Here is a 72,089-nt window from a genome sequence, read left to right as displayed (position 1 = left end):
GGACGAACATAGGGCGGAAAACTATAATCACGTTATATTCTATATTTACTGATTCACTCCATGCCACAGATCTGTGACGTTTGCTGTTGAGAGTTGTCATAGAATAGATCATCCTCATTGTCCACCTTATCTAAAAGCCTTGAGAGGAGCTCACTGATTTATATTTATGCAGAGGAAAAAAGATCCTCACACACACACAATACCACCACAAGGCTACACTCTTTATGCACACACCCCATTCAAATTGTTCCTGTACGGCAGCGCAAGGACGGAAGCGCAACATGTTGCTACGGCGACAGCCTTAACTGATTTGACTCAGTCGAAGAATGCTAAAAATGCCTCGCGTTCAGTCGTCATGACAATCAGCATGAAAGGCTCACGAATCAGTGGACTTACGTGATGACAATTTTTTTTTCTGTTTGGTGTTGGCACCTAAATGTTTTTGATTGACCACCCATCAAAAAAAATGTTTGTATTAAAAACTGACTGTAAAATTTAGCTTCAAGTATTTGTTTACTAAGTTTGAGCTTACTTTCATATGTTGTTGTCACATCCCTTGTGCCTAATATTCCGCCCCTGTTTGCAGAGTAGGGGGCGGAGCCACCGGCCGCACACACCTGAAGCGCATTTCTACCGGGGGCCGAAGCATTTCTTTTATTTCTTGGGGACGTACTCCTGTTGGTTCAGCCCCCGTCTCTAGAAAATTACATGCCCGTTTGCATTGTCTCGAATTTGTACTTTGAACCTCGTTTTCACCTTTGTGTTGTAGTTTGAAGAATTTCCGTTGTTCTATAGAAAATAGATGGATGGATGGATGGACAAAATGCGTCGCATGCTCTTTTTGTTAATAAAACTTTTTGTCACAACCAAGCCGCTTTCCGCATGTTCTAGGATTCCTTTCCCGTTTGTCTGGGTCACTGCCATGACAGTTGTATTGCATTACATTAAATTCGACCCAAACTTTCTTAATAAATAAACTTTGGTTCATTTATCATGAATAATGACATTCAATTAATTGCTTTTTATATAAAATTATTAATGATCGAAATACTACACATTTACATACAGATTAGGGATGGACCGTGAATGACTCTTGGCTGAAAACCGGAAAAAAAAAAGTCTCACTGCAGCCAATCAATTTTGGGAACCGACTGTAACGCCACAAGCAGCGTCCTGCCCAGGTCTGTAAATAATTTATGAAAATGAAATAAAACTGCCTTACTGTGGCCCTGGATATTATTCTTGTTTAGTATTTTAACACTTGTTTAACGGGGACTTATTTAAATGTGCTCCATTTTGTGTGGTCAATTTGCGTGACTAGGAAGGTCTATTTATTGTATTTAGGTAAAATAAGTAATTTCATGCCCATCATTATTGATATGTCAGATTTTATAGATTGATAGGAAGCCTACATTATTCAGACATTTGTAGTTATCAAATGTCTAATAATACATTGACTTTTTTTCCGAATTTGTCCAACTGCATTTGAAAGCACCACGGGTGGGCTAACTCAGAAGACTTGTGCCTTATTATACAAAGACAACATAATCAATGAGTGGTTTCTTAGTCCTTCCAAGAGATGGGAAAAATCCGGTCCAGAAAGTAAAATCCCTGCCATACTTTAGCTTTAGCCACATGTGCTTTTACTTAACAGGTAAATTAACGAGCTAATTTGGCTGCAAGATGATTAGAAGCACCTGTGGATAAAGCCAAACTGTGGCAGCCTTTTTAATTTCTGGACCTGAATCGCCCATATCTGGTCATTAGTAAGCAATTGACACAGATTTGTTGATTTTTAACGGCGATGTGTGGATGTCGGCAGCTCTTTTATGTGACGACAATAAAAATGGAGTCGCAGAACTCAAACTAGCCACTCAGCTAAAATAAAGACCAACTTCAAAACAAAAGCCGACAATGACTATTGCATTATCTTTGTATTCTTTGGTGTGCTTATTTTGAAGTTTGCTGAACACGCTGCTGGCGTTTTACATATTGTTGTTCGTCTTCCTCGTTTGTCTTCCCCTTAGTTATTGGATGGTGAACGCTTGGGAGTTATGTTTTTTTTTTTTCCTCGAACTGCCGACATAATTGTTGCTGACAAAGCTTTTTCCTGTGTGCTCATGTCAAATTTAAACAAACACTTGGTGTTTTTGGCATCATCATAACATATTTTTTCGGACATATTATTTTGGTTTCAATTGTCTTTCGGCCGAAAGTCATATAGAAAAATACACATACACATATAGTTTATAAACATACAATTTAAAAATTAAAACATATTTTTAATAACTTATTGGAGATAGATTTTCATTGTGCATTATTTTTTCATTATTTTATCACTAATTGTTTTTATTAATTATTTTAGATTTGAAAAAAAAAACAACCAACCACATACACATTGAAAAGGTACTTAAAAATGTAATTACTAATGTACTGTAATTATTTGTAATAGATAAATTTTTCCTACAAACGATACTTCATGTTTTCATTGGAAAATAAATGAATTCTTATTCATTTAAAAGTAGTAGTGAATGATTTAAGTTGTAATTATATTTTATAAAAAGATTTGTCCGGCACAGTGGCAGTGAGGTTAGCATGTCCGCCCACAGTGCAGAAATTGGGGGTTTGCTGTTGGCTCTGGCCTTCCTGTGTGGAGTTTGCATGTTCTCCCTGTGCCTGTGTGTTTTTTTCCACGTACTCTGATTTCCTCCCACATTCCGAAAACATGTATGGTAGGTAAATTGAACACTCCAAATTGTCCCTATGAATGTTATGAGAATTACATGAATGTTAGTCTTTGTATGCCCTGTGATTGGCTGGCAACCCAAATGGATGGATGGAAAATACAATACAAAACACAAAGTGCTTCTTAATGTACTGTACTTTTACTTGATTTGCGTCATCACATGCCAAAGAGCCGACAAGTTGACATTTTCTCTGAGTGTTGCACAACACTTAGAGGCTCGTTCGTCTTTGTACACGTGTGTCAGCGTCCATTATGAGGCCCCCTATGACGCGGCCCAAATGCCAAAAGTGCAGCAAAAAGGTATTGTTGAAAAAGGCTTTCATCAGAGTGCACTCAGGTGAAGAAAATGAGAGAAAGAAAAAGCCTTTTTTTGAACCCTTTTAAATCCATCAAGAGTCTACAGGATGCTGCCAGAAAGGTGCTATTTCTCAATTTATTTAAAACCGAATAGAAACATTTCAAACAGCCGGTATTGTTGCCTTTGATGGCTTATCGTCACAGTTTCTTTGTCAAACATTTGCTGTATATCATTTTAATGTACATATGAATCAAATTTGTTCTTCTGTTACATGTCTAGTCACTCTCAATTTACAGGATATTAGCCTTTGCTCAATTTGAGCTCATTCTGTTTTGAGATCAGAGGAGGAATCAAATGTGACCTAAAGGCAGGGAGACCCGCCAGGAACACAAAGTCAGACGTATGTACAGGGAAACAAAAATTCAAGAGAGAAAACGGAGGTTGTGCATTGAATTCAGAGGTGCCGAGATGAACGGGCAACTCTTCCAACCGTAATGAAACGGAACATCGTCAGACTAAGTGGTTGTGTTTGTATCGCTGCTTCCATTAGGAGCCACCAAAAAACAAGGTCACTCAGACTGTGCCAAAAGTCCCATTATCTATGATTAACATGCACACAGGCAGAATAAAAAGAAGCTGCTATAAAATATGTGCTACTTTGAGTGTCAGTGTCACCCCCCCAGTTTACAAGTCTCAAGGACCCGTGACCAAAATCGAATAGGAAGTTTTAAAGAAACAATTTTGGGGGAATTCCAACAGACAACTTATGAAATAATTTGTCAGCTTAATAATAAAAAAAAAAGGACAACCATGGAGCTGCCCAAAAATAGAGGAACAAATAATTAACTTGTCCATAACTAAAGCTACAGCATGTATCACTTTGACCTAAAATAAAGAGCTTGGAAATTATGTCAATTTGCAATTGCAGAAATCATTAGATCAGTGTTTCTCAAAAGGGGGTACGTGTACGCCTGGTGTACTTGAAGGAACTAAAGGGGGTACTCCAGATTTTAAAATAAAACAAACTAACATGCAAAAATCCTTCAAGAATATTTATTGAATTGATTAAATGTTTCAGGAAAATATTAATTCATTAAAAAAATGTTCAGATTATTTAATTTCATTATTTTAAAAACAGAGATTCTACCCCATACTAGAATGGTTCGACCCAACTTGTCCCGTGCCACCTCTCGTTACCTGTTAATGATTTATTTTTGTTAATGGATTTCTACTGTGATACTTAAAAGTTGGATATTTTTCTGTGGGTATTTATTCATGGTTATTTCATTTTGCGAACATGTCTGACATTTTAGGTTGATTATTTTTTGTGCACAAATATTCAATAATAATTGTCAATGATTTATTTCTGTGAATATTTGCTCCCAAAAGATGACCCTTTGTTTAATATTTATCTGTGGACGAATATTTATTTACAATTATTTCTTTTGGAGAGCAGGGCCGACACTTCATGTTTTTTTTTTTGTTTTTTTTGTGGAAAAATATTTATTAATAATTGAGTTAATGATTTATTTGTGAACAGACCTCTACTATGAGCCCAAAAGAGGACAGCATATTTTTCTAGCAAATATTTATTTATAATTATTTCTTTTTGAGAACAGGTCAGACACTTTATGTTGATAATTTTTTGTGGAAAAATATTCATTAATTATTGAATTATTTATTTTGATAACAGATCTCTTCTATGCTCTAAAAGACACCTTTTTTTTTTTTTTTACCAATACAAATTAAGTTTGAAAAGTTCTGATGGTATGTTTTAAGAAAACATTACAGCAGTTCACCATTAAAGACACTTTATGTTACATTTGGACTTTTAAAAACTTTTCTGAATTATGTTACGGTTTGCTTTCCAGTGACACCGTATGCCCTCCTTTACTTGTGTAAAAAATAAAATAAAACAGTGCAGAAAATGCGGTACATCTTGTATCTATTAGCTTCGTATATTGTGTAGTTCTGAATGAACACCGGAGAGAAAAACAAGCGCTTTTGGCGGATAATTTTCAAAGCCTTTAAATGGCTTGGCTAGTACGGGAGCCGTGTTCATTTAGTCGGCTTTGTTTTTACACCATAATGGAGGGAAAATTGTCTCTCGCTGCACTCGTTGAGGAGGATTTTTGGAAGGCATTTGCAGGGTGTGATGGAGTTTTTATGAGCAAACAACTCTCCCACCCAATATATCACATGTATAAGCAAACAATGCTTTGCATGGAAATGGAATTTTTTTTGTTATGTATGCTTAAATCAAAAAGTCACATAGAGCTTCTAACTAGTTGAAGTACTATTACTATGATTGCATGCACACAATGTTTTTCTTGGCATGAAATATATTACAAACCAACACTAAATATGGAAATTGAACACTGCAAGATGTTATATTAATCATGGTGAAATTTCAGGGTATGATTGCTAACAAGCACTAGCGTTAATGCTAGTTGTCCAGACAGATCCACCAATATTATAGATCCCTGAAATCTGATATTAAGTTGCATTACTTATTACTATATGCAACACACGCACACACACACGCACACACACACACACACACACACACACACACACACACGCACACACACACGCACACGCACACACACACACACAGCTTCGAACAGCAGCGATGTGCTAAAGATAGAGCCAAACCAAGATGAGGCGTATCCTGGCTAGTATACCAATATCATGGACCGCTGATGGACCACTGTGATTCCGATACAAGAAATTCAAACTGAAAAGTGACATTAGCGCTATCTTAAGCTTGGTGCCACGCCCGGTTTGGTATTGCGCTACGTAGGCTTGGTTTTAAAGCGGGTGGTATTTCCAGTTTCATTTCAAACAATTCGTTTTTACATAAAAATACAGGGAGTGACATTAACCAGAGTCTGATTTTTACAGATTTTATAAAGAATGGGTGTCATACAATGAATATGAAGTACAGTATTTCCACAAATATAAGCACTCATTTTTGCACTTTTTTCACAAAAAAGAAGGCCAAAAGTATGGGTGCATTCTATGAAAATTGTATTTTTTTTTCGCAAGGAAGATTGATCTGTCAGCCATGTAAGCCAAGTTTTGACCCTCGGATGTGCATTTTTGTTTCAGCAGCATTCCTGCTTACAATAATTACCGTTTCAGCAGCATTCCTGCTTACAATAATTACCGTAACGGAACAAGTTAGATGCCAGAAGTCAGTGCCAGTTGCAGCTAACAGCAGCTCATGTTAGCTGAGGTTGTTACGGCATTATATTCAAGACAAGAAGCAAGCAGACTGAACCAACAACTGAGTACATCCTTGTTCACACAAAGGATTATTACTAAAACAGAGTGGATCATGTAAAATTTTGGATTTCTGCAGCTGATTTAATTACGAGTGGCAAAGTAAGTGGCAGAGTGCTCAAGTTAGAGAACAAGTAAATGTATTCTATTTGACTCGTTTATTAATTGTGTTTTTTTTTAGTATATGCACAAAATCATAAACTTGATTAAATACAGATGCTGCTCAACTTCAGGGATTTATAGTAAAATGAACTCGAATTAAGTCGCAAGGAAAAGGGAAAAAAACAGCTTCGAGGGCATTTAATATTATACTGGCAAGGAGTTCACTGACCACTCACAATGTGGGACAAACAACATGCAACAAATACATAACTTACGGCTATGAACACAAGAAAATATGAAGAGTTTATAAACCAAGTGTTGGTGCCTCTTGTACATGGTACCATAGAAAATACCAGAATTTGACCCCAAAATTAAGAGTGCATCTTGTATACAGGTGTGTCTTATATTTGGGGAATTACGGTAATTTGAGATAAAGATGAGAAAAAAACAAACATAAAAGCAAGTATTTCACTGTTGGCTGATTTGTCCGACATTTATTTAAATATGAATAAAATATGAATAAAAAATATGTATAAAACACGAATTCATATTGGGCTCTGGGGTATGGCCAAGATCAAGGAGTTGTCCTCATGGCAAGGATTTGATTTAGTAGGTATGCAGTGCATTCTTCACATGCCTTCGCTCCATGTCAAATGTAAATTGTTTTTACCTTTGTCCTTGCCATTTAACACAGGACGTTTTCCTAATGAGCTTTGGTTGTAATCAATCAGGACACTTTGTATCAGTGACTCAGGTCTTTGTTGAGACTGAGTTCTCCACGAAGCCATCCAGCAGTATTTCATGTCCCTTCACCTGTACATTGATTCTGTGGCTACTGTTAGAAGCAGGAAGTGACATCGCCTTTAATTAGGGACAGAAGAGCAACCATCTTAATTATTCAGGGAGAATTTCTATGCAACTCTGTTGTACATTTTCCTGAAAAAATGCACATACAGTAGAATTCTTCTACAACGAAACCTGCATGTGCAAAAATACCCCCCAGTGTAAAAAAAATCCATGCATTGAAGCCTTTCCCTCTTTCTTACTTCCTCATACAAGGAAAAATCTCCTGTTGCATAGTATGAAGTGTTTTTTTTTTTCTGCATTTGCTTTGCAATGAAATTCACTACGGTGAAAACAAGCCTGCAGCAAAAGTCTAAATTAGTTTATACTTGACACGAGCGCACACATTTTGCACTTTATACTCCGCAGTCAGACAATATTCTCGTACTCCTTTTTCTACTATAGGTGGCAGTAAATGGACTCTACAGCACACAAACAACACTATTCTATAATAGAGGTAGAGAATCTGTGTCGGTTTAAACGATCTAAAGGGACTCGCCAATACTGGTGCTCTCCAGGAGTTGTTTACGGTATATAGATCACTGTATTCCTTTTCAGATGAATCATAAAGGTGTTTGTATAGGCTAACTTCGAAAAGCAATATTTCGGCCGCCATGTTTTCCGCTCGAAAAGAAATTCTGGATGATACGCGTTGCGGAAACTCTGCTTTGTGTGGAATCTGCATAAACGTGTCAAGCTTAAACCAAGCATAACACTTGATAGGCTAAAAGTAATAAAGATGAAAAATTGATGAAGAAAAGTCAAAGACATTATGCAAGAAATTAATGTAAGTATGAAATGAATGCTTACTGTAGATTTGGCAATTACTTTTTTTTTATTGTCAATTGCACAATACGTTTTTTATGTTTACATCCGATACAAAGATTTGCTATAGTGAAAAGTCCCGTTGTGAAAAATTTCTGGACACTTTGACATAGTCTTGATAGTCGGGGATCAAGCGACCACTCTACAACCCAGCCATGCCGTCCCAGGCACTAGGGGTCTGTTTTTTTTTTTTTTTTCAGACCTTTATAAACACAGTTTAAAAGTTGTTTAAATTTGACTTATATTTCTTTTTAGTTAATGCTATAAAGGATGCAGATTTTGGTATACAGTGATCCCTCGCTCTATCGCGGTTCATCTTTCACGTCTTCGCTGCTTCACGGATTTTTTACAATGTGGATATATTTTACAGTGCATTGCGCTCTGAATCCTGATTGCGTCAGGGGCTTTACTGTTGTCTAGAAATAAAATATTGATGCTGTACTGTATTGGTTTTTCACTTGTCAATATATTACAGCTTGTCCCATTATGGTAAGAAAGAATATGGCTGAGATAAACATGCACATCTGCGTGTCAAAAGTTATGCGGTTGCCGGATCAATCTTATTTGAATGATATCGGAACAAAAATCAAATCTTTAACTTACCATTTATAGGCCGCACTAATACATTTGGCCTTCATTTTGGGGAAAAAAAAAGTGCATTTAATATTCGGGGAGTTACAGTATATCATACACAGAACGTGAAGTTTTCATTTCTGCACGAAAAATAGAAGCGGTAAATAAGCTGAGAAAGAACCTCAATGTTACCTGCGACACCAGCGGTTGTTTCAAGGGAATAACGTTGTCTTTGAATTTGTTCTTTCACATGCGTGAAGGTCGGTGTGAGGGTCAGCCAAGAGATAGTGTGAGCTATCACTCAGTTCAATCGTGTCTAATGGGCTCAGGTTGACCAATTTAGCTACTCGGGAGAGGAATATGTCAGACAGAAGAGAAGACGGCCAGGTATTCCAGGCATTCACTTATAACTGATATACAGACAGTATAACTGTTACAAATATTAAAATATTAATCCAAACAAACATCATGCAGGCTTACATGATTGCCACAGTTTGAAACATTAGAACAACACGTTGGAAGACAACTAGCTTGGCTAGTAAAAGGGCTTTTACTGAAATAGGCCAATTTGATCTTTGGCAATCAGCGGCATGAAAAATACGCTTTTCATTTTTAATCCCACAGAGTCCTTCTCATTACCAGCCTTTGGGTCTCCCGCGGAGCGCCCGTCTGCTTCTTTGATACGACCACCTGCCCGTGCTTGTTGTGGCGTGCTTGGCCTTAACTCTCACAGCACCAAAGCATTTTCAGAACACAAGATGCAACCGAAGAGCTTTGTTGTCACCCACCAGTGAGGAAGAGGAGGAGGAAATCGCTCTAGTGTCCGATGTTGAAAGGACAACCCAATGGTTTGCTACCGTGCCACTTTGTTGCTAAGATTATTTTCTTCTGTGATGTGACAATAAGGACACTATGTGTTATTCCTGATGGTGTGATTTCACATAAAGCAATAGATTGACAGGCGGATGCTCTACATCAAAGACAATTATTGAAAGTATAACTCACCGTCGCGCTAAAGGCCGTTGTTGCAATTATTGGGAGCCTTTTGCTTTTTGTCCTTTAAAGAGTTGGTCCCATCCTGACGTAATGGGAGACAACAGGATTTTCTTATGTCCAGTCTGCTGCATAATCTTGTTTTGGTTGCCATCATTGCAAAAAAAAAATCTTGCTTCACTGAGATGGGATATTAGAAATTGGAGCAAGATAAAATGATTTTTGTCAGTTTTTGGAAGGTTGCATTGCCTTATTTGTGAGTCTGTCTACATTTTTTGCAGAACTAACAATAAATCTGTATTTTAAAGCAGTCTGGTCCTTGAAATGTACTTTTTTACAACTGTATCACATGACAAGATCAATAAAATATTTTCTGTGTAACCGGATGGTTGGAAATGGCTGGATTAGAAAACCACAGATAATGAACCTTGTGTCATGCAGGCCTTATAAGTGAGAAAATTATCTTGGCTAAACCCGGTAATCGGTACAATCGCGGATTTGATCCACATGCCAGTCAAAAAAACACTGTTGACGTTTGATTCATCGCTCAGTGGAAATCAACCTTGTTCTGTCAATGTCATCCATGTCAAATTAATTTACCGTATTTTCCGCACTATAAGGCACACCTAAAAGCCTTAATTTTTTTTAAAAAGCTGATGGTGCGCCTTATAATCAGGTGCGCCTTATATATAGATCAATATTGAGATTGGGATTGGTAGATGCGGAATGAACTGATAAAGTAAGCTTTTCCTGTTTCTTTTGTGTGTTTACAGTTGAACAAGGTTGCTCATACTGACATTGAGTTATTATGCTATTGAGAGTTTTGAGTTATTATTGTTATTACTTTGAGTATTACTGTATTGTGATTGAAAAAGTTTTTCAAATTTGTCATTAATTGAGGGTGCGCCTTATAATCCGGGACGCTTTATAGTGCGGAAAATACGGTAATCAAAGCTAATAATTGTACTGATATGCATTCAAACACACTGAAGCGAAGCCTTGAGTAACTGCGATGTCATTGTTAGGTGACAGAAAAGTGACAGAATGTATGTTCCCAGGCATGGATAAGACCTGGTGATTTTTTTCTGCTTACGGTAGTTCATATTCTACAAATGAAATTTTTTATTAAAATAATAAGTACAGACTAATGGTGCTGCATTCAACGTAGTGTCAACAATATTTCTGCATTGAACTTATATGCAGGTTTTTCTATTACATGAATACAATCTGTTTGTTTTCCCTATAAACTGAAAAGAATATCAAGTTATCAATGTCATCCTAAATACCAAAACACAGAAGTAAATGAAATCCTGACCTTGATGGAGGTAATTAACTCCGTTAAAATACCACCAAAGACTGCAAATACCAACTTGACTTGCATAAAGCTGTTCATTTAAATTCCCTTCCATTCTTTCCCTTGCCATGGTCTCGAGTCAAGTGGCTGTTGTAACGCCAAGCACGGCGGCATCTGTGGCCTCGGCTGCCATTGAAACTCATTTAGGAGCCGGTCTCCAAAGGGGATTAACGTGGGAGGGATTGGAAAGTCAAAAGATGGGTGGTGGGAGGGGAGGAAGGAGACTTGTATAAAAGAAAAAAGACAAGGTAACTCCATCCCTCTTTTTGGATCATTATCCTCAGAGTGGCTGGCTGCTCTCCGCAGGCGGCCGCTGTGATCAGGTGATGGCCCTAATGACGCGTAGCAAAGGAATCATCTCGACACGAGCGTGTAGGAGCTTCGGAATTTGCAAGGCCAGCCTACAGGTACAAGCCAAACGACTACCAGCGCAGTCAGTGGAGACAAGAATAACGGACGACAATTTGAAGGGGGATCGTGCAGCAGTTCATAACAAAATAGTCAGCAAGGATAAAACTCTCTCAGCTTGTACTGGTTGTGACTGTTTTGGGTTTGGATGCTTTAGTTTGCTTTAATTTGTCTGATTAGATTAGGCATCGATTGGACGTCACGCAGAGTGCCTCCGGAACTCGGAAAGAAAATTGTCTATGGTTCATCAGGAAAAATGGCATCCAATTGTGTTTTATTTACACTGGTTTTATTAAAGCAAGCTTTCTGTCGGATAGGCCATGGCGCCAGCCATATTTGCTCATGGATGCCGAGGCGTGATGTAGAGTCCTTGATAGGCAAGTCTGGATGCTCGATGCCTTGATGCCACATCGGTTCCCATCCCTTAAAATTAACTAGGGGATTTCAGGCAAACTATTGTGGAAAATACAGGACTAGACACAAAAATTGTAACATCAGACATTTAGCAAACATTACAGTGTTGCTAACTTTACCCATCCAAATCTCAATTTCTCTGCAGTACACTTTAAGCTCTATAGTTGTCTCTTCTATGCGTTCTGCATCCAGTCCTGCTATCTGTTGTTACTTTCTATTTTTGAGTTCAGCATTTAGCCTTAGTTTTCTGTTGTTAGTATTTTTTTAGTTCAGCAGCCAAACCTGCTCAAGTATCGTTTCTACTTCCGAGCCCAAATTCCGTTTCGTTTTCAAATTAGAGGCTGTTTGAAGAGATGCAGTTCCCAGTATTTTTTTTGTTTTTGTTTTTTAATAACTTGCATGAGTTTTCTTTCAGTGTAAAATTATTGCAAATCCATTATGATCAAATATATGATCCATTATGATCAAAAATATATGATCAAATAAAATGTTCTGTTAGTTGTAATTGGTCTTTCATGCACTGAATGAGTATTTCAGTTTAAATTGTGGCATTGTGACTGGTCATTGAACGCATTCTGTGTCAACAGCCGTACTTTCATTTCTTTAGGAAAACCTTGATTATGACCCGAAATTCAAAACACTCAAATGTGTGTTCCTCATGAAAACTAGCAAGCATCAACGCTTTCACTCAAAGTGTGCGCGCTTCCCGTAGCAAGGAATGCAATTTTTTTTCAACAAATATGATGTCTCCCTTAGGTGAGTAACTGCCATGTTTTAATCTAATTTTTTCAAATAAATACCTGGTAGACTAAAGTTAGAAAACACTATTGAGAAAATATGCCTATTTCAATAAACAGTTTCAACATTTTGTGTTGACCTTCTTTAAAAGAAACATGCATTTTTAAAAACAGGTGTGTTAATATCTTACGTTTTCTCAATGTAACATTGCCATCAATATGACTGCATCTTTCAAAAACGATCAAAACAGCCAACATGAATGTAAACATAACCTTAGTTCTCATCTTTGCGTCCAGTTTATCCGATTGGCCTTGACTTGACACTTTTTTCACATCCCGCGCTATTTTTTCCATACACCGTTTGAGACTAAGTCGGATTCAATGCCGAAAATCCCGTGGCGGCCATTCTTCAAAGATCACAATGACAACATTGTGCCTCTTTACTATACGTGGTATTGTAGGAGATGTTGAAAGCAAGCATGAAGCGGGAGCTCAGGCCCGCATTTAAAACCCTTCCCCCTGAGAGAAGATGCATTTAAACTTCTCAAGGCTGGCTCATGCTCAAATCAATCAAACCAAGTCAACATGGAACATCTTTTAAATTACAAAGCCTTATCCCCAGAGAATAGTGAAAACCCCTGAGTAACCCTTCCCAAAATAGGATATTTTCATCAATACATATCTCAAGACAATGGCGAAGCACAAGTTTTCACTAGAAAGGGCTAAATGAAATTCCTTGTAAACCAAGAGGCCACAATATGGCCAAGGCGATACTTATTATTATTACCAATACTTTGGCCTGAACAAAACAGTGACTAGATTCTAGATCAGTGGTAAATTTTCAGGGGGGCCTCACCCCACTCTTTGCACAGCCCTGACTGAATCTTAAACAAATACCAAAAAGTTCTCCAAGATAAATACCCTTTCGGAAATGGGTACATATTTTGCATATTAAGTCCCCCTACAAGGCAATTTATTCTGTAAAACGAATAAAATAAATTCACTGTTTTCTTCACCTTCCCACTAAAGTTCCTGTTATCTAAAAATTGAAAATGCACGATTACGCCTCCACAAGCAAGCAGAAGTGTAAAGATAGTTACTCTAGTTTGCAAAGCAACCTGAATTGATCATTTAGCGCAACCGGCGCATACGACCGACTTGAGATATTGTGATTATCGCACATTTTTCTGTGGAATGGAAAACAAACAAATTTATTACCATGACGAATCAGCTCTCAATGCTTTAAGTAGTTTTCCTGCATTTTAATGGGGACAATCAGCGCATGATTTATGAGTCGCGCAAACATAAACAACTGCTCCATGAGAGATATTGCCATCCAAACAAGCATGCGCATGACATAATCACACCACTTTCTCACAGCATGTTAAGCCTGCAGATTTGGAAGAGGGTGTTGCATTCTCAGGAACTTTTATAAAACTGTCCCCCCCTCCGTTATTTTCCGGTTGATACTGCTACATCACATTTATTTTGATGGATCGTTTTCATGAGAGTTTGTGCAGGGCTGCATTTTAATAACCATATTTCTCTGTGTAAAAGTTGAGTTTTTTTTTTTCCTCAATTTCAACTTCCATATTGGGGGGGTCAACCTAAATCAAAACCAGACCAATTTTCTCCACATATATGTGTTTGAATAACATTAATTTAAATGCAAAATAAGTAATATCATGTAATTTACAAGGCTTAAAATGGTTTTATAAACCTCTAATTCGATACAGTAGACGTACATCCGTTTTAGCACGTTTGCACTTTCAAGTGCACTGTTGTCAAGTGCCGTATCATTGCCTGTTTGTTGTCAGTAAGGAGGCTGCGTGGATCATTTTTCTGGTGGGCTTTGACCCATAATGAAAAGGAAAATACGGCTTGACTTGTCTGATCAAGGCAAAAATGTGAGAGCAGTGGCATGGATTTCAGCAAGTAGGAGAAGAAAGAATCCATGCTCTGATCTCGCCACAGTCTTCACTTGGATAAAGAAGGCTTCAGCAAAGTATTTCTGGAGACCTCCATTTCAAACAAATTGGATGGGTCCGGAGATGACTACTAATGGAAGACTAATGAGGATGTTTGTGCAAATGATGGGCAGGAAGGAGAGGCCGTCCAGGATTTAAATGGGAGGAGATTTGTGACGTTTCAGATAGTGATGATGACTTTTTGATCTTTTTGACAAATTCATATTCAGCTGTGTCAAAAAAGTCAAACATTGAAACTTCAAATAATTTTATTGTTTCAACATTAGTATCAACATTTGCGTTAACGCACATGTGTACATTGCCTCGCATTTGTCCCCCCCAATAACCGCAACAGTATGTTATTCGATGTAATTTTGTCATTTTACTAACACACACCATGTTTTTAATTGGAAAAAGGGTAGGTAATGTGATGCCCTCACATGTTGGAAAGGAGAGCCACATTTGCAATCAGCCAAAAATCTCTCCTAGTCACTCACATCGACTTGTCGACTTAAAGGGACACGCAAGTACAGAGACAGTGCAATTTTCAGTATTTTTTTAATCTTGCATTTTTTGTGTGTCCCTTTTAATAGGGTAAATGCAAATTGTTGATGATGCTGATGGATTAGTGTCTAAATTCCTTGATGACAACATTGTAAACAACACATCAGCGTTTTTTTTTTCCAAATTTCCTATTTCAAATGTTTGCAAAAAAAAAAAAATAAATAAATGCCCTTTTTATTCACAAATATATACAATTTGACACGTATATTTGTCCAGTTTCAGCCATACTGAAGGTTACAAAATAAAAATTGCTGATTGCACGCCTCATATCTGGGTCAATTTGCTTCAAATAGGTTGCTACCAAATATGTTGTGAATTTTCGTAGCACAAATGTATATTTTTATTAATATCCCAAATTATTTTTAGGGACCCCTACAGTCATGCCACGGACCCCTGGGGCTCTGCGAAGCTCAGTTTGAGAACCACTGATGTAAGGCAAGGATCTCTATCTTATTTGTTGATAGGTTTACTTTAATGTGCTAGCTAGCTAATCTAATATCTAATCCAGTCTAAAATCTTTTTTTCATACAATTCAATACAATTTTCAACCTTTTTGGCTGCTGGGAAATGAAAACAGAGACATTAACGAGGGTATATTTGGAGGAATCTCAAAATAAACGACTTTGTCGAAGTGATCTAAATGTGTCATTTACGCAAAACTCTCTCCATTAGAGCAAGTCACTTATTGTGGGGGTATCTGGAACAAACAGTATTTATTGCGATTAGCAAGGGTTCCCTGTTTATATATTCGTTCTGAAATGTTAGAAAAAGTAATACAATGTGTTCTGCTCAATCCCTTATTGCATAGTCTCCTCCAGAAGCAAAAGGTGCCTGTTTAAATCCTGTGAAATAGTGCTTTGCCTCACAGAACAATTCATAAGGGCCTAATGAGATTCATACTCTGCTCGAATAATAGAGTTCACTATAGACGCAATAAAAGGGTGTTTGCCATTTAAAAAAAAAAGAAAAAATCATAGATCATATTCATCACGTGCTCCTGCCAAATCATGGTGACTGTTTCAACAAACATGATAAATTGAATTATTTGAAATTGACAACTCCTCGAATTAAAATGAAATGAAATTTAATATGGGAGAATCATGACCAGACTTACAATCATAATCGTGTTCATTCTTTACAGCCATGTTCAGGCAAATCCCAATCGTACTATTATTCTAAACAGACATTTTTCATTTCAAGTGGCCTCACACATTTGGTCACTTTAATGTAGTCTAGCTACTTTTTTCATTTCATTGTATCTTAGCTCAATGGTTCTCAACCGGTGGTTATCAATAATGTGCTCACCATAAAATTTTTTTCAAGCCAACCCCTGAAACTACGCAAAGAATTTTTGGCATTAGGTACAATTACAGTACGTCATTTTTGGTATCTCTTGGCCTATTTTATTGAGCAGTGCCGGAAGATTGGTTTTGTAACAACTGTTTTATTTCTGGCTCATCTCTGGCTTGTGCCTCTAATCATAATGCCATAAAAAACTTAAAAAAAAGCATATGTTTTGCAAAAGAGTCTCTATAAACAATTTATCAACAAGTCAATTCTAATGAATTTGCTCTTAATTTTAGATTTTAAAGAAAAATGTACTGATGCATTGAAAAGTATGTACAGTAAAACTCCTCTACAACGAAAGCTGCATGTGCAAAAAAATCCCCCATTATGAAAAAAAATCCATGCATTGAAGCCTTTCCCTCTTTCTTACGTCCTCATACAAGGAACGTGGTGCTCGCCAGGGGTTGTTTACGGTATTTATATCACAGTGTACCTTTTCAGATGAATCATAAAGGTGTTTTTACCAGCAAACTGAACTCACAGAAGCAATAGTTCGCCCGCCATGTTGTCCGTTGTAAAAGAATTCTGGAAGCCACGCGTTACGGGAAAAATGTTCCGCGTGGACTTTGCGCGGGGGGGCGCGGTTGCCGAAAAAAAGTCATTTGAAGCGCGGATTTTGCAGAAACGTCAAGCTTAAACCGAGTTTAACGCTTGAAGACAGGATAAACGTAATTAAGATGAAAGATGAATGAAGCAAAGTGAAAGACATTACTCAAGTAATTGATGTAGGTATGAAAATAAATGCTTATTATGGAATGAGCAATTTCGATTTTTCATCGTTGGATGATTTTCTTTTTAACTTCAAGCAGCTTGTAAATTGCACAGCCCATTTTTTTTCTTTTAATCCGAGACTTGCTATCGTGAAATGTCCCCTGTTGTGAAACATTTCTGGCTGCAAATATGATTCCACTGTCGAGCAGTGCTACTGTACCTCTAATTAGATTTGCTGATACCTGCAGAAATGCTGTTAAAATCTCACATACCTCGTAAAGTGCCTTCAAGTACCCCAAGGGATCCCCATATCCCAATTGGAGAATGCCTAAGCAATGGCTAAGCTCACTACTTTTTCCTAGTAGTTTGTCTAACACTGCCCAAGAGATTTTCTTTGCTTATTTTAACCCAATGGAGAGGTTTAAAATAAGAAGATGGAACAAAACTGTGTAAAATGTATCTATTGTAGTATGCCGTACTATACTGCACCGCATCGTGCTGCGAGAGCTGTTCCTAATATATTGGTGACCTTATGTAGCAACAGTTCAGGAAAAAAAAATGCTGCAGGTATACATTATGTCTTGTGAGCTCACCTGAAAAAAAAAATCAATGCACATGTATTTAAAATACGATTTTTGCCCGTGTTTTTACCAAAGGTCTTTGTGATGCAGCAAGAGGAGAGGAGGAGCAGACGCCTACTCCTCACGCACCCCACACATGGTTAACCTCGTCCACACATCCAAATAGTGAGTGAGAGTAAAGGCGCGCACACTAGAGGGAGGACTCCGCTGCCAAGCGAAGGAAGGAAGGACAGGGTGAACACGTCCTCGCTTCTCCATGCCGAGATGCTCCAAAGCGGCGCGGTTATGAAGGAGGCGTGAAAACAAAAAGTGTTTCATGGGGGAAAGGGGAGCTTTGCTGGCGCACGGGAGAAAGCATTACGCGGAGGAGGGGAGCGCAGCCGCCGGGGCGCACGCACACCAGCTTGGCGGGACACGCCGCCCATTCCTCCGTGTGGGAAAGTGTCAGATTATGCGTGGGTCTCCAGGCTACAGCGTGATGCACGAGCCGGGGTTTGAATCTGGATTGCCGGGAAGTCACAGGTAGGTCGTTTTTATTTGATTTGAAAGTCACTAGGTGCCGTTTTGGGAGGGGGGGTGGGGGGAATTGTGCAAATAAATGCAAGGTGTCCATCATTATTCATCATGAGGGAGAAGGTACTGGTTGCTGGTCCACAACTTCCAACACTCATTTCTGTGTGTGTGGGGGAGAGTCATGTTGTTTAATTGTGTGATGAGGAGACACAAAAATATGCCAGTTTTGTGTTTTTTTTGTTTTTTGTTTTGCAGTAAGAATAACCAAAATAAGACACTTCATAAAGGCGATTCTCTAGATCAGTGGTTCTCGAAGTGGGGTCCACGGACCCATGAAAGGGTTTTTAATAAAATAAATAAATAAATACATGTACATTTGTGTTAATTTCATTGTATTTTATCTTAAATTGTGCCAGTATTCACGACTTCAATAAAACAATCAATTCAACCGTGTATTTAAAATAAATTGAATCATTTTTAAATTTGTCAAATAGACCCTCGTCATCATCAAAGAGCTTGATTATGTCGTCACTAAATATGTGGCAGTAGCCTGTTTAGGGGAAATTGACCCATTTTTTTTTTTTATGAGGACGCGTGTAATTTGGAAATTTTATTTTCTTAAGTTCAGTATAGCTGAAAAATAATGAATGTACTTGTTGTCAAATTGAATCTGTTGGTGAATAAAAAGGGCACTTAAAGTTCCGCTTAGATGTTTGTTTTTTTTGTTTTGTTCCTGCAGACATTTGCAATGGGGGGGGCTGACTCGAGGAAGTTTGAGAACCCTTGCTCTGGTTAATTAAATGAATTGAGAAAATGAATGAATGAATTTTAATTAGAATGAATTTTGAATGAATGAATTTTAATTAAAAATTCAGGTTAGTGTTTAGGAACCCTGAGAAGGGATTTCTTTTTTGTTAAAAAAAAAAAAACTCACTGCAATCTCTCTGTATTGTGTTGCACTCACAATCAACAACAAGGTACTGTAAAGCGATCACAACAGCATTCCAAAGTGAAATTAATTTCAGGGTGTCGTCCATAACGAGCTGTAATGTGAAATTCCAGTTTGGCAACTAACTGACTGTCATTCAATGGCCTGGTGATGAAGTGCTGCCTGGAGCAGGATTAAAATCCCAATCAATGCTTTTAATTTCTTTGGGCTGAAGCTTTGTATTCTAGTTGTCACCGTTCTCCAAAGCCCCACACTAACATGAGACATAACCATAGTAGACAAAACAGACTCTCCTTTGTGTTGCCTCAATCAATTGGCCATAAAGACAGGTCAGCCCAATACTGGCTGGCAGCAGCCTGTTATATTGACAGCAAGCTTCTGGTGAATTATTCAAGACTCTCATTTCCACAAGAGGATTTACACATCAAGGAACACTTAAAATCATCCAATAGGAGGGCTTGCATGGGGGATGGTTTCGGAAGGATGTAATGTTGTATCAGGGTGCTTTGGAGAGTGGGGGATGATGGATGACATCGGAGTGGTTTCATTCCCAAAAAACGGATTAGGACATTTTATAAAGAAGCACAATAAACCCCCACGATGTGCAGGGAATAAGGATGAGTCCTCGTGTAAACCTTAAGTAATTGTGGAGTAATTGACTGCACCCCCAACCCCCCAAAAAACACCTTTATTTTCACACAAGTCTAACCAGTAACACTCTAACATAAGTACCATACTAATGTATCATTTGTGTTTTATTAAAAAAAAATACATGGAAATATGACCTTGAAAAAAAAACACATTAAATTGCATTTGAAAAATTGATGGTCAAAATTGTTTACAAGACTTTCTGTGACTTACATTAACAGTCGGAGCTAGACTTAGCTTTCCCTCGCTTATAAATGTGTGTCTGCTTGTGATGTATCACTTCAACATACTCCAACATACTTCAACACTTAGCTTTCTTCAGCGGTAAAAATTGTCATCATTTGACTATTGTCAATTTGGTAACTAAATGACTTCTCATGTACATTTAATACTATTTAAAACACATTTTCTATCAACTAAAAATTACATCACATCTGCTCAAGGCTCAGGTCATGGTCAACCAGGGCTGAGGTTGTGATTGTCTCATGACCAAGTACAAAAAATAGTCACATCTTCACATCGTTCAAATATTTTCAAATAAGTCGTACTTGGTTGTTACCTGAGCTTTGAGCACATGTGATGTCAACAAGTAAACATAACCGCAGCTCAGCGATTGCACTTCCGTGAGCTCGGATGACGAATGGGTCTGGAATTTACATCCTCCACTCCGGGCCCTCGCACACGGTCGTCAATAACGAGCAGGCGTCGCTTTCATTATGTGCCGCATGGGCCGTCGCCGCGTTCAAAATTAAATCACAGAGAGATGAATTTGCCTGTGTCTTGCGGGATGGAGTGCCTTGATAAACATGGCCGACAGATAAGGCGCATTGGTATTCAGGTGCGTCTCGACAAGCTGGCCTCGGGCCCCCCCCCCCGGCTGATAATACCCAGATTGGGGGTGAGCGGGTCAAAAGGTGGGAGTTTGATTGACGGGGAGGCTGACGAAGGCAGACTGCATGTAGCTGACTAACAGTCTGATGGGACTGAAGTGTGCTAGACGGATCACGTAACGGCGACCCGGCCCCATCCTGGATGTGTACTAATCAGCTAGCCTTGTGTCTGACACCTCTGGACTTCTGTTTTCATGTTGTTGGTTTTTTTTGGTTGTTTTTTTGACACACAGGAGCCACAAAGGACGATGGTTATGTTCTGTTGTCACTATGACTTGAATAATTGGATTCTACAACAATAGTAGTTTGCAACCTTAAAGGGGGTGTCAAGTTAGAAATTTATTGATAATCATATGTTCTGTGTGGTCCCACTAGTCTAAATATGACAGTATGATAAAAAAATGAATTTGTGGAACATGAATTAAGGAACAAATTCCACTGTTTTTAATCCATCTCAAGGGTCAACCATATTGCTGTTGACTGAAAATGACTTCATAGAGAATATATTAAAAAAAAAATGGAGTCCATTTTCAATGAATACTTAGCCATTTTCAGAAGTAAAACCATAATATTTGTAATATTTGGCTATACAATTATATTATTGTTACAGTTAAAAAAACACATTTTGCTACTTACTGTTGACTCAAAATAAAATCCCCAGTATTTACGGCTCAGGTAACGACCAATCACAGCTCAGCTTGGGAACATCACATGAACAAACCTGGAAAACCGTTGAGTTGTGTTAGGTTGCACATTAGTTGAGCACTCATTTTCAGTCAATAGCAAGTAACCAGATACTAATCTTCTACAACTAATTTCAGCAGAGTATGTGTGATATATATATATATATATATATATATATATATATATATATATATATATATATATATATATATATATATATATATATACACATACATAGTGGACTCCTGTGTTACAATGTCCTTGACTTATGTTATTTTCATGTTGCGACCTGGAATACTGAGTTTTTTCATCCCCTCTTCATGACATTTTCCCGGATTTGTGACAAAAACAACTGTTATGACCTTACGCAGTTGGCTGTATTTGTGTTGTTTTGCCTCTATCTGCTGGCGTTTTTAGGTAATTGCACTTATTTACTATTGCCGTCTAACTGCTTCCATGCAACACGTGACTACAATGCTGGTCTGCTATTGGTCGGTGTCTCCTCACGAAGATGGTGGTCTTTTATTGGTCGACCTCACTTGTTTCAAAATGGTGGAATTGTAAAGCTTTGTTTGATAGTGAGTGGTTACAAAACCGTATTTGTAATGTCATAGCACTGTATATATGAATATTTCTATATATCTTGCCATATATATATATATATATATATATATATATATATATATATATATATATATATATATATATATATATATATATATACACATTTTTACTGCTGGAAATTTTTTAAATAAGATTAGTATCCCTGTAGTCACTACAACTTGTAAAGGATTGTGATACCGGGGGGCACAACCTTTTTAGCTCATGTAGTTTTTTGCCTGGATGTATTGCTGTTCACATCTAAAAAAAAAAAAAAAAAAATCTGCATATTTGGTGCATTTAAATCAATATAATGATCGAGCCACCAAGTTAATCTGGCGTAGACAGTACAACTCAAATCAATGGATTCTTAACAGGGTTACTGAAGGAATCAATATTTAGATAACAGCTAAGCTCAGAGCACAGATTTTTTAATTTTCATTCCAAAGCATTTGAGTGGAGACTGATGCATTCTGCTGTTGCTCTCTCTTTCCCATCCATTTTTATTATTCCGTTCGTAACACATACACCCACCCTGGTATGTTTACTCATAGTCTCAGGCTCAAAACACTCACAAGTAAATGCAAGGAAAATATGGCGGCTTCAGTCAGTAGCATTATCAAAAGGAGGTATACACTTTTTTTCAAAATGTGTTCGTTTGAATTTGAGTCAAGAACAAAGAGTGGGTACCCCAATGGAAAGTTGAAAATCTCTTAACCTTTGTCGCCTTTCCTTAACATTTTTGGAAAATGTCATCGTGTCAAAGAAAGACTAAGAGACGCTGAGACTAAGTGGCGCGCAAAAAAGGACAGCATTCTTCAAAATTAATTCCACTCCCATTTTTTTAAACCAAATATATTGCTGTTGCAAGGCTCGAGCATGCTGTGTTTTTTTAGTCCTTTTGCTCTTTTTGGAAGATTTTGTTTTTTTTTTACTAACTACTATATTGTACTATTGTTATAAAAAAAAAAAAGTTTAGCAAAAATGAAAATACAACGAAGTAGGGCTGCACCATTGTGGCCAAAATAATAATCACGATTATTTTGGTCAATATTGAAATCATGATCAATCATCATGTTATTCATCAAGATGTCTAATCATTGCCCTTTTTTTTAAACAACCAGCATATGAACAAGGCTTCTATGCTTGATCATTATAAATAATTAATAATAAACAAATACATAAAGTAAATAATAATTAAAAAGTATTCAGCCAAAGGCATGGCAAAATCTTGGCACACAGGTAAACACAGTTAACTTACTTGAGTGCAAACCAATGAAAAAAAAAAGCCAACTTAGAGCCAAGCACATTATTTACTTATAAGCAATGTTTTAATCAATTAGCAGTCAAAATATGAATTTGGGTCATTTAAAACCAAATTTATTCCAATTTTTTGCTGATCAGATTTTCCAAAATGGGTCTCAATTGACAGTCGGGAAACAATGTTCCCAAATAGTAGGAAGGAAAAGTGCTTGATTTGACTTGTAATTAAAAAAAAGTGCTAGACTTTTTAAATGTTAATATCGCTGAGGATCATCTTAATTAATCGTGGCAGCCAATATTGTGATCGCGATTAACATTCGATTAATTGTGCAGACTTACGGGGTGTATATATGAACGAATGGATGGATGGAAAGAAAGTGGGAAGGTAGAAAAGAAGAAAGGCAGAAAAGTAAGAAGTAAGCAAGGACGCAAGACTGGAAAGCAAATCTGAAGGAAGGAAGGAAAGCGGGAAGGTGGGAATGAAAAAAAAAAGATAGAAAGGTAGATTTCACCTAAGTAAGCAACAAGCAAGGACGCACGATGTGAAAGCAAATCTAAAGAGGATGAAAGGATAGAAAATGTCTGCAAAAATAGAGCTGAAACGAGTCCCTGAAATAACACCAGTACCCAGGTCCTGCCCTAGATAGCCCACTTATTAACGTACCAGTCAGAAAAAAAATGTCAAGCTAATCACAATTTTTAATGGTCTGCATGACAGTAAATCACTCCGGAAATATTGTGAGGTGGCCAACTTCAAAATAAACTTCACTTTACCAAATAAAACACTGACACACAGGCCTTGGTATGATTTCATTTTGAAGTTATTCCCTGCAGCATGCTGACATGTAAAAGCTTGACTAGTCTTTCTACTGCCACTGTTGCTCTCAACCTCCGATACAAACACACTGTTGTTCTGAAATCACATTCAATTGCCAATTCGGGGCACTAACAAACAAATTAAGTATGCTGACACTGACATACGGCACCTGTTGGCAGTGTTTGCTCAGGGTTCGGAATACATTACACTGTAGCTGCATCGAGCGCAGATAAGCAGCTAGCTAGCAGCGCTCGAGTGCTCCACATACTGTAGTCTGCCGTGATAGATTTAAATGACTATGCACATTTTCATGACAACCTGACACGGTTGCTGTTCCTGCTGATCACATTTTAGCCAACTATGGTCTCTCAAATGTGCCATAGAGAATGGTGTGACAGATGGAAATGATAAAAAAATCGGTCATTCAGAATTCAGCGAAAATGTGTTGTTCACCAACCAATCTATTTGAAATATAAACGTTTTAATCCAAATACTTGATATTCGATTTGAATTTTCTGTAAGAAATCCAAGCATCAAAAATACCCAATCGCTTCTGCCCTAAAGATATTTTGTATTGCTGTAATAAAATTGCTGAACACAGCACCTGACATCAACCTTGTATTTGGGAAATGGGTATGATTAATTAATGCATCCATTCAGGATAATGAATAATTTAGTAGACTTTCATCAATATAACGACGGGGGTCAGAGGGGTGTCATTACGACTTGAATGGATGAATCCAAGGTTAATACATGGGGGCAATCCAGTTTGAGGCAGAGTCCAACTAAATCCATCTAGTTGTGTGCCTAAATGTATTTTAGACCCATCTGGGCTGCAGAAGGGATGAAAATACACGGAAAATTGAATATAGAAAACCACCTAAGAACCATGGAAGAGACGGCAAACTACACGCTCAACTTTTTAGATGATTTCCCACTAAAGTCTTGTCAGAGCATAACTTCATACAGAAAGTGTAACCGAGGTTGGGAAATTTGGAGTAGTTGACCGTATAGAACAAGACAGACGCTGCTGTGCGCCTCCATGTTGGGGTCGGCGGTCGTTTTGGACCGGCGAAGCGGCGCGTGGCAGTATGCTAAGCAGACAGCAAGGAGGGGCTACATTTTGATTCCCGTGCATAATCACATCCACTTGTATCGAGGAACTGCATGAGTCTGCATCCCCGGAGCTATTTGTGGACCTGTGAGAACGCCAGAACTGCAATGTCAGGAGGCAAGAGCAACTGGGATCTTTGCTTGTTGTTTGAGGCGGTTTATCAGGAAAACTGCAAGCGTGAGAATTGTGTTTTATTCATGGAGGTGAGGAGGGAAAACATTGCAATGTGTTAGGAAAGGAGACTGCAATATATCTTGTCATTTTTCTGCACTAAAACACAACATAGAATATTAATCACTCATCATCGCCAATTCCTCAGATGCTACTCTCCAAAACGCCCTCATCCATTTCAACCATTACAACTTGAAAACTAGTGCTGTCAAAGTTAAAAACTGTTAACTCAGTTTTGCTTACTTCTTATAGTAATTGGGATCTACTAAACTTATAAGCGGGTGGTTTGGTGGAGTAATGGTTAGCACGTCCGCCTCACAGTTAAAGAACCCGAGTTTGAATCCAGCTGGCTCCGGCCTTCCTGTGTGGTGTTTGCATGTTCTCCCCAAGCCCGCGTAGGATCTATCCGGGTACTTCGGCTTCCAAAAAAAAAACAAAAAAACATGCATGGCAGGTGTATTGGAGATACTAAATTGTCCTTAGGAGTGATTGCGTGTGCGGGTGGTTGTTGGTCTCTGTGTGCCCTGCAATTGGCTGGCAACCAGTTCAGGTTGTCCCCCGCCTAGTGCCCAGTGTCAGCTGGGATAGGCACCAGCAAGCCTGTGACCCTGGATAGATAGACTTTTAACCGCATAACTCAAAATAGATCATTTTTTTACACATGTCTTTGTTTGAATAACATTCATTTGAATGTGAAATAAGTAATATGTCATTTACTAGGCTTAAAATGATTATATATACTTCTAATTTGATATAGTACCGTATTTTCCGCACTATATCTCACACCGGATTATAAGGTGCACCCCTAATTAATGACATATTTTAAAACTTTTTCCACATATAAGGTGCACCGGATGATAAAGTGCACCCTCAATTAATGACATATTTCAAAAACTTTTCAATCACAATATAGTAATAATCAAAGTAATAACAATAATAACTCAAATAATAACTCTAAACTCTCAAAAGCATAATAACTCAATGTAAATATGACCAACCTTGTTCAACTGTAAACACACAAAAGAAACAGGTAAAGCTTACTTTATCAGTTCATTCCCCATCTACCAATCCCAATTTCAATGTTGATTCATATATAAGGCGCACCTGATTATAAGGCGCATCATCAGCTTTTTAAAAAAAAAATTGGCTTTTAGGTGCACCTTATAGTGCGGAAAATACGGTACTTCTAATTTGATATAGTATGCATCCGCACATGCATTTGCGCAGAACATCACAAAAATGCACTTTTGTCAAGCACCGAATGGCTTCTTTGTTATCAACAACAAGGCTGCGTGGAGAATTTTCTTTGGGGGACTTTGACACATTATGAAAAGGAAAATACAGCTTGACTTGTCTCCTTAAGCCCTTAGAAGTGTGCTTGAACAAGCTGGCATGGATATCTGCAGGTGGGGGGAGAAACAGCGAAAAGCAACCTTCCACACAGTGGTCTCACAACACTCGTCACTTGGATAAAGAACATCCCAAGTAAGATGATCAGCAAATCATCTCCAAAGACCTCCATTTCAAACAAATTGGACGGGTCCCATGGAACAGTAACAAAGATGTTTGAACAATCAACGAGGAGGAAGATAAGGACATCCGGACGTTAAATGGGAGGAGCTATTTGACGTCTCAGATAGAGATGATCAATTTAGAGTTTTTCCAACAAATTATTATTCAGCTGTGTCAATAACTACAACAGTATGTTATTCGATATACAATGAAGGAATGTGTCTAAAAGTACCAAAATTTTGTCACTTTCAAATCACACATCATGTGTTATAATTGAATACTTATGATTATTGTAACCCCTAAAGTCAGGAGTATACTTACTATTAGGTTTTCGTGAAATTCACCCTAATTTAAGTCAAGATTTTACTCAAGTAATTATCTGTTATAAGCAACATTGGAAAAATCTGTTAAAAAATGTGTGATTTAGTAAAAAAAACAAAAAAGAAAAAAAAAATGCTGTTCCATCTGTGTTTGATTTATTAAAGTTTATAACTGTATTCGTAGTGTTATCTATATTTTATGAGGAACTCCAGAAGACAGATTGTTTAACATTTGGCCTTTCTGCCAGAAAATTGTGTTCCTGATAAGTAATTAACATCCTTATAAATTAAATTCATCCAGCATTTTGCAAAGGAGTCACTTGCAACACATTTTAGCAATATCTTGCTTTGTGTTCCAATAAATCTTCTCTTAATTCAAAAATAAAAATATATTGTTCCTGCAACAGTAGTTAAAAGCATTTAACTTTATTTGCTGTTATCTGCAGAAAACCTTTTAACATCTCACGAGAATCGCAGCTCAAACCAATGCCCTGACACTAACTCTCAGTAGCAATAAAAAGTCAAATTCATTATGTTTTCTTGCTTTACATATTCTGAATTCTCCATTATTACTTAAGTCCTGACATTTTGACGAAATTATAATGGATTTATTTGGTAAACAAAAACATGCTAAATAAAACAGAATATCTAAGCACCTTTTGCACAGATAACAGTTTTGCACAATTTTTTATTCAGGCTGGGGCAAAGCTCAAATAATTCAATGCTAAAACTGACTACAGTTATTTGCATCTTTTCAGCAGTTACCAGTTTCAAATGTCTTTTTTTACAATCTCATATTCAAAGTTATTTGCTTTTAATTGATCGCAGAGCATTTCACGAGCAATTTCTACAGAGCGTCATGCAAATGTGACCTCTCTCTTGCTTGTTAGTGAGAATGTCTCGGAAAAGTATTCCGTAAAATGATCGTGGCTCATGAGGCTCATTTGCACATGATTACAGGTAAACTTTTTAAGTATTACTCGCAGCCAGAAACACTGACAGGACTTGTTTGTACTCTGGTTGTCTCATTATGCATGTGGAAAAGACGCAGCACTGCACGATTGAGGTCGGGACCCCTGAATTAATCTGCATTTGGCATTTCTATTTCCAGCGAGTGTTCATCAGATGAAGGTCAAGGGTGAGTTGAGGGGGTCGATTGGGGGGCTGGATGGAAACCGCCCAATTGAGTTTCGATGTTTGGAGCACGTTTTTGATGCCTTGTTTGTCATCTGATTGAGGCTTGTTAATCTGTTGGCGGGAACTTTACGATCATGGCAAACGTCCAGAATGAAAATTTAATAGGTGCTATAGAGCTGGCACTTAATGATACATATAATGATAGGCAAATGTATTACAGCATATGACATGATAAAAAAGCATCAGGTAGCATAATAAGAATAAATATAGCAAACAGCAGTTCTGGCAACCACACTGACATAACATGTTTAATCCCATATGAAATTAGCATCATTTTAATCTCTTCATAATAGAACCTGACAGTGAAAACTAATAAAACAGAAACTAAATCACAAATCCGGTATTCAGTAAAGGACAAGTTCATCACACATTTGATGATTTCTAAGATTTACTGGGAACAAGTCACTTGTCAATTTTCTTGATATTTGACCATTAACACTGACAATTACAACTGCTAAAATGTTACTTACAGGAGATATCATGCCAAGGTTATTCCTTTAACCCATGGAGGAAATTTTGAGCCAACTTTTAGATCATTTTGAAGTGTGATATCAAAGGGGAAGCACATAAAAAACACTAGGGCACTAAAATAGATTGTAAAAACATGTCAAGTTTCAATATGGCGTCCTGCCGTCCTTTTTATAGAAAGGAATCTTCAATATGTCAAATTTATCCCATCCCGGGCCCTTTTTCTTTCCATTAAAAATTGGAAATATGATAAATTTTCATACCGCAAACTGTATTTTATCATGCATTCCCCTTCAATTTTGGCATTAATCCTTTTAATGGCAACTTGCAAACAGAAATGCAATAGAAATGTTGGTGTTGAGACCCCAAAACCTCCGGGGGCCACTAGCAAACAATTAATGACATTTGCAAGCCTTTATGACTCAATGACTTTATTGAGTAGCTTAGCCTGATTCCCGTAATGCAAAGTTCTTGCTATGCATTGTGGGACTTGTAGTTGACAAAATGATTCGATCCAACAACTAATTGTTGCCGGAAAGCTTTTATTTTGCTGCAGGGAAGTGTTTATTTCATGCAATACATTACATTATATCTGCTTATTCCCATCTGTGACATCTGCAGCATTGAATAGCTGTTAACATTTTGTTTCACACAAAATGAATATTCTTCAAGACGAAGCCTCGGAGTATATATATCTAAACATACATATGTATGGATAAGGCTGATGCCACTGAACATTTTAAGGGGTTGAAAGGAAACTACATTTATATTTGACCCTTATATTTGTTATGACACTTTCAAAGTCAGCCCAAGTTGGGTGATAATAAGGCCAAGTTAGTGAAAAATCCCCTGACACCCAGGGGTTAAAGAATTACGTTCTTCCAAAAAAATGTACTAAAGCAAAACAAAATGCGCACAAAACAGAATGTGACGAATCTTGCAAGGACGCCAAGATTTGACAAGCCCAATTAAGTGCAACATTTTTGACATTTCATCTACAGCAATCACAACCTGTCAAGTTTGATCATTCCGTCCGCATGTCATCTCATGTCCATCATCGTCTGTCTACGGTGGTCTAAAATGTGATTGCCTAGCTGCCAGGAACATGAAGGAAGCACCTCAGTAATCACAGATGATTTTTATACCTATGACTTGTTGCATCCAAAAGTAAAAAGGGGAAAATCAGCACAAAAAGTCCTCAACTGAAATTGCTTTATAGCTACTTTTGTGCTTGTTTACCTGAATGTTTGAATCTCATTAACTGTAATTAATGATCATCTAGTTTATGTGGAGACACTTTTTGGGCACACTTTCCAAAGAGCTCCCCCTAAATTATGTGCTGCCAAAGTCAGTGCAATTCAAGCATAGCATTGGCCACGGGACTCAAAATGGCCCAAAGTGCTTTTTACCTTTTCCACCCTAAAATCTTAGTAGTTAAATAGATGACCTAAACTTGAAAACTGAAATTCTGTTTTGATAAAACTGCATTTAACGTTTTAAATTTAGCACATTCATTTTTCAGTGGAGAGCATTGTCTACTAATCCATATTCATATATATTCATACTCTTTGATTAAAATTCGAACATTCTGGCTGCTGGGAGAACCTAAATTAGAATTAATGAATTAGAAACTTGTAAGGTCGTTTTTGTAGAAATCCCAAAATGGACATCTTGGTCCTGTTCTGATAAAACTGCATTTAACGTTTTAGCATGTTCATTTTTCAGTGGAGCGCATTGTCTACTAATCCATATTCATATATATCCATACTCTTTGATTACAATTCGAACATTCTGGCTGCTGGGAGAACCTAAATTAGAATGAATTAATTAGAAACTTGTAAGGTCGTTTTTGTAGAAATGCCAAAATGGACATCTTTGTCAAAAATGTGTTTTTTCATCAATAATACAGAAAGTATCTAATATATATATATATATATATATATATATATATATATATATATATATATATATATATATTAGTCATACAATGGATACACAATGGTATCCATCATTTGCACTGGGTTTTACTGAAAGCGTTTTAGTGAGAGAATTTAATTGTCAGAATGCATCTTTGGCAAAGATACATGAACACAGTTATATTGTTTGAAATTCATATTCCAATTACGCAAGTAAAACTGGACAATTTTTCACGACACCACGATCTATCAAGTGCCACATCCCAGTTGGAACTCGCTTCCGTAATCTAAAAAGGACCCAAGTACTAGAATGCAAACAATCACGGGAGGTGCAAAAACAAATACACACAAGATGCATTAGGCTCAATCGCTGTTCCTCTTCAGGGGTTTCAACACATGTGTGTAACAAGGAGGCAAATTGAACCTAATTGAGTCCTCTTGCCAGGTGCAGCTCTTGACAACCTGGAAGTAAAACTCGACTCTCCAAAAGGTCTGCTTGAGACATAAACTCTAAAGACTCCCTTTTCCTCTCTATTACTGTCTCCTTTCTCTGCAGATCTCAGAGTGCTGAATGCCGCTAGCGTCTCGAGTGCTCGTCAAAGAATCGCCCATCGTTAGAAAGCCTTTTGCCCTTTTGTTGCTATGGAGAACCTCAGTGAGCTCCAGAATCCTTTGTTGGACAAAAACAGCAAGCACATGGTCAACGGTTATGGCGGAGACTTCCCCAACAATCAGTACCAGGAGAACATTATCAACTACTTTGGTGGCCAGAGCGGCGGAGGCGGCGACAGCGGCGGAGGGAAGCAGGGCAACGTGGGCAGCGGAGGGGGTGGCTATACTAGCAACGGCAAGATGAAGTCGCAGCAGCTTTTGGATGCCACTTCGCTGCATTTGGCCGTGGAGGCCTTCTACAGGCCCAACTTCATCCTGTACAAAGAGGACAATGGCAGCATCAAGGCCAAGGAATACAAAAGTGAGTGCTGCGAAACCACCTTCACGGAGAAAAAGGCCAAGGAGACGAGCGGAGGGGACGCGGCCGGCTCGGAGGAGCCGCAGACAAAGGTGCCAGAAGATGGCGAGCATGTCAAAATTCAGACCGTTTCATATGAGGTGGAGGAGGAGGAGTACGTAGAATATGAGGTAAGGCTATGACATTATTCTGTGCAAAATCAAACCAAACTATCTGGCACTGAACACATAAGGCTCCAAAATGTCTTCAGTATTTTGCTACACACACTCAAGACACACAGTCCTGGCAGGAGCGACGCAGCCCCAGAATATAACTGTATAATACTTATTCATTGTTAGTTCCTTATCGGATTGTATTAACATTTCTGTGTGTAAATAGAAAAACAGTCAAGCTCAACAAGCTGAGCTCAGCCAAGGACAAACAAGAAACCGAAGATACATATTTAACATTGAACGAAGTCACAATAAAGAGTGATTGGAAACGGGAAGGGATAACAGTACAGTTACTATATAAGATTTAATAATTAAAGATTTAAAGTAAATCAGTGTCGTGCAGAGATCTTTTTCTCAAATATGTGAAGTATAAATACTTTTCACGTTTTAAAAATCCTGGTACACATTCACAAAACGTGTCCTACTTCACGGATTTCACTTTTTGCAAAAAAAAAAAAAAAAAAAAAAGTAGGGGGGTCCCCAATCCCTTTTAAAAGCGAAAAACGAGGGAACACTGCATATTTGAAATCGCACATACCTCCAGGGTACATACACGCGCCTTCATTTCAGAAGAACTTTCTGTCAATTGCGTGTTCTCAATCTATTTGAGTCTTAATGGACATTCCAATAGTAATGTGCTATAATTACTCGTATTGTCTCAAAAGATAAATACTTGAAAAGAATCATGAACCCATCATATGCTAAATATGATATGATTTGCTTTGATTTCAACCAAATGTAATGTTTCTAATAATTCGTCATGCCTCAAAATATCAAAACATTCACAGTAATCAAATTAAAAACGAGATGGATTTGATATGCAACCGAATTAAATGTGTAGATCTGAGGTTGCATTGCAAGGGTGCATTATGTAGACTCAACCTGGCAAATGAACATTCAAATGCTGATCTGATCAGTGTAAAAAATTGTTACAGTGTTATCATGTAGCCAGACTTGAATTGCTGTTTTGGAAGCTTTTTAAACTTGTCAGATCACTTGCAAACTATATATTTTGTGATATTCACTTTGCGTGTGTAAACAGACACCTAGTTAGTATTCCCACGGCGGTCTATAAACACTCATAAAAACCACACCAATAAGATCCCACAACTCCCCAACCACAAATCCCGCCGGATCTACTGACCTTGTCATCCGTTTCCCCTAGCTGTAAATTCACATCACCATAAGTCTCCATTGCCGGCTCTACCTCAGGATATTAAGTGAAAACGCTGCATTAGCTGAACTGTTTTGGCACAGTCAATAGTGCAAAAACACTCCAAAGGATTTAGGGGATTGCAGCGTGGGGATTGGGTGTCCAGTTTGACCGGTTGTCCCGCAAGACTACCACATTGCAGGATTGAAGCCGAGGCCAGTAAAATAAAATAATAATGTTGTCAAATTCACAGCAGGGATGCCCAAAAATAAGTAAATACAAAAATATGAATCAAACGTTAACCCTCGTGGTGCTAGTTTACAAGCCAGAAGTGTCGACTTCTCCCAAGGTATTTATATTCATTCGGAGCGCACTCTTTTTTTCTTTTTAAACATTTCTTTACCTCGAAATGAATAGGCATGTGAAAAAACATCATCATCATCATCATCAGAGGTCAGTTTTGCCGGCTAGAAAGCGAAAAATACTCAGTGGGGCTCATTATGTGTGAGACAACATTCTACTCGCCTCCAGTCAGACATGTGGAAGGAATCCCACAACTACTTAACAAGATTGTTGTAGCCAGGATGTTTTTATTTTGGACCAAACATCTGCACTAAATAGTCTTTATTAGGGCCAGAGCACCAGAGTGTGTGAAGGCCCTCTTAGAACTGTTGTATCACTAAATAGATGCAGAAATAATTGGTCCCCACATTCCTTGTCATTGTCGTTAAAATAGAAATACCAAAATACAGTGGGCCCCTGTCTTGCGAGACTAAGACGTTCCGCGGTTGGGCTTGTAAGGCGAATTCACTGTATGAGGGGCAATCCAAACCTATGTTAGATAGCTAATGTGTTTAGAACCCCAGGCAAAAACATCAAAATTGTACATACATATTAAAAATTGGTACCAAAATAGTATAGCAAGTGCTACGTATATATAATATACATGTATACAATCAGAAAACATCATAAATAAAAAATATAGAAATGATTTATTCGCCTTTGAGTGCCGCTTCTTATACCCATTTTTCCCATTTCTCCAAAAATAGTCTTTTAAATGAATGTGATCAAAATTTTGTTCAAAAATAATCAGTGAAATATGTGTCGTGTACAGCCACTTCAGAATTTGCTGCCTTACAATTGAAAATTAATGTCAGCTTATCCAGTGACATCCAAATTTAATTCAAAATTCATTCAAAATTTAGCTGGTTTAGAGAATTGTCTGTACTTCTAATTTCTATGAGAAGTAATTGCAGTAATAAAATGTATTCATAACTAAGATAATCAGAAGAATTTTGAGTCCAACAAAATTAATCTGCTCTTCATATTGTTGTTATGTCCCAGTCTAGGGGCCTAGGACACAACATATGTAATGGGCCCCGCCTTCCCCAACTCCCAAGCAGCCAGCCGATAAACCAAATGTTTGGAAAACAAAAGATGTATTTATTTACATGACAAAAGGATTACTGAAAGATAGGAGCAATTAACTCAGGGTGAACCAAGGCCAAAACAACAAACAAAACAATGTCTTTGCAATAACCAAACTAACCTAGCAAACAAAACAACCAAAAGACAATAGGCTTACCTCCCATAGCTCCAAAAAACAGGAGGATAGAAAATGTACAACAAAAACGGCGGTTCACCCCTACTGCTCGGTTTCCATAACTATTAGTACAAATGTGTGGCTAGTTGGGAGCGAAGGAGGACGAGGAAGTTGTCTGCCATCTCAGCTCAATATATAGCAGGTGTGCGACCTGCCAATCAGCAGCAGCCAATCATGGGCCTTCCTGGAGCCGACCAATCCTTGAACTGCTGGGGCACACCTAAAAAAAGATGCCAGGAAACACAGGGAAAAAGAAACAAAGCAGGCCGGTACCGGAGAACAAGACCCCTGAGTGAACCCACCCGTAACAATTGTATATGCCTTACCTGTTAGCATTTTAAACCTTGCATCTGCGACTTACAGCTCATCCAGTGATTGAATACCACTGACTTAGAACACAGAGAAACGGGCGCCAATCTCCTGTTAGGGCAGTGCTTCTCAAATAGTGGGGCGGACCCCCCTGTGGGGGCGCGAGGTGATGCCAGGGGAGGCGTGGATGATCCCAGGAAAAAGGCTTTGTTTTTGTCATTTGAAATGTAATTGCAATAAAGTAAGAATTTTCATCATTTTCTTTTAGTTTCAGACACTTTGGTGCACTTGCTCCTTTTTTTCCGTTTTAGACTAAGCTAGAACCCGTATAAACACGAGTTAAGTTGTTGAAAGTTGATTTATATTGCGTTTTTCTGTTGTTAATGTTAAAAAGTATACATGTGTAGGTATACTTAAACAATTTTCATCAATAATGATCTTATTTATATTCAGTGCATCGACTGTGGGGGGGGCGCGGAAAGTTTTCTCATTTTTGGGGGGGGGGCACGGCAAAATATAGTTGAGAAACTCTGAGTTAGGGTCAGATTTGGGAGCTGAAAGTACAAATGTTTAACAAAAGTCACATTACATTTACCTGTAAAGTTCATAGTGGATATTACATCCATCCTTTAGAGTTCAGTTGAAAGCCCGTCCACCTTGCTTTTTTATTATATGTGTCAACCGCCAAAATCTACCAATAATATGTCCATCCTGACCCTGAATGTGATAAATACATCATGCTTCCCTCCTTTTCCACAGGCGGCAAATTGTGGACATCCTATTAAAAGGTGCTAACGAACGCGTGAAAACTCGTTTAGCTTTAACGTCAGGGTAATAAGGCTATCAAAGATTAAGTTTGACACGCTTGCGCTGTGCGTGCTTGTCCGTTTGATCCTCGCACCTTGCACTCCATTAAAATTATCCGCCATTTTCACCTGAATACAAAATAACCCTGGAGCCCAAGCAGGAAGCTGCATTTGGATTTGACGGCCATCTGTTCCGCCACCCCCGGTGCATGAAATCTGCATTTATCAGTGCATTTCTTATTTATTTATGGTGTGAGCATGTGGTATCGCTGCACAGATGCAATTTCAATGGAAAAAAAACAACAACAACAAAACACCTTTTGATTTCAACAACATGCCTTTTAGAGAAAACTACATGTAAAATCAATATCGTTGAGTTTCAGAATGAATTTCCCAGTCCAATATTGTCCAAAACGGCAGGTGTGATTGGAAGGGCTATCCATATTCACTAGGGGGAGAAAGGCGCTTATGCCTTCATTAAATCTAAAACGTGGTCACGGCTCAGTTCAGTGCACACATATTGTTCGCCCTTTGAAGGGCTGGCAGTAGTAGCCAGTCATAAATTCTCATGAAATCTTCCACAGGTATCCTTTCTCTCATTTAGTAGTAAACGACAATAACGATCCGATCATTTCAATGCGGCAGTAAACGCTGGCTTGTGCGATTGATTTGACCACTGGCTGTCCGCTAACGGATGATATTTATCCCGTCGCACGGCGTGTCTCTCCCGTCTATAAAAGCCATAAGTGTCCCTCGGTGACTCGGGGAATGTAATAGCCTCGTGTCAAAATATATGACGGGGGGTGGTAGTGCAGTTAAACCAGCAAGCCGACGTTTGCCTTGAAAAGGATGCGGTGGGATAAATACCAAAAAGAAAAATACAGTACAAACTAGTCTTACCTAGTCTCTCTTTTTGGAAAACAAAGGAAAATATGTAGCATAATTCGACTTCATCTTCTCCAGCTGTTGATTTATTGTGCAGGGAGTCAGCCCTAAAAGACAGGAGCTCTGTTAAATGTCACACGTGTTCCGGTGGGAGCCTTGGGCGGAATTCTGACACAGGAAAAAAAGAAATTCTACAGCCAACCTTTAAAAATTAGATTTAAAAAAAAAAAGTTGCTTTGTATATGAAGAAGAACGTTTTTCCTGTGTTTTTTTTTCCAGTTTCTTTTTATTCAATGTTTATCTGCATTCATATACAGTATATAATATATATTTTTTATTTTATATATTCATACATAGTTTTTTTCCTCTTATCACATATTTATACATAGTTTCTTTTTCACTGGCATAGGTTGTGTACTGTTATCGCAATGCATTGGATGCACCAAGTATGTTAAAGGGACAGTGTGTAAGATTTAAACCATTTTTCATTACGGACAGCAGGAGGTGCTGCTGATGGACGGAGTAAGAATTTCACTGTGTGGTTTCCTATACGTGTGACAATACATTTCTTTGACTCTTTGAATCTATAACAAACATGGCCGCCTCCAGGGATGTGCCAACCCCCATGTAATATAATTTAATAATAACTAGACCTCTGGTTATATTTAAAACATACTTTAGGTTTATAAGAACACATTAATTTCCAAGTTTTGGAAATTTAATTTATTCCTTTTTAATGAAAAACGTTCTAAATCTTACACACTGTCCCTTTAAGGTTGGTAAACTTCAAGCCAAACTCTATGTTGCATGAGCTAATTAGCTGAGCGCCTTGATCCTTTATTGCAATTAAGCGGAATACCTTCATGAAAACATGAAGCACGAAACTGAAAATAAAAATAAAATCATTAGCCATTACTAAAAAAAACTTGTGTGGAAAGGAATATGCATACTGTAGATGCTAACATTAGCTAGCGATTAGCGATGCTAAAGAAGTACATTTGTTATCTTTTTATATGCTAATGAACCATTAGCATAAGTATGCAATGGCACTTAATAGAAACAATGTCTATAACACTTAAAACACAAGACTTACAACTATTGCTTTTGAAGGAGCAAGGAAACAACAACACAAACGCGATGTCCCGGCTGGAGGTAGGTTAGCTGCAGCATGTTCTGAATAAGCACGCTCTATATGCTACCCTCACACATGGCAACTTCCTGACTGCGACTCCAAAATAAACAACTGATGCAGACTGCACAAAGCAAATGTGTGCGTTTGCAGGATCAACAACTCCACAGCTAGCGTGAAACAGCACACACAAACTGCAACACTTCAAAAACATTCTTCAACAAATATTACCGTGAGCAGAACAGGGTGGAATCCTCATACCCCCATCATTTCTTTTTCTGGAGACCCTCAAAAAATTAAGCTTGTCCAACCCTTAGCATTGCATTGTGATGGTTACCAAGTGATTTTCAACACTTTATCATTTCAACATTAAGCGCAGATTTTTACTACTCAAGGCCGAGCTGGTCTCAATCTCTGTGAATAGCTGTGATTGACTGTACAGTAAATTTAAAAAAGTTGTTTAAATAGCTTGGTGCGTCTTCTGAATGATTCGGTGATTGGTTATCTTTTTTTTTTTTTAAATTCCCTGTTTGGTTCCCAAATCCTAATCATGTAATATAAAACCACTCGAATACCTTCTGATTTGAATTTTACGTCATTCATTGATCTGATTTGGACGTGGCGGACAATCCCCTGTGAAATCTGGCCTTTTGCAAACAGTTGCTATCAGCTTCATCCCAGATGGACGGGCGCAACAAATCATGCGTGGCGTCAGGTTGCGGCGCATCTAAATGTTTAATTTACAAGCTGATATGGTTGCTTTTGCAATCAGCGGAGAGCAAAATTCCCCGCAGGCCTCGGCTCTTTTGACGCCACCAAATGCAGCTAATTATATCCCCCATATTACTGGCGATAGGCAGTGTCTAATCACATTTTCGCAAATTACAGTTAGTCGACTCAGTCATTTGGGCCGCTACAATCACTGTGCTCTGATCTCTCAACGAGAAATGTGTTTGTTGCCTGGATTTGTTTTTGATGCTTTTTGTTTTTGACTGTGGACGAGAGGGGGTTGTTGATTACATCTTGCAGGAAAATTATTCAAACACGGCAGGTTTCACAACCATGTCCTTTTTTTTAATGTAACTCATTGGCATCAAGCTAGCTTTGATACTTTCAAGACACATATTTTTTTCCATTTCTTAGATATCCTGGAGTAGCATGACCATTTTTACTTGTATGTTGAACTCGGCGGCGTCATTTTTCTTTTTGTTTCCAGAACAGACTGCTCTGTTGGTGCTTATCATTATAAGATCCCAAATTGAGCAGATATCCGCCTGCAGAATCAAAGTCAAAAGCGTTTTTCCTGTCATTGGAAAAAACAGTGAAGCCAAATTGAGGCGTTTGAGTTATTTAAGACAGCAGAAGATAGGACGAGAGAAAGACAGATGCAAAAATGTAGCATCATAGAAGAAAATATGAAATGCCATGCAAAACCTGAGTTCATGACTAGACGTAGTAAAATCAGCTAAGAGCGTCTGATGTCAACATTGAGAAAACATGTATAACATGAACTAAAACAGTGAGTCAATATACAAATGCTTATACCTAGCTAATATTTAGTTATAGCATACAACGCTGCAGCAATAATACATAGTGCAAACATACAATGTTACATAGACTGCTTAGATTAGATACAGTCCTTGCTTGACCTTTTCAAATGCAACTTTGTGTTTCTTGTGTATTTAGTTTTTTATTACTGTTTTTATTATTTTAGTTGTTTTTTCTACTAAAAAAACAACTAGTTGTACCTATTGTGTTCGGTAGCATACTTTAACTGCTAACTAACTTTATTATTGTTTATTTTTAAGTTTTCAAAAATAAACGGGAGGTTGAGAGATACACCCTCGAGGTTGGCCCATGTCAGGCTCATTTACTGCCATTAAAAACTGGAAATATTGTCATTTTTGGACATACCTAGCACCTGTTTTTTTTATCATGAATTTCCCCCAATTTTACATTAATCCTTTCAATGGCAGCTTTTGAATAGAGTGTGATAGAAATGTTGGTGTTGACACCCCAGCTAGCGGTACTAGACACGAGCGGCCAACTTATGACATTTGCAAGCCTTTCAATAACTTATTCCCATTTTGATTTCATAAATATATAAATACAGCGTAGTTATTTTGCTATTATTGCATTTTTACACTTAATTTACATACCCCCCCCAAAAAAGAAAAAAAAATGTTAACGAAACGAAAATTCTTCAAAACAAAACAGCCTTGGAGTATATATATATATATATATATATATATATATATATAGGGATTGAAAAGTAAAAATATATTCATATTTAATGACTTGATGAACCTTTCAATGTCAGCCCAAGTTTGGTGATAATCAGGCCAGTTAAGTGAAAAATTCCCGGACACCCAGGGGTGAAGCGAAAATTTAGCTATCAATTTTTTTGTATACTATTAGTACTTCGATAGTACTTGTTTGTGAATCAGTCTGGAAAAAAAAAAGTAGTTTTGGATATCCCTCACAACAAAATAAACTTAAATATGAAAACAACTTCAAGGCCATAATTATGAAACAAAAAAAAACATTAAGTTCAGTGGCCCATGTCATTTATAACATCAACTCTGAGGAGTTCCTTTACTGCAGTAACATACTGTATCAGTCAGTAAAATCCACCAGGTAGAAACTACAAGTTACTGTATTTGTTTACAGGGTGTAGCTAATTCTCAAGGAAGTTCCACTTCCTGTCCCTTACCTAATAAGTTCCTATGCACTATTGAGAATTTTCCGCCTGCGAATACGAGTCGCAATGAATGCGCAAGCATGCCTCGTACATCACGACCAAGCTCTTATCCTCGTCTCAAGGACTTTTATTAGTGGCGTACTGAAGCCACTCCCCTTTGGGAAGTGGCCTGTCACAGCGCCTTGGAATTATTAAGTCTTAAGACAAGCACCCTGGTCACCTCTGAGGCCTTGGGCTCCAGCGACGGCATAAATTAACCATCTGGAACAGATGTGGCCATGCAGAAGGCCGTGCGTGGATGTCGGGACAAGGGTGGACCACCTGCAAGTGCATGTTATGCAAAAGAGATCCTGAACAAATCCCTCACGCACTAATTTGCCTCATCACCAATCATTTTACCACAGGCACAAATGCACCTTACAACCCTGCATAGTGCAGGAAAGCTGCTATATACACTATATTTGGCATCTTCCTGATATGTATGCAGCCTTTTTACTCAATCTACTGCGTAATATGCTATTTATTGATTAGTGAATCACTACTACTGCCCTTATTGCTCTATTACTGCTTTTCTGTTTTTGTTTTATTGCCTACCTTATTATTTGCTCGATTATGGACTGTAGTCTGCTTGGGGAAGTGAACAGAATAAGAATTTCATCAAGTGGTATTACTATGAATAAGACAATAATACTCTTGAATCTTGAAAATGAGGAACGCGGGGCATCGTTTGTGAAGCCCTTAAGGGCCGTCGACTCCTCGTGGTCATTTTTCAAACAGTGTTGAAAGAGCGCTGTCACTTCTCATGAGGACGCGCCGCACACAGGGTGTGCTAAAATTTCGACTCGGCTGCATATTTAATCAATTGCTAAATCATCTTGCATGGCAGATTCTCATTAACGTTGCTCTTTCATTTCGACAAGTAATTGAATTGCTGTTGGCTGCAAAGTCGTTAGTTTCTTTCGTTTCTACTCTGGCGGGTGCATTTGCGTAATTTCGAACGACAACTTTTGCGTTAAAACAATTTCAAATCCAGTCCTTGTGTCAGTTGGGGACTTTAATTGCATTTGCATTTGTCTATGCCTTTTCATTCATGCTGTTGTGCCTGCAGACACAATTTTGTGGTGCTAAACATCAACGTCTTTAACACATTACATCACCAGTTATAAAGTAATTATTGTGGCTCACCCATGTTTTTGTTAGACTAGATGTGATATTTCCCAACCTTTCCTCAATGTTGTGCCTTGTTTGAAATATTTTTACAGGCAAGCAGTCCCTAAACAACCCAAAGCATGAATGAAAAAAAAGAACGTACATCAGAGTGCTGTGCTGTGTTTGATTTATGGAAACTTGAATCAACATTCATTGTTACATCTCTAGGCATATTTATTTGAAGAACGCCAGAAGCTAGATCATGTAATAAAAGGGTGTCAAACTCATTTTTATCACGGGGTACATTGTAGTTATAATTTCTGTCAGAGGGCCGGTATGACTGTGAAAACAAATACATTTTAGAAGTGTTTATCGCACTTCTAACTAGTTTTGAAATCAGAAGCCAGTATAAGCAACAGAGACATTGGTGACCAAAAAAAAAAAAAAATGCTTGTCCCCCCCACAAATTTCTAAAAGTCAAATCAGCATTTCCCGGACACATAGAATGATATGGCAGGCCGGATTTGGAGCCGGGCCTTAAGTTTGACACCTATGATACATCATCTGTTGAGTGAAAGAATTAAAGTGTCAGGCTGTAGAATTTAATGCCAACTAGTGGTGAACTAAGATGTAAAATGTTCAACTCAACCATATACAGTAATTCAATACAATGAAACTTAACGAGCACAACTCATTTACATTGGCAATGGTTCACATCTTAGAGCAGCTAAAAGAAATTTGCTTGTTGTTTCGGAAAGGGTAAACTTAAAAAAAAATGCTGTTTTAACATAATTTAGGTTTGTGCCTTGCTATTACAGCGACGCATACATAGGAAAATGTGTCTTCATTTTTATGCTGTTTGCCTTCCTCTATGCCTCAGTCCTTCCCAATAAAGAGGCACTAAACGATGAGCATCTTTAAATTCGGACTCATCTTTATGCCATAAAAATCCATTCAAAACGTATCACTGATAAATCTGTGGTCTAGCAGAGGCTTGGAGACCTAACATAAAATTCGAAGATTGATTGTAAAAGGTCCCAGTGAAAAAATATAGAACACTGACACTGTGCCCTTTAGTTTGACATACAACTTGATGTGATTTGTTGCAGAGGATTTTTTGACCTTCAGAAGTCAATTAATTAAAAAGACTAATGATATGGCCAAACGATCCTTAAATTTTGATCCTTACAACACCGTAAAAGCTTTACAGTTTTATACTCTTGCTGATCTGCAGCATGCAACGCGTTTGGAAAAGACAGCTCAGTGTATGCAGAAAAGAAAGGAGGAACATTATAGTCGACGGGGGGTACAGGCAGGGCTGTCTCAGGAGGATTGTGAAAGCATCCATTAGCTCTTTGTTACCTGTCAGACAATTGCCTCACGTTGACAGGATTTACGCCCTGAGTGATTTCTCCAACCAGAGCCTTCTCAGCCGCCTGCTCATTGTTCCGATCGTCGGTTCAACATCTGGCCAACACCGAAAGAGAAAACATTTCCCCCCAATTGCCACATTGACAATTATAAGATAAGCATCGATAAAAAGTGTATACCTAAAACTGTATCCGTTATAACATTGACAAAAAGAAGAGGCAATACAAACACATTTTTAATTACTGTTAGCTATTTTCTTACAGCATTTGTACAAGTTAAAGGTTTGTCTAAGCCAGTGGTTTTCAAAGTGAGGTTCGCGGCATCCCTCACTTTCAAACAGGACGTTTTGTGGGTGTGTCCTGTCCTTGATGATGGACCAAGGACCTCCGTTGCAAATGTTTGCAGAATACAAAACAAAACAAACAAAAAAAAAAAAACATTGAAGTCAAACATAAGTGCCCTTTTTATTCACCAGAATATTCAATTTGACAAGTATACAGTATTTGTTACTTTTCAGCCATACTGAAGTTAACAAAATAAAAATTGCAGATTGCGCGCCTCCTTATAATAATCTGGGTCAATTTGCCCCAAAGGTTGTAACTAATTATTACATTTTTAAAAATATATTAAATTGGTTGAATTGATTGCTTAATTGATGAGTCATTAATACATTCACAATTGAATATAAAATAAAACGAAATGAAGACAAATATATACTTTCTATTCATAATTTAAATTATTTCACAGACCCCCTACTGCAGGGATGTCTAACTCATATTTATCGAGGGCCGGATTGTAGTTATAATTTTTGTCAGAGGGCCGGTATAATTGTGAAATCAAATCAATTTTAGGTGTGTTTGTCACACTTCTAACTAGTTTTGAAATAAGAGCCCGGTAAAAACTGTTCAAAAGAGAGACTGGGAACAAAAATGCTTGTTATTTTTACACCCAAATTTTGAAATGTTGAGGACAACTTGCAAATTTAGTATTTTAACCAGAAATTTTAAGTTTGCTCAGGATTTCGCGGGCCACATAAATTAATGTGGCGGGCCAGATCTGGCCCCCGGGCTTTGAGTTTGACACCTATGCCCTACAGTCAGACCAACTAGCCCTGGAAGTCCACGGACCCAACTGATCTGAAGCAGTCAATGATAGGGAATGAGCTGTTACACTTGATGACCTCATTGTTTTAGTAATTGCATCAGGCATCTGTATATCTACTGTTTAGTGTGCTTATTTTTAGCATTGCAAATACACAAATGTGATTTGATGAGTTTATGATAGCACTGTTAGATCTGAGGTTATTTGTAGACATTTGCTTTCCTCGACAGGAAGTCCCAATTTGCGGTTGCAGAGCCCTTTTTTTTTTGCTTGCTCCAATCACTTTTTAGTAATAACACGCTTTCTTCCTTCTCCTCAGCTCTATTTTGGGAGTCCATTAATTCGGCGTCTGTGCGACCATTAGTGGGGCAGGTGGGCAAAACTTGACCGCCCACGCGCTAATCCCGACATCAATCAAGGAAGCGGGCCGTGCTATTACAATTAAATGCTTTCCCTCCCACCAAGTATGGACGGCTACGCAAAGGCGGTCACACAGTTGAGGACAATAAAGCTTTGAATACTAAGTGGCTCACAGCAAGACGGGCATCTTGGAGAAATTGAGGCTTCTTGTTTTCCATGATTATAAGGGGGAGAAAAAAAAGTCTCAACTAGCAGACAAATACTTGATGACTTTGACTTCAATGAGAAAAACGAGTGCAGTGTTTGTATAGAGACTGCGTTTCGAAGCAATGGAGGCAAAATGGAATGAACTATCTTCAGTTAATAGCAGATGTGGGCACCTTACAATTTTTTTTTTTTTTTTTGCTGGTACGAAATTCGTCAGTTGTCAGTGCCCTGCCCCCTTAACTCATCGTCAGTTCGCCTTTTTTTTTTCACGCTGAAAATAGTCATCGTCAATACGTCAAGTTACGTCAACAACTTCTGTTGCCCCCCCCAAAATGCTGGATATCTGTTCTCATTTATAAGTGCTCAGCCAACTTTTGTAGATGAAGATTTACATTCAAATTTGTCTAAATTTCATTTGTCACCTACACTACAAATAAAACAAAGTATTGCTTTGAATTAAAAAAAAAAACTTCTATCTTGCATTTCCTGGCCAAGAGCCAATCCAAGAATGCATGTAAATTTGTTCAGCCGGAATACCAGAATATTGGTATCCAGAATACTCTTACCAGCAAGAAATTTATTTATGTAAAACATATTTAAATTGCAAAATAACGGAAAAAAAATTCTTAACACTTAATTTAAAACATTACTTTTAACTTTTGGTCAGCGAGATTGTGTACTGTAATACAGTATGCATTTTCATTCATGAAAGCACGACTAAGAAAGGGAGCAACTACAAAGAATTCGCCGGTAGTCAGCTGCGTTAGAGCGGTGAATGACACAGTTGATTGAAACATTTTTCGTCTGCTCATTAGCACTGTAAAGCACCGTAACTATAAAGCGCACCTAAAAGCCTTATTTTTTTAAAAAGCTGATGGTGCGCCTTATAATCAGATGAGCCTTATATATGGATTAATATTGAGATTGGGATTCGTAGATGGGAAATGAACTGATAAAGTAAGCTTTACCTGTTTCTTTTGTGTGTTTAAAATTGAACAAGGTTGGTCATATTGACATTGAGTTATTATGCTATTGAGAGTTATTATTTGAGTTAATATTGCTATTACTTTGAGTATTACTATATTGTGATTGAAAACGTTTTAAAATATGTCAATAATTGAGGGTGCGCCTTATAATCCGGTGCGCCTTCTATATGGAAATAGTTTTAAAATATGTCATTAATTGAGGGTGCGCCTTATAGTGCGTAAAATACGGTAACTATTGTCACATTGATTGTCGACTGACAGCAGTTTGCCCTGCAAAGATGTGGAAATATAGCAGACAAACATACAAGTGAGCAGATTTATACTTCAGTAAGCAAAAAGGGCTGACATCTGACGGAATGTCTATCCTGACGATTACAACAATGGATGAAAATTGCACTTCCGGCATTCTTAATCCGCTGTTTTTTAGCATTCCTGCCATTCGTCAGTCCGTTGACAAAACGGGCGTTGGTAGGCGATGGGCTGACGGACAGTCCGTCAGGACTGACAAAGTTACCACCTCTGGTTACTGGTGTGCTGTCAAACTATGGTGAGAAGGGGTCCTGAAGATTCTTCCATATGTTTACAATAACCAGAATTACATTTGTTTGAGGTTTTACCTTGAAGTGAATTCCCTCTGTGGTGAAAGGACATGAAAAAAATGTTCACATTTATTAGACACACCACAGAGAACATGCGACAACTAAAAGTAAAAAAGAGATTACATTGCCTCATATTGCTCAAATAAAAGAAATCCAAAGGATGCTACACGCCGTCGTGGTTCAGAATTCTCTTTGAGTATAAAAATACATCATTAAAATTGTTTTTCCCCTCATTTATTTCTCATGTTCCATCCTTGTGCTGGCTCATCCTTCAAATGGGATGATGGGTGCGCGCTGCAGCTTAATGTGGCCTTAATCTCTGATGTCTTTTCATTACGCAACACATCTTGGCTTTGTAGCCAAGAACGTTATTGATGCAAAAGTGTATTAATATATGTGGAGCGCCAGTTAAGAAAAAATAGACTGACGTGCAAAATCATTCCGCCAAGAGCTTCATTCAAAGTGTACATCCAAGCATAACATCTTTTGTCATTGGGCTGACAAAAAGTCGGCATCGCCTTGCCCCAAAACGAATGAGAAACTAATGGAGCGAGACACAAAGTCTATGAATATGCGCCTTCATATTCGTCTTCCTTTCCCATTGTCTGAATGCATATTCTTTCCACTCCCACTTCAACTTGGGTAGCTTGTTACCATGTTTCCTTCTGACAAGGATTCAGAGCCTCGTCAGCGATCGCACCCTCATAAAGTGTGCGAGCTGATGAGCGCACTTGTTATCCGGCACAAAGGAACGTGAAACAAAAGCTTAAACAATGAATTGAGCCAGCGTTTATTCAGCCGACAGCTAAATAGTAGTGTACCGACACGGATGTACGACACAATAATTAAACGAGTAAGATAGTATAACGAGGTGTTCCTAATGCACTTTTTGTTTATTTAAATTGTAATTCGTTCAAAAAAAGATAATTACAGTGCTACCTTGATGAATGTGCCTGCTGCCAATGCTGTGTTGTTGTTTTTTAAGCACTATATATATATATATATATATATATATATATATATATATATATATATATATATATATATATATATATATATATATATATATCGCTGTAATTTCAGTTGCAATCTTGACTCCAGGCTTTTTTTGAAGGTTTAAGTTGACAAAATTGTCAAGAGAGATAGGAGGAGCTCAATTTACAGTTTTTGAGATGAGACAATATTTACAATACTGTAAAAATTTGACCTAGATTCTGTGCGAGTCTAATCATAAATCGGATTACAAATCCGAATAACGTTGCATTTTCAGCATATTTAAACAGGAAATGAAATGCAAATTGACCTTTTCATTGACATTTAGCACTGTGATGTAACGGTGGGGTGCTAATTTATTAATAATATTGCACACACACAGTTTCTCTGCCCCTGACCTGGAAGCTATGCTGTGTGAAGATTCATGATTTTTAAAGCAACGAACAATGTTGGAATACCATTGAGATAAAATCTGAAGCCATTCTGCTAGCTTCAAACAAGTAGCCGTCATCGCCAGTCGTCATAGTAACAGAATCTATTGCACTGGTTTATATCATGAGATCCTCTAACCCTCTCAACATCGCGTAAATTAGCAGAAGCTAAAAAAAAACCCAGAAAATTCAATTCAATAGTATAATCTTGACTCGTGAATTAAAATTGTTCTGTATCAGTAGTGCTTAAAAAAAACAACAACACAGCATTGGCAGCAGGCACATTCATCAAGGTAGCACTGTAATTATTTTCTTGTTTCAATTAATTTGCTCTTAATTTAAAAACATATTGTTTCTGTCATTGCATTAGGTTTGCTGATATCCATGGAAACCCATTTAAAATCTTATATAGCCTCTAAAATCCAAGGAACAGTATTGACATGTGCATGTTAGCCTGAGATGTTAGACTATCTCATTTGTATATATATATATATATATACATATTTTTTTTAATACTGTTATCCCCTGAAATAATACAAAATCCAATGACTCAAATGAGATTTGAAAATTAAGTAAATTAAGAGCAAATTAATTGAAACATGAAGCAATTTTTTGCAAAACTATGTTAGGGTTTGTAAAATATCTTGTGCCTTTTTTTTTCTCAAGCTTTATATGGATGCACATTCATTAGTGGCATAAATTGCTGCCAAATAAACCAGAACTAAAACAGATGAAGTTATACAATTTAGTTACTGGAGTATCTGAGTAAATTACGTTTAGATATACCACAACAAATATAGTTCAGAAGTTTAAAAAAAAATCTGAAATCGAAGCACAGCACTCTGCTTTTAGTTTTTTTATTCAATCTAATCGCTTTGCTTTGGTTAAACAAAGAATGCTTGGATGAAAAAAATCTCCACAGCAGGTCCATTGAAAAAAAGGTTGAGATTCACTGGGTCATACATAGCCCATCACACATAAAAGGTAGCTCTCCATGCGAACGGGTGGTGACAGGAAATCTATATAACAGCTGAGTTGGAGTGTGAATGAGCAAGGAAGTATGAGATTTTTCAATGCCCATATTAGGGGGGTCCACTTCTAACCACATAACTCAAAACAGACTATTTTTTTTCCACTGTGTTTGAATAATATTTGAATGTGAAATAAGGAATATCATGTCATTTACAAGGCTTAAAATAATTATACTGTATATACTGTACCTCTAACTTGGTAAAGTATGCATCCGTTTTAGAGCATTTGCACACAACATCGCAAAAATGCACTTTTATCAAGCGCCACTGAATTGCCTCTGTTGTCAAAAACGTGGCTTAATTTTTTCGACGTACTTTGACGCATGCTTGAGCAAGCTTGCATGGATGTTGGCAGGTGGGGGGAGAAACAGTGAGGGGCAACCTACGCTGTGATCTTACAAGTGCACTTTGGGTAAAAGAAGCTCGAGAAAATATCTCAAGTAAGATGATCTGCAAATTACTGTATTTCCGAAGACCTCCATTTCAAACAAATTTGAAAGGTTCGAAGATGACTACTCATGGAAGAGCAACGAGGATACTGGGAGGAGCTTTTTGGCGTGTCAGATAGTGATGATGAATTTAAGGGCTTTTCGACAAATTCATATTCAGCTGTGTTAAAAAAATAAAGTATTGAAACTTAAAATCCTTTAATTAATGCAATAATAGTTTCAGCATTTACATTGCCTCGCACGTGTCTCGTTTTGCCCCCACCCCCATAACCGAAACAGTATTTTATTCGATATACAATGAAGAAATGCATCAAAAAGTACCGTAATTTTGTCATTTTAATCAATCAATCAATCAAATTTTATTTATATAGCCCTAAATCACCGAAGTCTCAAAGGGCTTCACAGATGAAAAGAGGTTGTGCAGAGACATCTTTTCAGTATAAGGTACACAACAGCATCCCCTGTCAAAGCTCCCAGAAGGGGAAGGAAAAACTCAAAAACCCCAATTTGGGGAAAATCAGAAACCTCCAGAAGGGAACACAGGTGGGAGGAGCCCCCTTCCAGGCCCACAGGTTGAAGTGGATGCTGCATGTACCAGACACAGAAACAATATAAATTACAGAAAACATATTGTGCTATATAGTGCAGTGATGTCTTGACAGCAGGCAAATAAAACATCAAATCAAACACACTGAGTTATTATTGGACTGCTGTGATCTATGTAACCACTAAAGTCAAGGGTAGACATAATTGCGTTTTTTTTTTTCACCCTAATTGAAGTACAAAAAAGGGGTGATGACTTATAGACGAAGACAACTTTTATTTTTACGGTAATAAACAGATATTGAAAAAAAGGTTTCCCAAAGTCCTGTTTCATAATCATTTCAAATTTAAAAATATTGAATAATATTCACAAAGTATTTCTTGTGCCTTGTGCAGACCGACTGCTCCAGTGACAGCGAGAGTGAGGACAATTTCATCGTGGTGCCTCCACGGGATCACCTGGGCTTGGCCATCTTCTCAATGCTCTGCTGCTTCTGGCCTTTGGGAATTGCGGCGTTTTACTTCTCGCAGGGGGTGAGAGCGCAAATCCGCATATATGCACACACATAAAAACACACGCATAGTGTACACAACACATTATTATTACTACTTCCAGAGGAGACTGTATATTCCTTGAAATGAACACAAACCCTTGAAAATGTATTAACATTTTTCTGCTCATCACCATCTTTTCTGAGTACCGTATTTTTCGGACTATAAGCCTCAATATTTTCCTCATGATTTGAACCCTGCGGCATATAGTCCAGTGCGGCTCATCTGTGGTTTTTTTATTTTTTATATTTTTCCTAGCCATCAGCAAGCAAATGTGTGTCTCTGTTTGAGGTTTCAATTTTTGGAGCAACTATGAAATAGAACTGAAAAGATGTGAATCAACTGCTGTGCTCTAAAAGAGTTTTAAACATATTTTATTTAAAAAAATGTCTAAATTAATAATAATAAGAGAATGTATACATTTGTGGTAAATTTGTAGCATGTAAATTTTATATACAGTACACAGTATATGACTTTAGTTATGTATTTATCATTGTACATATGAATTATGTGCAATCTGCTTTAATGTTCACTAAAATAATCTCACATACAAAGTGAGATAAAAAAAGATGCTATTGAAGTATTGATTTAGGTTTTGAACTGCTACTTAACTACCAGATATCCATCCATTTTCTATACATTCTAAACATGCAGGCATGTTCAATATGTTAAAGAGAGGATGTTGTTGATATATATATATATATATATATATATATATATATATATATATATATATATATATATATATATAAATAAACTTCCACGTACCATCTTTTTGCAGAAATATCTCATTTTATTACCTGCGGCTTATAGTCCAATGCGGATTGTCCCTGACAAAAATCATTTTTTTGCTCATATTTTGCTGCTGCGGCCTATATACCGGTGCGGCTTGTAGTCCGAAAAATATGGTACTTTTCTTGGAGTCAGGGACCTTTTAGAAAACAAATTTTCGAAGGACCCCATTACAAATAATGACAGAAACAAAACAAACAAAAAAAATCATTTTAGTCAAACATAAGTGCCCTTTTTTTCAGCAACATATTCAATTTGACATGTATATTTGTTACTTTTCAGCTAAACTGAAGTTCAAAAAATAAAAATTGCAAATTGCACGCCTCCTTATAACAAACCAGGTCAATTTCCCCCCAAAATGTTGCTACCCACTATTTGGTTGCATTATAAAATAAAACGCCACTTTGCTCGTTTCATCAGCTCGTTAGCAAGCAATTGCAGACACAAACAAAACAAACAAAAAAATCACATTTTGATACATTTAAAAACTATTACATTTTTATTGAACTGCTTTGTTTTTTTCATGAATGCTTTTGAAATTAATTCAAAAATACATTTTTTTTTTTTTTACTCATAACCCAAATTATTTCATGGACCCCCTGCAGTCAGGCCACAGAATCGCGAGGGCCCACGGACTTCATGTTGAGAACCACTGATGTACAGCATGCCAAGGCTGTGTGTGAAACATATTGAATCTTTATGTGGCCTAACAAACACATGCTAGTGCAATTAAAACAATCATCTCTTACAACTGTTACAATGATCACAGGCTCAAATATTAAAACGCCATCAAGGGGAATGAAGCTGGAGTAAAATAATTATTAACATAAACGATACAATTCCCATTACAGTCATTTTTATACGGTCCCAAATGAAGTCGCACAATTACGTCGCTATATATCTGGTAAGGTTATGTGGTATTAAATAAGGATGTCAGCTGAACAAATTAATCGTGATCAACTAATTAGTCTCAGTTAAAGTGCTTTTTTTTTAAATAACGTGAATCTCATTTTAAAATTTTACCTTTATGCATTCTGTATGCTTATTAGATCCGTTGTTTGTGCATTGGGGTAGTTCTTGAACTGTTGCGAATTAGAAAACAAAGGTCGAGCCTAACCCTAACCCTAAAATGGAAAAAAGGATGTGAAAATGTAAAAGCATGTGATAGTTGTTATCTGATCAACAATAAATGTAACTTTAAAAATATGTCCCGACAGCACCTTTTGATAATTTGGTAGTGAATTCTTTGTAAGGAGCTTGCTTACCACAGAAGTAGCTCAAGTTAACCTTACCACATCAATGCAAAGTATCCAGCTGTGACTGTGGCCACAGCTAACAATAACAAGAAAGGTGCTATGGTAGTGAGTCATAGCTCTCTGCCAAACTAAACTTGAGAATACCCTACGTTTCAGCATGTCAGCGAAGAACAGATGGACGATGTTTTATTTTAATCAGAATATTTTGTTTTTTATTTGGTGATTGACTGGCACCAGCTCCAAATGGTCGAAATGAAAGGTTGCAACCAGCACTTGGGAAGTGTCTCAAATACAGAAGATGAATAATTACAACTGTGTGATAAGATCTGTTGAAGTAAATGAATGAAGCCACAGTTTTTTGCCTGAAAATCAGTCTGCTACATAACAAATGTATTTGAAAAAAAAGGAATTAAAAAAAACGATGGTGTTTTCTCAGAAACTTTAAGTGAGATTAAAAATAGATTAAATGGATCTCTTAATGAGAAATCAAAGTTAATCTCAAAAGCTACAGTATTTTTAGAATATTTTTGGGTGCCATTGGTTTCCTTGAGAACTATGTAAATATCAGATACAATTACTATTCTTATGTGTGTCATAAAAAACACACAATCATGTATGTGGCCTTGTAAAACTCAAGGCTGGAACATAAGACATTTACGGATATCATAAAACATCAAAAATAGAACATCTAAGCAGTGAATAATGAATGAAGCTTATGTAAATAGGTTAACAATATAGTAAATAACAGTCATCACATGAGAGCAATCTTTACCAGTGATAAATTTTCAATAGATTTCATTTGAATGTTCCCCACCTTGTGGTAAAAATCAGCTCCATAAACCATGGTGACAAAACAATGACATTCAGTTTTTCAACAAACCAACCTGGCCTCAAAAAAAAAGAAAAAATCCCCACTAGTCCGGTGGCTAAATAATGCCTTTTACTCATTTGGTCCATCAATGTCTTAAAAGCACTCAAACAACAAAGAGATGGCGTATGTATTCACGGGAAAAGAATCAGGGAACTGTGAATGAAAGATGAAAGAGTCATTGCATTTAAGTCATAGCTGGGATGAAGACAGTGATTTATCTTGTCAGCAGCTAATTCCATCTTTCTGGGATAATTATGTCGAAATGATGGCTGTGTTTTAGTCAGCTCTCTCGCTCGACCCTACAAGGTGCAGTCCAGAAGAAAGGGGAGGTGTGTGAGGGAGGGGGGGCGGGGGGGGCAGCTTCTTATTTTTCAGCTTGATAACACACTTCACTGCCCCTCATGTTTTAAGCCAAAAGAAAATTAATTCTGTAGACTCTGGTAGAGCTTGATCGTTAGGCGTATGCCATTCAAAATGCTGCTACTCTCTGTGAAAACCAGAACCCTGATGATTTTTCTCTGGAGATCAAAAATTGCAGGCAACTTTCAAGTGATCTTCAAACCTCGAGGGGATTATTAAAGGATGAAACAAACTGATTGGTTTTGAGGGATGAAAGGAAAATGGAGGTCAACCTCAAAACGAGCGCACGTCACCACACTACAGGTTCAAATCTTCAACCTATACAGATTTCAGATTGTCAATCAAATCCATTTGTAATCACCAACCCTGACGATTGTCCGTCCTCCAACAAAATAGAAAACTAAAAATTTGTACATATTCTAGGTCACCATTTTTAATTGGTTCTCAAAGTTTTTAGGACTACGGCGCTTTGTTTGAACAAGAATTGTAATGTTGCAAAAGAATATGGGAACCAAGATGGTTGAGGAATCCAACAACTGAGCCAAATCATAAATGATCCAAGATGGCAATGGTTCCTTGGCGACATGGTACCCACCACAATATTCAACCTATCTTAATTTATTCCAAAAGAAATCTAGGTAAGAGATTTACAACGCTCCTGCTCAACGCTGCGCAGCCTTTGCAACTAACTAGCGGCGTATGTAAGTTTCAAGAGAGAGAAGAGCTCTTCTGCAAGACCCGTGATTGGCTCCCGGCACGACCTCAACCAATGAGGGCAGGAGTTGTAATCTACTCCCATCCAGGAGTTGTATATACTCCTGCTGCTTATCCTCACGAGGGCTACAGGCTTGCTGGTGTCTATCCCAGCTGACTTGGGGCAGTAGGCGGGGGACACCCAGCCAATTGAAGGGCACACAACCATTCATGCACCTAATCACACCTAAGGACAATTTAGTATGTCCAATACACCTGCCATGCATGTTTTTGGAGAGTGGTATACCGGAGTGACCGAAGAGAACCCACGCGGGCTCGGGAAGAACATGCAAACTCCACATAGGAAAGTCGGAGCACCGTGGATTTTAACTCAGGGTCCTGAATTGTGAGGCGGACGTGCTAACCACTCCCCCACCGAGCCCCCCGCAGTACTGTATGTTCCAGAAAAATCCATAATATTTGGATGGATACTTTATCCAAGATTCAAGAACATTTGGAATTTGAAAAGATGTCCTTGCATAAGATGGTGGCAGTACTGTAACTAAAGTCATTTATTCACGTTCCTTTTGGCCATTTTGGGATCATCATTGTCAACTGATTGTCAAAGTCTCAAGGATTTTGTGAACAAGACACTTTTCCCAATGCCAAAGTGAGAATACACGCGGCTTTGAAAGCCAGCAACACAATTGGAACATTTCATTCCATAATTCCATAATTTATGGCATGGTCTTGAGTGCATTGTGCATACAGCTCGCACCCTCAAAAGATTCCACTGAGGAATGCCAGCGCATTCTCTACGAGGACAAAAAAGACAAACAAGTTAGCGAGCGTAATAAGGTTTGCGGATGGCAGATCAATCGCTTCTTTGTCCCATCGGAAGGTCACTGAGCACTGTGAGCAATAGGCGTGAGCTAGCTGGTAAAAAAATAAAAAAATAAAAAGTGCAACAGGTGAATACGTAAACCTTTATGGAGAAAATATGTCACTGTGCATTTGATTAGCGAGTGAAACTGACTGCCATTATTGCCACTAATGGTGTGACTAGTGCGTGTTGTTTGGTGATGTTGATGAGTCGCAGAGATGCTGCAGATATCTCTCTTGTGATTATGTAAATGAACACCCATCAAGTTGTCGTACAATAGCCTGAAGACAAGAGATGAAAATAAATGACATAATTCACTTGAAACAGAGATAAAATATTGATGACATGACACGGGTGGGGGTGCAAAATATGTTCCTAGTCTACTGCACATTAGCATTCGATACTCAGGCAGTTAGCAATCCCGTAGCTTAGCATTTTATCCTGAAAAGGCACCAAAAAGTTTCATTTACATTTACTGTCATATTTACATGTACTGTACTATTCAGAACTATATTGATTACTGCTGATAGGCTAGCAATAACAAAAACCAACAGGCTTACTGATGTTAACAGTTAGAAGTCAACATTTTGTGTTTTTGTTTTTTCTTTTCTTTTTTTTACATAAAGCTATTCAAGAAGAGGAAACACGTAGTACAGTATAGTAATCAAATAGAACAAAATAAATAAATAATAATATTTTTAAATCATAATTTGGCCACCAGGCAGCAGTATAATTGATTCATATGGATGAAAATAAAGAATATGATTAAAATTGCTCAGTAAACTGCAATAATATTAGTTGGTGCTTTATTGAGGATAAAGAATATATGAGTGTGAGTCTTGTCATAATATATGTCTACTTGTATTACTGATTTAACACTGTCATATTGAGGCTATTCTTTTGCGCAGTGGTTCTCAAATTGGGGTCTGTGGATACATTTCTGTTTATTTAATTTTATATTACATTTTTATATTAAATTATGAAAGTATTCTTGAATCTTCAACCATTTTAATATACTTTTATTTGTCACTGCATTTTGTGTTGACAATTGCTTGCTAACGAGGCGATGTAGCTGGCAAAGCTGAAGCTGCATTTTATTTTATAATGCTGTTTTTGACAAACTATTTGGCAGCAACCTGTTTGGGGGCAATTCCTCCAGTTTCTTATAAGGAAGCATGGAGTTTGCAATTTTTATTTTGTAGACTTCAGTATAGCTGAAAAATAACAAATGTACCTGTTGTCAAATTGAATCTGTTGGTGAAAAAAAGTGCACTTACATTTGGCTTAAATTATTTTTTTTGTTTTGTTTTGTTGGGTGTCTTTGGGGAATTTTTTTTCTAAATTCTGACTTTAAAATGTTTGAGAACCCCTCCGGTTAGCACATTAATGGTGTTTGTTTGCCAATGTTGTTTTAAATGTGAAATTTTTAAGATTCAAGAGTTTCATGGTCGTATGCATAATAATACCAGACAATGAAATTCTTATTCTGTTCACTTCCAGAGCAGTCTACATTCCATAATCGAGTAAATAATAAGGTAGGCGATACAACTAAAGAACAGGAATAGAGCAATAAGAGCAGTAATAGTGAACCACTAATAAATGAATAGTCGTTTTCCCAGCTTCCTGTGCCTATTTTCCATTTGTTTACCCTTGTCAAACGTCGGTATATCTGGCTTGCTCATATATTTAGACGAGATTGTCAATTCCTGTCCCTGAGCTTTCAAATGATGTTAAATTTGCCATTTATCATTCGACGGTACACATTAGCATAACCCGCAGTCCTTGACATTTTTTCTACTAATTGCCGCCTCGCTTCTTCTAGCTTCAACTGTCAAGAGGCGTGTCCTCCTATTTTCACCCACACTTGTGCTGAATCAATAGCCAGCTTACATCAATAAAAAATATTTTATATATTTTTTTTGTTCCAGACCACCAAGGCGGTGCACAAAGGTGACTTCCCGCTGGCGAACATCGCCTCCCGACGTGCTCTGTTCCTGGCCGCCCTCTCCATCACCATTGGCACCGGTGTCTACGTGGGAGTGGTCGTGGCACTCATCGCCTACCTTTCAAAACCAGGACACATCTAGCTGATGCTACAAGTTGTATCTACTGGGAAGGGAAGAGTTGTGAAGCTTGCACATTTTGACGAACGTTCTTTGGTGGCTGTACAGTTTTCCCCTGCCACCCTCATTTCTTTTCCCTGAAGATTCCCCGTCAGCCAGAATTAGCACAGCGGCAGAAAGGGGGCAAGCTGGAAGGTGCGGCAAAGATGAAGAAAAGTTTAGAGGAATGAATGATTTCCTCATCGCTGGCCCAATTTGCATCATTATAAGGGTATCCGCCATTGACCTGATCGTCTTGTCGCCCCAAAAAACAAGACAACATGAATCTAAGAAAGTCCTCATGCACTGACGAATGTTAATAACCACAAACCATTCATTTGCTGTCCGTTGAGCTTCTGGATCGTAAAAGAACTTTCAAGAAATATCAGGACTGATTCAGCATCATTTCAAATGCATTAAACATTGTGTAGCTTTCATTTGACCCACGGGAAGATGTTACTACCCTTGTGTCAAAGCCCCTGAAGTCCAATTGTCTCATGCCAGATGTTGTTTGCCTACAACCCAAATGTGCTTTGTTTTGGTTTTTCCACCCTCTGTCTAGAGATACCTTGTTAAACGGCCTGTGACAATGGTGTATTGTGGGTTATCAAGCACCTGGGACAAATAAAAGAAAAAGATGGCCCAACAACTGTTCTTTCCGGAACGACCATGCCTTATTGACCATATTGCTATCAAATGAGAACAATGGATGGTTTCCTAAAATATGTTTGGCCTTTCCCCATACATTGAACAATGTAAATGTCATACCTGAGAGGTAAAAATAATAATCATTACGTTGCTTGACCTCAGATGGCTTCCTTCTGTAATTCTTAGGCCAGATTCACACTGCAGCCTAAATTGACAGAATTACGATTTTTTCGTCACTATCCAGCATGGATAAGATTGTTTTAGGGAGTGTGAACGACACAGATGGGATTTTTTTTTTCAAATGTGACCCAGGCCACTTGGTATGTGGTACTAAATCCGATAGATATCTGATCTTTTCAGATGCAGTATGAACCGCCAAGTCGCATTCAAACAACTCGGAAGTAACAAACATACGACAAACGTCACAATCCTGCGCTCATAAAGGCAGAAGCAGCATCAAAAAACATAAAAACAAGAGCGGAATGTGACAGAGAAGTTTGAAAATATCCTGAAGGAGGGTGAATACAAATTTTCTCTGTGTGAGCGTGTCTCCTGCAACATCTCTCTCGCCTCTAGCGGAACACTCTTCCATGGCCAAATACTGCACCTTCCGCCGTCCTTTCCACCTTAAACGTAACATATGAATGAAAAATATGAATGAAAATATTTTGGCTTTGGTATGTCAGCCATTCGTCAGTCATCTATTGTGGTCCTACCATAAACACAAATGGTAAGTGCACCCGCTGTGTGACGTCGCAGCGTCCTCTGCACATGCGGGACAGTTTTCAGCCATTTGGTGTTTACACATTGTGACCTGCAGTGTGAATCTAACCATAGAATCCAAGAATCAACAAATTAACATATCCTTTGGTATGCACTGGGTTCAAATACACAGTGCATCTGGAAATTATTCACTTTTATTTCACTTTTTCCACATTTTGTCATGTTACAGCCTCATTCCAAACTGTATTAAGTAACCACTTAGCTCAAAATTCTTTGCACAATACCCCAGTACCCCAGTACATTTTGGTTGTGTGCTTCAGGTTGTCGTGCTGAAAAATGAACCTTTGCTCTAGTATGGGGTTGAGAGTGCCCTGAAGCAAGTTTTCATTCAGGATATCTGTGTGTAATGCTGAATTAATTTTTCCTTCTATCCTGACGACTCTGCCAGTTCCTGCTGCTGAAAAACGTCCCCATAGCATGATGCTGCCCCACATTGCCTCACTGTAGGGATGGTATTGGCCTGAGTGAGTCGTACCTGGTTTGAGGTAAAAGATGAATTTACAATTTGGAACGAGGCTGTAAGATGACAAAATGTGGAAAAAGTGAAGCACTGTGAATATTTCCTGGATGCACTACGCGTGAAAATTTCTAAAATCTCATAATATTCATGAAAAGTCACACCGAGAAAATATTTTAAAGCCAAAAACTATGCTGTGTAGAGATACCATTTAAATTTTCGGTAGAACTCAAAACATATTTTAAAAGCATTCCTTGGTAGCGTGTTTGCACTCTCCCTTGCACAGCTCTCGAAATCAGATTTTGAGCACTTGGCACGTCCCCAGATTTTGCTTGCAGGTAACCGCCCACATAAAGTAACTGCCTTGGATGAAATGTTGTCTGCTGCCTCCAAAAAGTTTTGAAAGGTGGAAAAAAAAATTCAAAGCCTAAATGCAAGTTTGGTAGGCTACGTAAGTTATATATCAGGCAGAGTAGTGTACAGGTTCTGGCAGCATCAGATTGAGTGGGCGATCAATTCGGCGTGTTCTGCCAGCAGTGCGCCGCCCATAGCATGATTGATCATTTTTTGTTTTTTTCAGGGGTGGTTATTAAAAAAAAGTTGAAATTAAAATTGATCATTCCGGAAAGGGGGGCAAGCAAGTGAACACAACCTGAAGAAACAAGCAACATTCTGTGACAGCTAACAGTGGCAAAAGAAGAAACGTATGTAAAGAAGGCTGATTAATTACCCAGGCGACTTTATTTTTAATTGCAAGTTCAAGTCGCGAGAGCGCAAGCAGTGACATTCTGCTAAGTTCCCCTTGCATCAGTCAAAGCTGACATTTATGGAGCACAATTAGTCCTGTGTAATGGACTTTTTTTCCCCTTCTCCCTTCTCCTCCAAGGGATTGTGTACTCTCCGGAGCATGACCCTAAAATAGCACAAACACATTCATTTCAATAATAGGCCATGGCGTCATCGGAGGGTAAACGATCCATGAAAAAAAGTCAGCCATCTCCACCAGGGAACGCTGGGAAATAACCCGCTAGCTTGAACGCTCCCCGGTGTAAACATGGTGACAGTTGATTTTGAAAGCCTGAGATACACTTGGGGCCATTTTTGCGAAACGCTTGCAGGCAAACCCTCATGCTTACCTTGTTAACAGCAAAGCACCATTATTGTTTGCTATCGGTTTGAACTTTCAGATTCTGCGAGGACCCCAGGGGATTGACAGTAACCTCTTTTTTTATCGTATTCGTTTTCACAAAACCAGACTAATGTCGGCAAAAATGAAAATGCAGGTTGGTATATTCGTTATACACATTTCCTTTTAAAAAGCTATTTAATATATACTGTTAGCTCAAATGTGGATGAATGTACAGCAATTTGAATGCTGTCTAGTTGAAATCCCTAGTTTTGAGAAAAACGTGTTTAGAGTGTCAAGAAAATTTAACAAACAGTATCCAAGGAAACTGATGTTGCCCTGAAACTTTCAAGAAGTGTTAAATATGAACACTGGAGAGAAAATTCCAATAGCAGGTAAGAACATCATATATATATATATATATATATATATATATATATATATATATATATATATATATATATATATATATATATATATATATATATATATATATATATATATATATATATATATATATATATATATATATATATATATATACACACATGCCGTTTTGGTAAATGAGTGAATGTACACCTGAAGAATTTCTGCATGCGTGTGTGCGTGCATATGTGTGTGTGTGTGTGTCTTTATGTGTGCGCGTGCATATGCGTGTGTAGGCAGAATGCAAATAACCCAAAAAGACACGTCGAAACGTAATGAGAATTAAATGATAAATTGAAGGCACATTCCCGAAAAAAAAAGCATGTGTGTTTCTTGTTGGTCCCACACAACTCAGTCATTGAAATGCATGCGGTGTTCTTGGAGCAGTGACTCACTAAGTGTAGGCGGGTTTGCTCAGTATGTGCATATACACACACACGCATACACACATACAAGCAGCTCTCTCCACCATGTGAACATACGGGCAAGCTAACAACAATCCCCTCTGGAACGGACACAGTGTAAACGGTCGTCAGGTAAGCATGTAGTGGGTGAGAGGAGAAGATCCTATTATGAACGGGAATAAATGGAGTGACTCAGCCAATAGCGAGTGTGTTGGCTCGCCATCCAGGTTGTGAAAAATGCTCATGGAGGAGACACGAAGCAAAATGCGCTAAACGGGCAACACTGATAATATCATGTTCCCTTCCTTGTTTGCGTATAAACAGAAAACCATATAAACTCCCTGTCAAGAGAATGGAACCCGCAAAATACCCAAAAGTGAGGAAATGTCCAAGGGGTTTTGCAAAGGGGGATACGGCATTACTATCTTGTGACAAGCTCATGTCAGACCCTCGGGTGATTTACAAAGCTCCTGAATAAACAATGTTTCAGTGGCTTTTCTTTGGAATTTCAAAAAGTCGAAAAGTTTTGTCCTGAAAGCAAGCTTCATATGGATGCCTTTTGGAAAACAATGTTGTGACCGGCACTGGGTCATGGGTGGATGGGATGAAAGGCAGCTGAACAACGATTAGTGACCTTCCGCTGAGAGATAGCGGTCGATCAGCGGAAGACATCGCCGCGACTGTTTGGCCTCGTATCAAAGGGAGACATGAGCGCTGACAATGAGCGATTGGCAGGGGGGAGACCTTTAGAAAAGTTGGGGGGGGGGGGGGGGGGGGGGCAATCTCCTGAATGCAGGAAGCAGGTGGCCTTGGTTGTAAATAGCAGTGGGCAGTGCGAGGAGGAAGAAGAAACTTCTCGAGTGAGCTCTCCATAAAAGGACAGAAAGGAGGGAAGTGGGGTGAATCAAGACCGAGCTGCAGCAAGCAAGGTCACCTGACTTGATGAACGGCCTCACGATGGTGCCTTTAATTGACACTCAATTATCTTCTAGCGCCAATGGCCATCAAGCCTTTGTAGAAGCTCTCTTGACATCCTCGAGGCTACGCCAAGCGGCGATGGATCAATCCTGCGTCTGGCTATTCGAGAAAGACCAATTGTTGTAGATCTCCAATGACATCAAGACGTGCAGGGCTGACATTCCCAGATAAAAGAAAACTGATTCGCACTGAAGGTCCAAGTGCACAAGTACATTTCAAGTGTCACGCGTTCGATACAGCTACAATTATCTTGGATGATGCACATGTATTAACAAGTCCGCCATAGCGATGAACCAAGGAGATTAGAAATGGCCGAATAACTCTCACGTTCTTGCTGTGGAAAAATGGAATTTTCTTAAATATGATGAAAACAGACAACGCTGAGGTGATGATGAAGACTGGTTGACAAAACCGAAAATCAAAGCAACGTTTGTAGTAACGGCCATGTAGACCTTAAGTGAACCAGGACCTCAAAATGCTAAAATCACGAAACCCGAATCTGCTGAGTTACTTCACTTGAATCCCGCATCTGACCAAGTCGGAGTGAGAAGAACCTGATCTACATGATGCAAGCTAAGCATCCCAGGAGAAGCTTGATAGGCAGAAATGTGCACTGGCTCTTCTTCACAACATCATCAGACATGACTGACTATGAGCTAACATGAATATTTCTTATCATTTCTCTTTGAACTTTTACCCCGTCCCGCCCATTTCCAACTCTCAGCGCTCATTTTCTACCAGTCATGCTCTGATCTCCTTCCCGCCCTTTATCTGCCTCCACGCTCTCTTTCTTTGGGAGTCTTTCAGGGCATGGCATAACGAGCAGATTTCAAAAGAAATGTGTCCCCAAATATTGTCACACATGAACTGTCTCCCTCGCTCTCTCTCTCGTTCTCTCTTCCCCCCATATATATATATATATATATATATATATATATATATATATATATATATATATATATATATATATATATATATATATATATATATATATATATATGTGTGTGTGTGTGTGTGTGTGTGCGCGTGTGTGCGTGCGTGTGTGTGTGTGTGTGTGTGTGTTTCACGAAATTAGGCTTATAGCTCCAAAAATGAAAATTTTGATATTATATTACTTTAATTCTACACTTAATTCCTTTTAAATTGATAAACAACATGGAGGTACATGGAAGTAGCTTAAGAATGTAAACCCCATAACAATTTTTTGATAAGATGATAAGATTTTATTGTCCGCTGTGTCCATTGCTATAACTCATTTGTGAAATGACGTTCAAGTTGAGGAACTCCAGGTCATTCAGACGCTACTTCACAGTGACACACGAGATAGCGTGTCAAAATAAAAAACGTACCTGTGTATAAGACGCACCCGTAATTTTGGAGTGGAATTATGTTTTTTTTTTTTTTTTTTTATGTTACTGTGTATAAGACACACCAAAATTTGTAATGTAAAAACTAGAGCAAAACAAAATCAATCTCATCTTTTGTACTCTCTTCATATTTTCTTGTGTTGTTATATACGCAAGTTATATATTTGTTGAACATTAATTTAAGCGTGTTTCAGATGTCCCATATTGTGAGCGGGCAGTAAACGCCTTGCCAGTGCTGAATGCGGTCGAAGCAGTTGTTTTTCCTTTTCCTTGCGACATAGTTTGTGTTCATTTTACGATAAATAAGATGAGCAGCATCCATGTTTTACCAAGTTCATGATTGTTTGTTTATGCCAAAAGACTTATATTATTAAACAAGTCAAATGGAATACCTGCCGTGTTCTCTAACTGGAGCAGTCTTAAATGGATCAGCTGGAAACATCATAACTTTTACATGATCCTCTCATTTTTAGTAATAATCCTGTGTGTGAAGAAGGATGAACTCGGACGTCGGTTCAGTCTGCTCACTTATTCTACACATACATACACGCACATGCACAACCTCACATTTTCCCTCATAAAACACAATTATTTTGGATGTAGCCTGAGGGCTTTTTATTACTGTCAAACCTTGTGACGTGTTAGGCATCAGACATACGTCATCCTTTCTGTCTCCTCCCCATGGTTAAACCAGTCTTGATACATGCTTAGCAAACATGTCCTCCCAAGAGCTGAACATGCATCTTCGCATCAACACATCTCCTACGCTACCTTGAAGGGGTCTGGAATATCATTTCTTATCAAGTGAGCTAATCTCTTTCTTCCAGACCATGGATCCTGATCAGAAGTTGCATTCTTCTATTGCCACTCCCAAAGCCATTGGAGATAGCTTTTCATGGGATCTTCGACTCAAACTAATTGGCCTGAGTTTTTTCTTCTATGCATCAGTCTTCCTCCTTTTTCATATCCTGTCATCATCACTGTCCCGCACGTACAACTCCTTGCAAACTAAAGATAAGTATTTCTTGACCCGTATATCTACCTGCATGGTGTTCAGCATCCAGTGTGTAGGAGCTGGTCTGAGAGCGCTTACTCAGGAATCAAGTTTGAGCAGAGACATAATTAAGGGTCAAGAAGATTGGTCATGGTTCACTATACTCACAGTCACCGGTTACTTTGTTTTTGAGAATGCAGTATTTTATGCCTACAATTTGGTGTTTGGATCACTAAACCTCATCATGGCAGTGCACCATTTCTTGGCCCTTGCAACATACGTAGCGATAGTGATGTCAGATGCCCTGGGACATTTTTTGCCAATGGTAGCTCTACTGCTGGAAATAAGTACACCATCTAACTGCATATCCAAGATGCTTGTGAAGGTAAACCAATATTACACCACTTAACCCTTTTTTTCTACTTGATCTATTTGTTACAAATAGGTTCCATGGTCTCAAAAAGTCATTGATAAGGTTCCAAAATTATCACACACACGAGCATTTGTTTTCTAAGTTAGTTATATCAAATAATACAATGATCATATTGACACTAAAGATTATTACGCTTGTTTAATGAATGAATTACATTTTATTTTGCCTGCATATGAATGTCCAAGCACATTTGAATGCGCCATACCTAGTTCTCCCGTCAGTAGCTACGCAAAGGAAAACTTCAAAATCATCAATTTGATAAGGCATTGAAATCTATGTATTATGTGGCGTGTTTATTTTGAAGTTACTGTAGTTTGCAAATTGCGTTACAATATTGTTGTCCGCTTGACATGATGTGACAGTGAATAGTCACACCACACAACCACACAATGAAATTGTTATTCTGTTCATTTCCCCGAGCAGACTACATTCCATAGTCAAGCAAATAATAAGGTAGGCAATAAAATAAAGACAAAAAAAAACCGTGATGGAGGAATAAGGGCAGTAATAATGACCCACTAATAAATGAATAGACTTACATTCTGAGCATATTACGGAGTAGATTGATTGAAGAAACTGCATACATATGAGGACGATTGTGCAAAATATCATATAGTGCAAAAAATGAGGAATATGCAATGTCAGTTGAACATGCTGCCTTCCTGAGAGCATACCTATTTTTTTCCACCAAGCAATCCGCAAACCATTTGTAGCCCGAACCATGGAAATTGTTCCATACGGATCACGAATTAAGTCTAACTTGGCACTATTGAACATAAAATAATTCAAAGACCAGTTGGGACCTTCGGAAAGTGTTTGATTCTCAGTTTAGCTTCCAAAGTTCCAGTACAAAATATACTCAGCTAACAGCAGTACAAACCCGGTCATTATTTCTTTTACTTTTTCTGATGCTTAAAACCTTTCATATACCCCTAATTGAGAATGGCCCAATATTTTCATTAGAAAAAAAAGACAACAGTATTGAGACACTCCTAGTATTGCAATCTTGTGACTACTGCAAGATCTGTAGTACATAGAGTCAAGTTTGATAAACTACACTCTCTCTCTCTATCTCTCTCCATACTAGGTCGGATGGGCCAACGGTCTGTTCTGGAAAGCTAACCAATGGATGACAATCCACATGTTCCATTGTCGCATCGTCCTCACCTATTACATTTGGTGGGTAATGTTTAACCACTGGGAAGGGATCGCTAACAACAGCACCTTTGCGATGTTCAGCGTTTTATTCATCAGCCTGGGTTTGATCACCATAATCTTGAATCCATTTTGGACCTACAAGAAGACCATGCAGCTGTTAAATCCTGTCGAATGGAAGTTTAACAATAAGTCGGCACCTGGAAATCGCCCCTTTGGGGCTGAGGGTGATGTTGCCGTGAAACCTCATGTGAACTGAGGATCAACTCATTTTGGAATCTTTGCATAAATCCTAAAATCTCAATGTAACTTTGTTTCAAATAAAAGAAGTACACTGCATATTCAAAAAGGATGGTTTTGGTTGGGGGAAAGTTTGCCTGATATGTTTGTGGAACGTTGTGTCCTAAGCCTCTAGTCTTTTAGAAAATTCCTTGCTCTACTACTGTTTACTTACAGTATGCAAGTTTGCATTTGTGACAGCCCATGGCTTAAACAGTCTATGCAATTGTTTAGGGCGAGGTCAGCATCCTGCGGGTTCCTCCGGAGCCGTATGCGGCGCTTTCATCCTTATGTTGCGGCTCTTTGTGGTTTGGGAAAATAAATAATGCTTGGTACTGATCAACCCCATGGGCAGAGTAACAAGTGATGCATTTGAATTGCAGTCAATTGAGTTGCATGATTGGGTGAAAGGGCGACATCTACAGGACGTGTTTGGTGCGACGGAACACGAAACTTGATGTGAATTAGCCGATCAGTTTCAGAAAAGTAAAAAGAGGAAATGGAAATATAACGCAGCCTTCCAGATTAAAAGCATACATTTTCAAAATAAGATATAACTGAACACTGAAAACTAAAGTGCTTGAAGAATTCTTATTACATAATGAATGTCATCTTAATGCCCCTGTGTGTGAACAAGGATGGACTCAAACGCTCAGCCATGGCTAAACCCTTCAATTTTTTGAGCAGTAAAGTGCACTATAAATACAGTTTTGTAACCACTCACGATATAACAAAACTTTACCATTCCACCATTTTGAAACGAGTGTGGCCGACCAGCATTTCCGTGAGCAGACACCAACCAAGCGCAGACCAGCATTGTAGCAACATGTTGCATGGATCCGGTATGACGGGCAACAGAAAATAAGAGCAATTACCTAAAAACGCCTGCAGCTGGAGACGAAACAACACAAATATAGCCAACCCCCTTGGGTCATGACAGTTGTTTTTGTCGCAAAGCTGGAAAAATACCCTAAAGAGGGTACAAAAAAACTCAGTATTCCACATTGAAACATGAAAAAAACGTGAGCCACGGACGCTGTAACACGCATATATATATATATATATATATATATATATATATATATATATATATATATATATATATATATATATATATATATTGTTTTATCCGTCAAAATGACTGTTTGAATGATGCTGACCCCCAGTTTAATGCCACAGTACTTAGAAGGGCTACATTACCATATATTCGAACCACAGTATACAGCATGTTCCATATTTTTATGCAAATAATATTTTTCTCTGATAGTTAAATAGTCTATGAAAATGGGACACCTAATTTTGAATTCATCAGATGTTTGATAGTAATTTGAACATTTTAAAACAAACCTTCCAGGGATATTTCTATAATTCTATGTGTGTAAGCTTCCGAGTTTATGCGGTTGCTAATTGCAGACTAGTTTTGAGCCACATGTTGTACATACTTTCTGCTTGATGTATAAGCTCCTTAGTGGACCTGTGTTTAAGGTCAACCTGTAGAGAGTATTTTTATTAGCAATTATTTAATAGTATGACAGAATTTTGTTTTTTATGGGGGGGGGGGGGTGATGTATTTGAGCAATGGGCCAATGATTGACGGGCCATTTCGGTTTGAAAAAAGTGGCGGGAAAAAAAAATGTAAAATGTCAAGCTCAGACAATTTATATATATAAATATATATAAAAAATAAAGAAGATTTTCCTCATAAAAAAAAAAATTAACAAGTGTATGAATGACAGCCATGCATATACTACTAATCAGAATGTAAGTATTTTTTGTTAATGTTTGCAGAAGGGCGTCCAGCTCCCAATGTACCTCAAAATGCTCCTGCTAAGTTAAACATTGACATGTCAAACAGCGTAACCATTACTCTCCTAAATAAGAGGTTGGCTAAAGTTCAAAACATCTTATACGACACACATTGACTCTTATGTAGCGATTTCTAGGGAGTTGCAATTCCTCCAACGCGAGTTCTGATGCATAAAACGGATAAATAGTAAAAAGTCGTCAATGTACGCTGTCCTTGCTGTCTTCTGACTGTTGTTCAAGTCATGATAAAAACTCACGAAAAATTATCTGGCGCCCTTCATCAGTCTCTTTGAGTTTCTGGCCAATGTACCAAATGCTTGCACAACCAAAAGTATGCACACGAATGCAAACACCCTCCTACACACATTTTAGACTTTATGATTCTAGTACCTAGAACTCCAATCTTGTATTATCTGCATTTTTGACCGGGGAAGTTGCATTATTAAGTACCATTCTCTACATCAAACACACTCTACATAGAGTAATACTGTTGTGTCCTGTCTGGTAAAGGTGCCCATGGCTAGCAATTCCGTGGTCTACCAACCGTAAAATCAGACGGATTTCAGCCAGCTTTGAGAGTCCCATTCCACAGGACCCTTTCACAAGCACGCACACACACAAACACACACGCGCACACACCTAGGGCATAGCCGCAACAATCAGATGCTTCAGATGGAATTCCAATTGTAGGAGTAAAAAGCCAACAGCCCTCTGGCAAGCACCCAGGCGGACACGACCTCTCAGCCTGATCGGTTTTGGAGTTGGCTTGGCTCCTGAGAGGGAGCAAGAGAAAGAATCGTTTGGAAGCTTAAGTAAAGAAAAATCGATACTTTTTTGAGGTGAGCGTGCTTGCTTTTGGGCTCAAAAAGCAGTTGATCTTTAAACTAAAAGCTGCTCTCAGTGACAAATACAAGCCAGAGAACAAGACAAACTAATTAGTCCATTAGTGACAAGCTTTATCCCCAAACAACGACCGCAGTACATTGCGATACTTTTTTGGGGACTTACTACACACAATGCTATGCAAAAGTCCTAAGATAACATTAACAATGCATAATTACGGAAACTAAGAGTCAGCTACTGCTGACAACTGATCATTAGCAGGAAGCTTCTTCCCAAATTTCAATAGAATAAAAGCCTAGCTGCATTTTTCACCACAACAGTTTGATTGTTATTCATCATTATGTAGCACCATCTCGGAAAAAAACAGAGCCTGTTTAAGAGAAAAAAAGAGAAAAACTTCACAGCACACCACCTGTCATGTTATGTTTGGAATGGACTTTATGGTTTTTTGATTTTGTGGGCTATCAAGGTTGGCTGGTTTCTGTTTTTGTGGGTTTTTGTTCACGTTTCTGAATTCATGTTTCTTTTCTCCTTGACAGTGTCTCGTCAGTGTCATTGTGCCCACCTGTGCTTGTCAACCTGCCCCCTGTATGTCGACCAACCAGATACCAAATGGATACAGAAGAAAACAAGAACAAAACGGTAATTACAACGGAAATTGGCAAAACAATGCCTAAACGAGTGACAGTATGACAATAACCCAACACCAAGTGAAAGAAAAATGGAGACTAAATGCACACAAAACTAGGGAGACAACACAAAACAGTTGGACAGGAAACAATTGGATGAGGGAGCTGGTTGGTCGACACACAGGGGGCAGGTTGACAATCACTGGTGGACACGATGACACTGACGAGAAAGTCAAGGCGAAGAGAAACATGAACTCAGAAACATGAAAAAAAAAAACAACACAAAAACAGAAAACCCCGATAGCCCACAAAAATACAAACAGAACAAACCATCAGAGAAGCGGCAGTAAAACAGGCCAAATATATTGTCAGGGTAACAGTTGCACAGTAGGTGTGGTTTCACCAAATACGAGTGGATGAATAGGCTTCCCGTCACGATAACTGCCGCCCATGAGGCGAATGCTCCACAGCCTTCTCTCAAATAGTTTCCTTTAAGCATAGGCTTTTGTGGAAAATCGAGGCCATTGTGGAAATCTTAATTTGAATACTTTCCCATGAAGAACTGACAACCTGACAAGCTAGCCAATAAGAAGTAGGAAATGGGCTTTCCTTTTACCTCAATTGTGAAGTAGCTACAAGGGTGGCAGAACACCTCAGATGAAATAACTTTAATAAACAGGCACACACCACTGCACAGTTCCTAGAAAGGAACACACAAGGAGTCAGTGATGCTCGCAATCCCTCGGCCAAGCTGACAATGCCCAGCGGCACACATCCTATCAGGAGGTAGTGTCTGCAAAAGACATTGACACAGTCTTCCTTAAACCATGCGCGCACACACACACACACACACACCATGCTCAGCCTGAGAAACGAAAAGGGCAGCAAACACGATCTGGTCAAATCAAAAGCAAAGATGTAGACAAAAAAAGGTATGAATCTGTTACATTAATATAGAGTGTCAGCCAAGTTTGCCTTGAAGATGACAGAAAAGTAAACAGGGGTGGAAGAAATTACATTGGAAAGTTATTCTGACCTCTTGTTACCTCGGAAGTGAGGACACACACACACACAGTCATAGACGCTGCTGTGTTAGAGTTGAGCTAAAAATAAAAAATGAACGCTGATGTTCTCACAATATGGAGGTGGGGAGTCATTTGTGTAAATATTTATTTTGACCTTGGCCTTAGGTTGACTCCAATCACTTTTGGCGCTAGTTCCAGAGTCAGTTTTCATTTTTGAATATTAAAACCCCAAAACACCGTGAGCGGCTCTGGCAAAAGGGCCCATATGGGTCCAAAAAATGAGCACAAACCTAAACAATTGACAAAGTTTCAGCAAGCTCAATCTTGCAAGTTTAAAATCCCTTCTTTTGAGAAACTTGAATTTTATGTTTTGCTGTATATAGTTTTCAAAGGTCCATTGCAACATTATGGAAAAAATATTCACAACAAACTACCAGGAAATCATTTCCAATAGAAAGGAGGGACATCAACTGGACCATCAAGTGGACCTCCAATTTACGACATCCCTGCCTTGTTTTTTTCACCCTACGACGTGGACCGACGTTTTTTTGTCCCCTCTTTATGCCATTTCTTTCACCTTACTACACATCCAACATGGCTTTCTGTGTGTGCAACACATCCAACATGGCGGTCAGTGTGCGCTCATAAGTCTATACACTCGTCAGTGCTTACATTACTACTATGCTGGTCTGCTAGTAGTCGGCGTCATGACTCCCTAAGGTACTGGTCTACTATTGGTCGGCGTCACTGGGTTATGAAGATGCTGGTCTGCTATTGGTCGGTGCACGGTGTCAAAAAGATGGCTGCCTAAAAACTTGATCTTGTATGAGAGTGCTTTCAATATTATTTATTGTGCATTGTAATGCTTAATTCAAAGTTTAATTGGTTAGCCATTGGTCCAGAGATTGCTAGTGATGCTAAAGAGCGAAGTAAGAAGATATATGGAAACGAAGCTGGAGATTATCAAGAAATTCGAAGAAGGCTAAGCTAGGCTAGCCTTGGCAACTCTCACTAGGGAATATGGCCATAACAATCTTGTCATGTCGCTCAAAGTTAATTAAAGTATGTACAGCATATAGCAAATACAGCTTGAAAACGCGAAAAAAGCATGTGAAATAGCAAGGGATCACTGTATAGTAAAACTCCTCTACAATGAAACCTGCATGTGCAAAAAAATCCCCCAGTGTGAAAAAGAATCCATTCATCCATGTCTTTCCCTCTTTCTTACTTTCTCATACAAGGAAAAATCTCTCTGTTGCATAATATTTTTTTTTTTCTTGCATCAATTGAAATTCACTACGGTGAAAACAAGCTTGCAGCAAAAGTCTAGCTTGGTTTATACGCTGGCACCCGTTTTGCACCACTTAATACTCGGAGCGGCTCAATCGATATTCTCCCATACCATAGGTGGCAGTAAATCGACTCAACG

General features: G+C 38.2%; 2 protein-coding genes across 2 annotated transcripts; both read left to right on the top strand.

The window, feature by feature from the left end:
* Positions 1-17,863: 17,863 nt before the first annotated feature.
* On the top strand, positions 17,864-57,956 carry syndig1l (synapse differentiation inducing 1-like). Its single transcript, XM_088402707.1, has 4 exons — positions 17,864-18,270; positions 31,367-31,950; positions 50,195-50,332; positions 57,134-57,956. Exons 2-4 carry the CDS (start codon positions 31,453-31,455, stop codon positions 57,290-57,292), a joined length of 795 nt encoding a protein of 264 aa, XP_088258833.1. The 5' UTR covers positions 17,864-18,270; positions 31,367-31,452; the 3' UTR covers positions 57,293-57,956.
* A 6,370-nt stretch (positions 57,957-64,326) lies between these two features.
* Positions 64,327-66,337, top strand: LOC148407411 (protein CLN8-like). Its single transcript, XM_088403827.1, has 2 exons — positions 64,327-64,875; positions 66,011-66,337. Exons 1-2 carry the CDS (start codon positions 64,327-64,329, stop codon positions 66,335-66,337), a joined length of 876 nt encoding a protein of 291 aa, XP_088259953.1.
* The last annotated feature ends 5,752 nt before the right edge of the window (positions 66,338-72,089 follow it).

The sequence above is a fragment of the Hippichthys cyanospilos genome, chromosome 20 (genome assembly GCF_059441005.1).
Source record: "Hippichthys cyanospilos isolate Australia breed blue-spotted pipefish chromosome 20, RoL_Hcya_1.0, whole genome shotgun sequence".
Taxonomy (NCBI): domain Eukaryota; kingdom Metazoa; phylum Chordata; class Actinopteri; order Syngnathiformes; family Syngnathidae; genus Hippichthys; species Hippichthys cyanospilos.
Note: the sequence above shows the minus strand (reverse complement) of the source record. Positions and strands in the feature narration are given on the sequence as shown.

What these genes read in the sequence shown, in the direction of transcription:
- syndig1l (XM_088402707.1), top strand. Translation starts at nt 31,453, where the DNA reads ATGGAGAACCTCAGTGAGCTCCAGAATCCTTTGTTGGACAAAAACAGC. An exon ending in AGGAGTACGTAGAATATGAG is followed by an intron (nt 31,951 to 50,194) that starts GTAAGGCTATGA and finishes TGCCTTGTGCAG; the next exon opens with ACCGACTGCTCCAGTGACAG. An exon ending in CGTTTTACTTCTCGCAGGGG is followed by an intron (nt 50,333 to 57,133) that starts GTGAGAGCGCAA and finishes TTTTTGTTCCAG; the next exon opens with ACCACCAAGGCGGTGCACAA.
- LOC148407411 (XM_088403827.1), top strand. Translation starts at nt 64,327, where the DNA reads ATGGATCCTGATCAGAAGTTGCATTCTTCTATTGCCACTCCCAAAGCC. An exon ending in TATCCAAGATGCTTGTGAAG is followed by an intron (nt 64,876 to 66,010) that starts GTAAACCAATAT and finishes TCTCCATACTAG; the next exon opens with GTCGGATGGGCCAACGGTCT.